A 72,089-nucleotide genomic window follows, 5' to 3' on the forward strand; every position below is an offset into this window, starting at 1 on the left:
ATAGCAGAGCGGGGGAATATGCTGGGCCATGAAGCTGCAGATTATGTTGGAAAATGATTCTGCTGCATATGGCCCTCAGTGCCATCAAGGATGCCCAGTCTTGAAACACTCTATCTTTTTCCCATTTAGCTCTGCGATAGTGCCATTCAACCCACTACAAGGTTTCTTTAATATGAAGGCAAGACTTTGTCTCCACAAGGACTGTCCAGTGGCGATGCTTACTGATACTGTCACGAGCAGATGCATCTGCAGCCAGCAGATTGGGAAGGATGACATCAAATATGTCTTCCACTTTTGTGGGTGCCCTCACCACATGCTGCAGACCCAGTCTAGCAGCAGTCTTTGTTAGGACTCAACCAGTTTGATCTGCAGTACTGCTGCCGAGAAACTTTTGGCGGTGGACATTTAAATCCAACCTCCTCACCCTGTGTACATTCTGCACCTTTGCCACCCTCAGTGCATCCTCCGAGCGCTGTTCAACGTGGAGGAGTACTAATTCATCAGCTAAGGGAGGACAGGACATAAATCAACAGGAGGTTTCCCTGCTCATATTTGATCTGATGCCCTGAGAATTCATGATGTCTAGAGTCGAAATTGATGACTTTTCAGAAGGAAAGGCCAGGATTTTAATGCAGTAACAGCAAGTTGTGTGGCATGAAGAAGGACATTTAGGTGGTGGTACTTTCATGCATCTTCTACGCTTGTCCTTTTAGCTGACAGAAGTCATGGGTTTTAAAGGTGCTGTTAAAGGAGTCTTGGTGCAAAACCAGTGCATTTTGTACATGGGACACACCGCTATCACTGTGTGTCATTGGTGACTGGAATGAATGCTGAAGATGATGGTTAAGCCATCAATCAAGCAGACTGCTTTATCCTGGATGGTGTCAAGATTTTTGAGTGTTGTTGGAGCTGCACTTTTTCTGGCAAGTGGAAAATTATCCATCACCTTCCTGACTGTGCCTTGCGGATGGCAGACAAGCAGTGGCTAGACAGGAGGCAAGTTCCTCATTGCAGAAATTCCTAGCCACTGACCTGCTTTCCTGGTTACAGCATTTATATGGCTGATCCTGTTCTACTTCTGATCAATGGTAACCGCAACCCACCCACCAACTCCACCCCCCCGCCCACCCCACCACCATCACCACTGCCACGATGTTGATCATGGGGGATTTCAATTATTGTGATGCCACTACGTGTCAAGGACCAATGGCTAGATTGTCAAATGTTGGAGATGGTCATTGCCAGGAACTTGAGTCAGACCAAGCTAAGGAGTTAGATATAACACTGATTTTGGGTCCACTTTTGGTGATAGAGACTCCGAGTTGGCCATGGCAAAATTTATATGAAAATAGGGGTTGCAAGCACATTGCCTTTTATCCTAGGTTTTCCTCCCAAGCCCATATATTGAGCAGTCTGCGTGTGCATGTATTCATGTATGTATGTGTGTGTGACCACCCCACCTCACTTGGAATCTCTCTCCCTCTCACACAACACAGGAAGCACCGAAGTTGTTAATGTGTAAGGTAATAGTTTTGAAAGGTTATACCATTCTATGTGATGATTCCAATAGGAATTGGGTGCGGAAAGGCAGAACATCCTAGAATATTGTAAAATAAAGTTTTGTACCTTCAGGTATTAGTAACAATGTCTAATTTACTGAAAGTAACTTGTACCTTATTGTTATCATCCAATAAACTACATCTTATTTGGAGTTCTGGAAGGACATCTGTTCTGACGATGCCACCTTCCACAGGGGAGCCTCAGAACATCCACCTATTTTCCTCAACCAAGGATTCCCTGCTACCGTGGTTAGCAGGGCTCTTAGTTGTCTTTGACCGATCTCCTGCACTTCTCCCCTCCCTTCCCTCCCGCAACAATGATAGGGTCCCTCTGATCCTCACTTACCACCTCACCTGCCTCCACGTTCAAAGGATTGTAAACTGCTATTTGTCACCTTCAATGGGATGTCACAACCAGGCACATATTTGCCTCCCTTGTCAGCATTTTGCAGGGATTGTTCCCTCCAGGACACTCTGATACAATCCTCTTCCATTCCTAACAGTTCCTCACACTCCCACAACACCACTCCATGCAATTGCAGAGGGTATAATACCTGCCTGTTTACTTTCTCCCTCCTCACCATCCAAGGCCCCAGACAAAACTTTCAAGTGAAGCAGCAATTTACCTGTACTTTATTCAATCTAATCTACTGTATATGCTGTTCACAATATCGTCTCCTCTACACTGGGGAGATGAAACGCAGGCTGTGTGACTGCAAACACCTGCGTTCTGTCCACAAAAATGACCTCAAGCATTCATCTGCCTGCCACTTCAACACGCCAACATGTTCCCATGTCAACATTTCTGGTGCATGTCTGCTGCAGTGTTCCAATGAGCCTCAGCACAATCTCAAAGAACTCATCTGATTTCCCATTTGGGGATTCTGCAGCTTCAATAACTTTAGAGCCTGAATCCACCTTTTCATGTTCTTTGTACCTACCCAAGCCACCCAGCCCTGTTATGATATGGGTTGCTTTTAGCACAGTCACTCATTCCTATGCTCTCATAGGCCTGTTATCACATTATATGGGCTGCGTTCAGCACAGCTTTCCCATTTTCCCACTGTTAGCTCTTCATTATCATTTATTCAGCTTTTCTTCTTTCCTGATCTGCTATCCGTAATCTCCTTGTTTACCCAATCCTTTCATATCTCTGTCTCTTTCTCTGGGATCTATTTCCAACACTCCACTCACCTCACTTCTCTGCTCCCCGCCAACTTTGCCTTCAGCATAGATACCACTTTTTCCTAGCTACTAAAAATTCTGATGAAGAGTTACCAGACTCGAAACGTTAACTCTGTTTTCTTCCCACAGATGCTGCCAGACCTGCTGAACTTCTCCAGCAATTTCTGTTTTTGAAACAGAAGAGTCAAGTTCTCCTAACTCTCCAAATTGACAGCCTTAAATTCCTTTGCATCACCTCCACCATTGACAGACAACAGCTGCCACCTGTGGGGAAATCCATCAGAGACACAGAACAGAGGAACAAAGAACAATACAGCACAGACCTGCAGCCTTCCAAGCCTGGGCTGCCACATTTTGCCCTTCCATACTAAAACTATCTTCACTTACATGAACAATGTCCCTCTATTCCCTTCCTATTCATATATTTGTCCAGGTGCTTCTTGAATGCTGCTATTATGTCTGCTTCCCACCACATCCTCTGGCAGCGCGCTCCAGGCAGTCACCACCCTTTGTGTGAAAAACGTGCCTCACACATCTGTTTTAAACTTACTCCCTCATACCTTGAACCTGTGTCCCCTAGTAATTGACCCCTCCACCCTGGGAAAAAGCCTCATATCTTCCACTCTATCCATGCTGTTCACAATCTTATAGACTTCTATTAGGTCGCCCCTCGATCTCCTGTGTTTCAGTAAAAATGAGCCCAGTCTATCCAATCTTTCTTCTTAGCTAAAATCCCCCATAGCAGGCAACATCCTGGAGACCCTTTTCTCTACCCTCTCCAAAGCATCCATATCCTTCTGGTAGTGTGGTGCCCAGAACTGTACCCAATATTCCAAGTGTGAGTCTAACTAAATTTCTATAAAGTTGCAGCATAACTTGTCTATTCTTATACTCAATGCCCCTTCCAATGAAGCTAAGCATGCCATAAGCCGTTTTTACTGCCTTATCTACCTGCGCTGCCATCTTCAGTGATCTGCGGACCTGCATATCCAGATCCTTCTGCATATCAATACTCCTTAGGGTTCTCCCATTCACTGTATAATTTCCACCTGTACTTGACCTTCCAAAATGCATCACCTCACATTTGTCTAGATTAAACTCCATCTGCCATTTTTCTGCCCATGCCTCCAACTGATCTATATCCTGCTGTATCCTCTGACAATCCTCCTCACTATCAGCAACTCTACCAATCTTTGTATTGTCCACAGACTTACTAATTAGACCAGCTACATTTTCTTCCAAATCATTTACCTAGACTGTGAACAGCAGAGGTCCCAGCACTGATCCCTGCGGAACACCGCTAGGCACAGCCCTCTATTCTGAGAAGCATCCTTTCACTGCTACCTTCTGTCTCCTATGACTAGGCCAGTTCTGTATCCATCTTGCCAGCTCACCTCTGATACCATGAGACTTCACCTTTTGTCCCAGTCTGCCATGAGGGACCTTGTCAAAGGCTTTACTGAAGTTCATGTAGACAACATCAACGGCTTTTCCCTCATCAGTCATCCTCATCATCTGTTCAGAAGTTATCTTTAAGTTATCTTCTCTCTTTAAGTTATTGTCTTTATTTTATTCAGTAAATGGCACTTGTGTACGATCAACGGTGCACAATTTTCACTACATTTTATTTTGAATATATGTGACAATAAAGGATATTCAATTCTTCAAAAAACTCGAACGAGTTAGAGGCATGAACATCCCTGCACAAAGCCATGCTGTCTATCACTAATAAGTCCATTTACTTCTAAACACATTTGGATCTTTTCCCTGAGAATCTTTTCCAATAATTTCCCTCCCACTGACTTGAGACTCGCAGATCTGTTACTTCCAGGATTATCTCTGCTACCCTTCTTACAACATTGGGTATTCTCCACCTGTGGCCAAAGAGGATACAAAGGTGTCTGTCAATGGCAGAGCTGGGAAAAGGCCAAGGTGAAAGCCAATAGAGTTTGAAATGGAGAGGCCGACCTCGAGCAGGGTCCCTGCCATCTGTCATGACTTCACGTGGAAAGTGGGGTGATGGAAACCTGCTCAGAAAGAACAATCACCAGCTGAGTCTGCAAGGCCTACAGCCAGGCCTGAAGAGAGAAATCCGTCCTGGTCAGCGTGGACGAGTTGGATCGAAGGGTCTGTTTCCATGCTCCATGGCAGCAGTCGGCAGCCAGAAGCCCACACTCCACAACAGAAGTGGGACTCAGCAATCAGGCACGCGGAGACTCCTCAGCCAATGACTGCCATTGTGCAGGGAGACACTGGTTATTGGGCGACCCAAGTGCCAATCTTCACGCACCAGATTGGCTTCTTTGGACAGTGCTCATACCGATTGGCAGGCTATTCACCAAATGATCCTGCGTAGCCTGGGGCACATGGTCACGCGACCTGAAGAAAAGGCGTGGCCATCTTGACCCCACCCCCCCACCCCCACATCCATGTGTAAGAGCCTATTCGTGACACAAAGGTGAGAAAAGAAGTGCGTGATTGACGTGTGCGGTAGTCATTTTATTTGGCGACATAATTTGATAAATGTGTTCTTTAAACTGAATTTGCCCTAGCTTCATGATGTTCTCTTCTTCTGCGGGCTGCTGTACAGGTAGCGGTAAAGACTGGCTCCTCGAGTTTGTGAAGTATGCAGCAGTCAATCAAAGGGAAGTACATTTTTTCTCCTTTTGGATCACTTTTTTTAACAGCTTCACAAGCTGACCTGATTGCTCCAAATCCAGCCTATCAACCAGGGGGTTGTGTGGTGCTTGGGTAGCTCTATTGGCTGGATGGTGGTTTTGAGAGGCACCGTGATGTAAATACTTTGAGGCTGAGATTACCATGAAGGTTCCTCTTTTTCAGCCTCGCTGTAGACGTGGTACCCAGTGTTGAAACCACCACCATTTGCCTCTTTCTAATGATAGCAGCCCTATGGTCTTCTGGGACTGTGGTGACTTGACCTTACTTTTATCTGAGATAATGTTTTTCTCAAGGAGCTCCCAACAGCACTTACTCAAACTTTTCATTGAACAATTAGTCTAAAAATAATCTATTCTTGTGGAGATATAATTGCATCAACTGTTTTAAAAATCAATAAAGCAGAGCCAGAAGGACCAAGAAACCTTGCATAGCCTAATGGGTATTATGTTGTACAGTCTAGACAAACAACAGCCTGTTATAGTTATACTTACAGAATCAAATCTTGCATACAATGTCCCAGACATCACTATCACCATCCCTGGATATGTCTTGTCCCTGTCCTCCCTAGGCAGATGAATCAACACATCTCCTTGTTGAACAACACTTAGAAGAAACCAGTTTTTAGCCAATTTGATTCACTTAACACGATATGAAGAAATGGTTGGAGGCACTGGATACTGCAAAGGCTATGGACCCTGACAACATTCTGGCAACAGTACTGAAGACTTGTGCTCCAGAACTCACCGCTCCCCTAGCCAAGCTGTTCCAGTACAACTACACCACTGGTACCTATCCCACAATGTGGAAAATTGCCCAGGTATGACCTTTACAAAAAAGCAGGACAAATCCACACCAGCTAATTAGCACCTCATCAGTGTATTTTCTATCACAGAGTAAACTCTAGTAAAGTGAACAAAGGTGTCGTCAACAGTGCTGTCAAGCAGCATCTACTTAGTAACAACCTGCACACTGATGCCCAATTTGCGTTCCGGCAGGGGCAGTCAGCTGCTGATCTCATTACAGCCTTGGTTCAAATATGGACAAAACAGCTGAATTGCAGAGGTGAGGTGAGAGTAACAGCTCGTGACATCAAGGCTGCATTTGACCAATTGTGTTATCAAGGAGTCCTAGCAAAATTGGAATCAATGGTTTTCCTCCAGGTGCTCCGATGTCCTCCAAAAAAATGTACATGTTAGGTGGATTGGCTAAGCTAAATTGCCCATAGTGTCCAGGGCTAAGTGGATTATCCATGGTAAATGAAGGGTTACTGGGATAGAGTAGGGAGTATGTCGGTGTGGACCCAATAGGCTGAATGGCCTGCTTCCACACTGTAGAGATTCTATGATTTCTATGAATAGAAACTGGGGCAAACTCTCCGCTGGTTGGAGTCATACCTGGCACATAGGAAGATAGGTGCAGTTTTTGGAGGTCAGTCATCTCAGCTGCAGGACATCTCTGCAGAAGTTCCTCAGGGTAGTGTGCTAAGTCCGAATTCCTACAGCTGCTTCATCAATGATATTGCCTCCATCATAAGGTCTGAAATGGATGTTTGCAAAAGATTGCAAAATGTTCAGCACTACTTGCAACTCCTGAAGCACTCCATTTTCAATTGCAACAATATCTGGACAATATCAAGGCTTGGGCTGACAAGTGGCAAGTAACATTCACATCACACAAATGCCAGGCAGTGACCATCTCCAACAAGAAACAAAAAAACCACAATCCCTTGACATTCAATGACATTACCATCTCTGAATCCCCAACTATCAACATCTTGGGGTTACCATTTTCCAGAAACTCACCTGGACTTGCCATATACAGTGGGTACAATAATTTATCAGAGGCTAGGAATACTGCAGCAAGTAACTCACCTCCTGACTCTCCAAAGCCTGTCCACCATCTAAAAGGCACAAGTTAGGAATATTTTGGAATATATCCACTTGCTTGGATGAATGCAGCTCCAACAATACTCAAGGAGCTTGATGCCATCCAGGACAAAGCAGTTTGCTTGATTGGAAACACATCCACAAGCACTCCCTATGCAATTGACACTCAATAGTAGCAGTGTGTACTAACTACAAGATACGGCAGAAATTGGCCAAAGGTCCTTAGACAGCATCGTCTAAACTCACAACCACTTCCATCTAAAAAGACAAGGGCAGCAAATGCATGGGAACATCACCAACTGCAAGTTGCCCTCGAAGCTACTCACCATCCTGATTTGGAAATATAATGCTGTTACTTCACTGTCATTAGGTCAAAAACCTAGAATTCCCTCCCTATTGGCATTGTAGATCTACCTACAGAACAAAAAACTACAGTGGGTCAAGTAGGCAGCCCACCACCACCTTTACAAGTGCATTTAGGGACGAGCAATAAATGCTGGCCAGCCAGTGACACCCATATTCCACAAGTGAAAGAAAAAAACCTAATGAAGTGAAACAAAAAAAACACAAATTGATGGATAAACTCAGCAGGCCTGGCAGCATCTGTGGAGTGAACGCAGAGTTAACATTTTGCCTTCAGTGACCAAAACATAACTTTGTTTTCACTGATGCTGCCACACCTGTCGAAATTCCCCAACAATTTCCATTTTCTTTGTTTCAGATCTCCACCATCTGCAGTTCTTTGTTTACATTAACTTGTTGAGGTAACTAGATTGGATTGCTCCACATGGTCAATGAGAAAGGGACAGGGTTTGTCCTATTCTTAAGAATTCTTGAAAAAAATAAAAGTCGGTTGAAATAAATTGGTTCAGGAAAAATGTACTTTAAGTTGTTCGTGCAGTTGAGTACTGTATACTACCTTAAGTTACCTGCGTTTAACATTTTTGCGTTTTCTTTTTATAGTCCACTGGCGCTTACTAAATGTTCAGATTTATATATTATATAGATTGTGCATTTAATAAAGCCTGACTCGATTTATAAATATTCATGAAATTCTTTTCGAGGCTCCAATTTATAATTATTATTGTGAAATTTTCAGTAATGTTCATTAAAGAAAAGTAATCCAAACATAAATTTTCAGTTTTAAATTCAACTTCAACACCAATTGTCAAAATGTATTTTTGAGAAAGTGGAGTGACAGTAAATTTATGTTTTTAAATTCATCATAGAATCATAATAGTTATAACATTCTATATAATTATGCACAACATATAATAACAATATATCATAGTACACAGTAGACAGCATGAAATATAAATCTAACTGGCCAATATTTGTGGTTAATGCTGCAATCTAGTTCATGAGCTGAGGGCAATCTTCACTGCATCAGTGTCCTTCATATTATGAGTTTCTGTTGAATATTGAACAATCTGTTGATAGTGTCTCTTTAAAGCACTTGTCTTCCACCTAAAGGAACAAACAAATATTTACTTTATACCAGTTTGAACCTCAATGTTCTTAGCATTCAGCATTAAGGGATCCCATTTTCTTTTCTCCCTTTCAATATTTGTTTTCTTCAATGCTAAGGATGTTGAAACTGAAAACTCTTGACCCAGCACAAGACTGAACATTAGCCTGGAGTCTAGAAATACATAGTCCTGACCTTGCATAAGGGTTTCTGCTCAGGTTAGTGAGGCACTGATGAGGCAAGTAGAGTACAAGCTGTGGAAAGTTGGGGGTGGGGGTGGGATGAGCAAGGGGAAGTAGACTTAATGATGGAAGTAGGTCCTCTTTGAGAAATACTGCCCAGGCTAGGACCCTGTCTTGACACTTGGAAGAACGGAAAATACCTTCTTTAATCAAATGCAGCCTCCTTACATAGCGTAGCAAATTTGATGGGATTAAGGAATCCATAATTTTTTTCTGGATTCTATAATTCTGTAGGTGAACAATGTTATACAATAGTTTGTGGCCACTTAAGTTGCTAGGTCTCCCTATCTACTGCGTACCTACCTACCAGTGGCAGACAGATCACAAGACATTGCCATCAGACCTCCTCAGTTTTGCTTGGATCTGTAGTGAAAGTCAAGGTTAGACCTGTTTCTTGGCACTTACACCGGGATACATTCAGTGCCCTAGCCCTAGCCACATACAAATTTGCAATCCAACGGATTTGCAGGATGCAGTTCCTCTGCCAGCTAACTTCCAATACTTCTCTACAGTTGTATTCTTCTCCTTGCAAGCTAGATAGAAGACTGGGGCCTACTCCAGGGCTGGGCCAAAGTATCCATTAATATGTCCAGGCAGCAGGCCACGGAAGGTATCATAGTACCTCACACAGTCTGCCTGTGTTCTGCACTTATGTCCACTCTCAGGTGTTCATTGAGTGGGAGCATGCAGTGTCCACTGGCATGATAGATGTCTTTACACCTACAATGTGCCACAAAAAGTAGGATAAGCAACTCAGTGGCAATCATTCAATGGATGCACAACAGTGATGTTCGTGGCATTGGCTTCCTGTTCTAATACAGTGACAAGGGATGCAGTGAGGTCTATATCAATGATGGGTCTTCAAAGTGATATCCGAAATTTTGAGATTTAGATAAGCCGGTCAGCAATTCTTGCCTAAATAGGTTTAAGTCCATAAGTGGAGTGCCATTTCAAATTTGAAATATAATTACCTTGGTTTTCTTTGTATAGTCTGAATTAAAGCTTAGTCATTAAGTAGCTATAGTGCACAATTATTTCCCAGTCACCCATTTCAGTTTCTTTATTTGCAATCTCACAGGATATCAAAGCAAGAAATTTGATTGTTCAAAGCCAGTTACAAACATGAACTTGGAAATATGACCCTTACTGGGTCATGGTGACTTTTCAAGTTTCTGAATGGCCTGTCCTTTGTTACTTGAATTTCAGGACAAGTTCAAAGTCAAAGCATTAAGATCATTTGCCAGAACTTTTCCAGAGAAATTGGTCTATTTCCATTTAATTATGAGCTGAATTAACCCGTCTTGACTGTTAAAATGATGAAGCATTCTCCACTTGGAAGCCTTGGTGCAGTTGTGAAAGCGCTCCAGAAGCTCAAGATCACCCAGGACAAAACAATTAAATTGATTGTAACCCCTTCCATTATTGTAACTTTCACACCGTCCACCATTTTTGTTGTGTCTCATAGCAGAAAGATTTACCATAACAAGATGTAATTCAACAACTAGGCAGATTGTCTTAAAAAGCATCTCTCAAATCGTTTCCTCCAGTAGGTCAAGGGCAAACAGTCTTATGAAAACAGCAGTGCTCAATAGACACTATTCTGAAATGGATACATTTTGACATTCCTTCATCTTTGCTGGATCATATCCAGGAATTGCCTACCTAAAAGTTGTTTAGAAGTAACTTAACTACGCAGACCGCGACAGTTCAAGAAGAAGGTTCACCACCAACTTCTCAGTCAGCTAGGGATAGACATCAAATACTAGTCATGATAGCAGCACCCATATTCTTCGAATGATTTTTTTTTAAGAATGAGAATAACAATGGGATCTTTAGGATTGCTTTCTTCATCTCTGGACTTCTGGTGAGAAACAATCTTGGAGAGCAACTATTATCCAGACACTGTGATTGTGGACAAAACTGGCATTAACTATGATTTGTACACCTACATTCAAATAGCTCAGAAACTGTCATTTTTAAATTTCACCAATGCAAAATGAGTTGTAGTATAAGGTCCTTGAGGGGCTACTTGCCTCTATAGATTATGTACCCCAGAACAGAAAGGTGGATGAGTTAAGGTGGATAAAATGGAGAACAAAAGCACACTGACAAACCAATTGAACAACCAATAAAAAATATAAACAGAAAGCATGTTAGCCCTGAATACTTTCAAACATTGGGCATTAAGTAAATAGTTGAAAAGCAACTTCGCCAGTGCTTTGAGTTATTGATGTAGATATTCCAAGTGTCTGAACCATATTGGAGCATGAGAATCATGAGCCCAATAATCTACGACCTTAGTCTCAAGTTTTAATATTCAAATCTGCTGACAAGAAAGGTGGTCCAACTGCAAGATCCTGTCCCAAGTCAACATGCCTGGCAAAGAGGTGCTAATCACTCAAAATCAGTTCTGCTGGCCAGTTGTTTGTATGCTTGACAGAAGACTCACAAGGCAGCTCTGACCTGTCAGGAAACTCCCAGGACTCAGGAAACTCCCAGGACAAAGGAAACAGTTTTGAAATATGTCAAAACATCCCTGAAGAGGTCAAAAACCCCACCAACTCATGGGAGTCCTTGGCTTGTGATTGCCATACTAGGGACGATTTATGAAGGCACAAACAAAAGAGACATTGTTGGGAACGGAGAGAGGGGAAGTTGAGGTATCGGACAGCACACAAACCTCCAAAAACCTCTTCCATCTGGTCCATTTAAAATGTGGTATAATGAGATGTTTTGGATGTATTCTGCCTATCCATTTCAATTGATTGGGGTACTCTGAAATCAAGAGTGGAGGCACCAGAAAACAAGCATGTGCAGGGGGACGTCTTAGATATTTCACTTGAGAATTGCATGTGGGAACTTACTATGTATTGGTGTGAATAAAAGAGTGTTAGAATAAATTGAATATGTTTACTTAGTGATAGGGAGCAAGCTGACTCAGGGACAATATATGTGCAGTGACCCATAGCCAAACAATTATCTCAATGTGTAGGAAGCAGTATTCACTTGAAATATAAGATAACTGCCCTGCAGGTGACAGGCTCAGCAAATTACTTAGCGGAAATCAGTCATTTCAAAACCCATGGAATCACAGTAGCAACATCTTTGATCCCAAGAGACTACCTAAGCAGAAGAGAACACCAGCTCAGGGAAAGTTCTGGAAGTATTCTGTCTATCTGTACTTCAACAGAAACTGCTAAAGAAGCATCTGTAATTAACAATTACCAGTACCCACAGAACTGATCATGGGCATTGGAATGACCCAGGGCTGAATATCACAATGTTCGCGCAAGTGTAATTTTACTTACCGTCTAATGTTCTCTGCATCCTCGATGGTATCTGGTAAAGGCACTCCCTTTGTTTCAGGTAAAAGTAACACTAGGACACCAGCAAACAAACCGGTCACCCCTGGGAATGAATTGACAGAGACTCAAAAGAGGAAAAATGTAAACAAAGTAACAGATATCAAACATAGAGTTTAAATAATGTAGAAAAAAATGGTTTAAATCAATTTTTCTTACAAAATATTCAGAAAAAGAGAAGCAGAGTTTTAGAGGAAGAGGTACAAATATATGAGTAATGATGGACCCTTTGATCCGTGCAGCCTATGCAATGTACCGACATAAATACAGAACTTTGTGCATTACAAGACAGACACTCCCCACCCCAAATGAAACATTAGCTCAGATCTTCCATGAACCTGTAATCATCGTTATATTACTGCTGGCCTCAAACTTTTCAATATCTCATTATGCTTTGCATTCTACCCCAGGTCTTCTGAGCCTGGCTTCTTTAGAAATACAGAGCGCAGCGTCCATAAAGAACTCCTTTGTGATGCCAGTACTTGACTGGAAACGCCCTCTTTTTACAACACTATCTGCCACACGGTAAGTTCAAGTGTCCTGTGTGAATGTTAGTGAATGGATAGGTGGGTGAGATGATATCTGGGTAGGGTGGTGTGGGTAAATGGACTGCAGGTGTTTGGGTGAAGGGGGGATTCTCAGGGTGGATAGTCCAGGGTTGTGCAGGCTTTGTCATGTAATTGTTGATGGTATAGTGTTGGGGGGAGTAGGGTTGGTGGGGAAGCTGGGAGTTCAGGGGTTATCTGGTTTGGGTCAGATTTCAAAATCATCTGAAAGGGGTCAGTGTGAGTGGTAGCCTGGGTGGGTGGAAAGTCAGCTGGTTAGTAACTTAGAAGTTTGACTAGGCTTTATTGTCCCTAACACTTCCTGGTAACTATCCAGATAAGAACTGTCCGAAGTCTCCAAATTTAATTTAGAAATTTTTGTAGAGGGGACTGGGGATTGGGTGAATTACCCATTGGAAGTTCAAACATCCTGGTAATTCCCAAGGATGTCAGTGCATTGCCATCCCAACACACAGCTTGAATTTTACATCCAGTCTTGGACTGTGGCAGACATGTGGACAGCCTAAGAATCAAAACAACCCTGTTTGTGTTTGGTTCACTAGATGAGAAAAATAGAGGCGAAGAAAAGAAGCATTGAGGAAACCACTAAAAAGAATTAATTTGGGATTTGTCACATGTCTAAGGGTACACCTTTCACATAATGGAATGATTGCCTGTGACAAAGGCTTAAACTAAGCTCAATATACTCACCAAAAACTACAAGAGGCATTTCAATCCAGATAGCAGCCAACCTATACACGATGAAAGGGGAAACAACTCCTCCGATGTCACATAGCACTCCACACGCAGAAACAGCAAAGTTCCTGATAGAGAATATAATGGTTTATATCCTCAACCTTATGAGGCTTGCATGTTCACATTTCCAAAATCATGACACAAATGTAATTTGCTTTGTTACCTGATTATCTGTGTGAATTTTGGACCTACTTTGCTGTAACCATGACACGACTCTATACTGAGAGGAGCCAATTAAAACAATCGCAAATGTTGAAAATCTGAATCAAACAAAAACAGAAAATGCTCGAGAGACTCAGCAATTTCCAGTTTTGTTTATACTAGGAAGTTTCCTTTCCCAAATATTTCTTGATCTTGTGGGATTAAATCTACTTTCCTGCTCCAGCAATAATCTAGGAAGCTGATTGGAAATTCATTAAACTCTGTTTAAATGACAGGAGGCTCCCAGGAAATTGAGACAGGGGTTCTAGCAATTGAACAAATACCTAAGAGAGTGATGCTGTGAGACTCTTCACAAAGCACATTATTAGGCTTCTGCATGTTCAAAGCTGAGGGAGGAGTCTATTTGTTAAATCTCTTCAGCTGGCAAAATGATAACTCTAAATAAAACATTGACTCAGATGACAGACTGAGCAATAATTCAGACCCCAGGTTGAGCATCAACACAGACCCCAGAGTGAGCATTGATTCTGACCACAGATCAAGCATTGACTTGGCTCCCAGATCATTGATTCAGATTCTGGACTGACGTTGACCCGAGACTGACATCGACATGGACCCTAGACTGACACCGACTCAAACCCCAGATTGATCATCAGCCTGGACTCTGGACTGTCATGAGTTTGGACCCTAGGCCTGAGGTAAAAATATTAATTTGAGTACTCAGACACAGAAATTTTGAGTTATTCTGAAATTGAATTCTAACTATCACATCAGAAATGTTACTTTTGACAAGAAAATTTGAAGACAGTTTATGTCTGACTGAACAAATAATGATGGGAACACTTCCAAATCATAGAATCATTGGCCCCAATGTTTATGAGGAAGCAGTGGGATAGCAGGATTCAGGGTTAGTAGTAGATGGGATGCCTAAAAATATGGGGAAAGTAAAAGTGTAAGTATTTGTAGCAGTCAAAAGAAGATTCATTTCACTGGTAGTTAGGATGTGGTTGGGGAAGTTGTCTGAGGAAAGCTTGGGCTTTGTAGTTTACAAGAATGAGACATGATTTTATTGAGGCTTACAAGTCCTTGAAGTTACTTAGCAGAGTGGATGCCAAAAAAAGTTTCCCTTTGTAATAGCACCTAACAGATGGAATTTTACATGAATCTGATCAACATGAGTTATGGCGAGATAGAGTCATTAGAGGCACACAAAATGGAGACAGGCCCTTTGGACCAACTTGTCCATGCTGACCAAGTTTCCTAAACTAAACTAGTCCCATTTGCCTACATTTGGCCCATATCCCTCTAAACATTTCCTTTCCATGTACCTGTCTGCATGGTTTTTTAAATGCTGTAACTGTACCTACATCTGACACTTCATCTGGCAATTCATTCCATATAAACACCGCCCTCTGTGTGAAAAGTTGTCCCTCAAGTCCTTCCCCTCTCAACTTAAAAATATGTCCTCTCGTTTTGAACTCCCTACCCTAGGGAAAAGACCTTGGCTATTCACTTTATCTACACCCCTCATAATTTTATAAACCATTATGAGATCACCCCTCAACATCTTACGCTCCAGGGAAAAAACGTCCCAGCATATCCAGCCTCTCCTCAAAACTCAAACACTTCAGTCCCGGTAACATCCTGCTAATTCTGGCCTCTACAGCATTCCTGATTTTAATTGCTCCACATCTGGTGGTCATGCCTTCAACTGCCTAGTCCATAAGCTCTATTCCCTCTCTTCAACTTTCTGCCTCTCTACCCTGATTTTCCCTTTTAAGATACTCCTTAAAACCTATCTATGTGGCTTAGGGTGTTATATTTTGTTTCCTCATACCTCTATGAAGTGATTTGAGGTGTTTCATTATGGTAAAGGGGTCAAATAAATATAAATTGAAACACAGAAAACAGGGAATGTTAGAAATCTGAAATGGAAACAGAAAATGTTGGTTGCTCAGGTCTGCTAACATCCATGGGAAGAGAAAAGAATTAGATTTGTGGTAGAATCAGATAAGAAGTCCAATGACACTCATCTCAATGTCAAGATCATCTCACTCCATCTTTTATACTTTGCACAGGTAGTATGGCAAGGTTTTTGCTAGGTAGCTATGAGAAGTCAATTGATAGGGATCACCACATGTTATATGACTTTTTAAGGTCACAGCTTGCCTCATTAATACTGAGCCTTGCACCTTATCAAAATTGCCGAACAAGCTAGATGTCGGGCAAACATGAAAAGGAAGCCAAAATGGATTCAGCTCACCATTTGCTCTGAATGACCATGTTGCTTGCAACTAAACCAGACCCTAGGGCACATTTAACTGGCACAAAATGCATTCAACCCCACTCCATGGACATTGGAATCTGGCATCTGCCAACTCATTACAGCCAGTTCTCCCATTCTTTTTTCTTCCCCTGCGCAGATCTTCAACATCCATGCATGGCAGCATCTTCTGAAACCAGAAGTCCATGCTGCAAGCAGCGATGGCATGCCAATCAATATGTGCAAATCCTTGGAGAGCGAAAATTGATTGTAACCATCCTGGCACTTCTACTTTGCACTGGCAGTGCATTGCAGGGTGCACTAGAAACTAACATTGAAAGGCTGCAGCTGAGGCACTTTGTGCGCAGGGGCAACTTGCAGACTGAATTAGGCCGCATTTTGGAATGCTTGCTTTTTTTTAAGCACCTAGTTGCTTAGCGACTTCCTGCATGCTGACAGCATCCGTGCCTTGCCGTGCTTGTTGTACTAATTAGCTCAATCACAAAACAAACAGCTTGCCTTGCTGCTGAGCATCCTCAGTCTGGGTGGGGTTGGGGGGAGGGCATACACACCTTGCTGAATGGCAGTGTGTTACATCAATCTCACACCTGCACCAGCAGCCTACATACCAACTGCACATGCAGCAAGCAAGCAACCATGTCTATAAGTCTTAGGGGTGTAGTCCTCACTGAAGTCCATGGAGGCACGTGTCAGTCAGGGGTTCTGGCACAGTAAGTATGGGGTAGCCTTCCGTACCAATCTCCCAAACCATTCAATGGAATTGTCACAGTCAAGCATCCGGTTGGGGTGTTCCAGGTCAGAGATCCGACGTGCGCAATGGTGAAGAAAATGGCTGAAAGAACACTCTTAAGTGGGCAGAGTAAGTGAATTAAACTGTATTGGAGGGGACTGCAGCAAAAACTGATCATAAGGCTTTTAAAGAGGAAGAACATTGATCACAAACCAGTGTAATGTACGCACATGGACTGCCTATGCCCTGGCCATCCTACATATTCTCTGTATCTTACACTTTTATTGCACTGCACTGCTGGACAATTCTTTGACAGCTACATCTTTGTGGAGTGAGAAAACCAAAAATTAATAATGTTGAATGAGGAGGGACAAAGTGTAACTGTGAACTAGTGCTATGGGTATGCTTTGCTCCTCCTGTTTCCAGATGATGCGGTAGGGTCTCAGGATAGACCTCCATTCCTGGACTTTCTCTGTGGCTATGTGGTGCTGCTGGATGGTGTGAAAATGCTCTTGGTTCTTAGAAACATTTATGCAGGAACTGAGTGTGACAGGCCTTTATCACTTGTGCCACCAAAGTGCCCTCAACATGTTTTGTTCTTTCACTCCCACAATGCTTTAGTGTATTGCCTGGTTCTGGTTCAGCAGCTGGGATGGAGGGAACAACTACTCAGTTGCTCAGCACATTGACCCTAGAGGTTTGGTGGGGCCAGCCCAGTGACAGTTGTGTTTATCAGGGCAGACATGCGAGCGTCTTCTTGCCAAAGGCATGAAGACTGTACTTTGTGTCAATGTCCAGAGGTTGGAGGAGGACAGACAGGGTGGAGATAGAGGACATGCACACCCAAGTGACGTGCAGAGGAGTCTGTGTGTGGTTCCACCTCTGGCTGAGTGCTTCCTGGCTGCTCTTTGTCACGTGCCCCCAGTGCCGGGGACCAATGGGTGGTAATGAAGTGCAAGTGTGCATTTTACAGCAGCCAGTGAAGGTGCTGGGCCTGGATCTTCATGACAGCCACCAATCTGTCCATGGATGCGCTGTACAGTAAAAGACAGGACTACAAGGAGCATTGATATCCAGAAAAATCTTGGGGTGTAAGTCCATAGCTCACTGAAAGTGGCAGCACAATTGGATAAGATGGTAAAGAAGGCATATGGTATGTTTGCCTTCATTGGTCAGGGCATGTAGTATAAAAATTGGCAAGGCATGTTGCTGTACAAAACTTTAGTTAGGCCACATTTGGAGTGTTACATGTAATTCTGGTCGCCACACTATAGGAAGGAGGTGGACGCATCAGAGAGGGAACAAAAGAGGTTGATCAGGTTGTTGCCTGGATTGGAGTGTACTAACTATAAGTAGACGTTGGACAAATTTGGATTGTTTTTGCCATGTGTCAGAGGCTAATGAGATGAAGAATGGGTATAGAAGTATATAAAATTATCAGAGGCATGGACAGCATGTACAGTCTGAGTTTTTTCCCAGGGTGCAAATGTCAAATACTAGGATGCATAGATTTAAAATGAGAGGGGTAAAGTTTAAAGGAGATGTGCGAGGCAAGTTTTTTATGCAAAGGGTGGTAGGTGCCTGGAATGCGCTGCCAGGGAAGGTGGTAGAAGCAAGTATGGAAGTAATATTTAAAAGGTGTTTAGATAGTCACATGAACAGACAGGGAATAGAAGGATATAGACCATTTGCAGAAAGATGGGATTAGTTTAGAATGGCAGTATTGTCTTTACAGACATGGTGGGTTGAAAGGTCTGTTCCTGTGCTGTACTTTTCTATGTTCTATATTAAGTAAAATACCTGGATTGTGATGTTACTACCTTCATATTAAATCTTCACAAAGGGATGCATAATTAATCAATTCTAAAACAGTATTTTCCACATTTGAACGCTTGCAAGTTTGCTTTGATATTTGCAGTACTTGTCAATAAATCTAACTGTTAAAATTGAATTTAATTCCTGGCAAAATGATTTGACTCATGCTGGATATAAAGGCTACTGGTTTTCCTTTAAATTATTTTGTACTTACCGTAAAAATGTAGGATATAGCTCCGTGTTTACAAAACAGACCATCTCGAAAACTACAGTTATCCCCAGTCTGCCCAAGCACGCAACTGCTGTTTTCAGCCAAGTTAAATCTGAATTGAAAAATAAATTTACAATTTGCAAAACATAATTCTGAGAAAACCATCCAAATATTTCACTAGTTTGCTATTTATTTTGCCAAGTTAAACAAAATCACTCAGTTCCAAGGAGGTCAGTTAATTAAACTTAAGTTTGTGAGAAGCAAGTTGTGTCTAATAAATTTGAAGAAGTATCAGTACATTGATAAAGGAAAATATGTAGATATTGTGTATCTGTGAATAATCCACAAATAAGTGGGTTTTCAACTGGTGTAAGCTGCCACATTGGGGATTAATAAGATTAAGACACACAGCATTGAAAGTAATGTGACAGCTCAGATAGAAAATTAAAGGAATAAAAATAATGCAGTTATTAATTAGTGTTCTTGAAATAGGAGGATATGGACATTGGTCCTTTCCTCTAATAAATGTTGGGACCTTTTTTTTCCAAAGTATCATAATCGGGATTGTAGTAGTTAAAGAAAAACTTAAGGTTTTAAAATAGGGAGCATGGTTAACTGATACATGACTTCAAGGAGATATAGAGAAGTTAATAAATTGGGTATTTAGATGGCAGATGAAAATTAATTTGGAGAAATGGGAGATGATGCCTTCCAGGAGAAAGCCACAGTGAATATTTACATTAAACAGTAAAACTTCAAGAGAAGAAAATCAGAAACACATGGGATTTTAGAGAGCAGAATTTAGAAAACTGTAGAGGACAAACTAAATTAACGCCATAAAATTGTTGGTTCAAACTCATTCCAATGAAGTGTATCAGTGAGGAATAAAATTTAGGGTGGGATGTAGAATGCTTATCATATAGACTGCTTTTTCCTCGATATTATCAAGCTTCATGAATGTTGTTGGAGCTATACTCATCCAGGAAAGTGGAGAGTATTCCATTGCACTCCTGGTTTATGCCTTGTATGGTTTATGCCATTTCTTAGTTGATTGAGTTAAGTTTCTGGTCCTTGATGACTTCTCCACAGGATGTTGATGGTGGGGACGGTGAGATGTTGACAGATGGTGAAGGTATTTAAGCATGTTGATTACGTAAGATGCAACTTTCAAATAGGACTTGGTTGGTGATTTTAAGCATTCTTAAAGTATTTTCAATATGTTGGACGTACAATCAGTTATGAAGCTCATTTATTTCAGTGCCATTCCATTCACTACATTATCCTTAATCACACAATTACCCCCCATAATGTAAGAGAGACATTATTGATTCTGACTGAAGATATTCTTACCAATATTGTTATGGTGCAGAAGAAGGCCATTCAGCCCATTGTGCCTGCATCAGTCTATAACCTTGTGCCAATCTCCTATTATTTCCCCATATGTCTGCTCACCATTTCTATCCAGATAATTATCCTCTGCCCTCTCAAATACTTCAATGGAACCTGCCTCCACCACGTTTCCAGGTAGTGCATTCCATACTCTAACATCATCCTTGATTCTTTGAATATCACTTTAAGTTCTATGCAATTCTGTTCTCTTCTTTTATGAGAACAAATTGCTTCTCCCTATCCAGTCTATTGAGCCTACTCATGACTTTGAAAATCTCTATCAAATCTCCTTTTAGCCTTCTTCACTTCAAGAACAGTCCCAACTTCCTCAGAACTGAAGTTTCTCATTCCGGGAACCATTCTTGTAAATTGCTTCTGTAATCTCTCCAGTGCATTCACATCTTTCGTATAATGTGGGCCCATAACTGTACACAGTGCACCAGCAGAGGTCTGACAAGTGTCTTGTGCAAGTTCAACATCATCTCCCTGCTCTTGTACTCCATGCTCCTACTAATAAAGCCAAGAAAACCATATGCTTTATTAACTGCACTTTTCACCTGTCCTGCCACCTTCAATGATCTGTGCATGTGCACAGCAAGGTCCATCCACTCCTGCAGAATTGTACCTCCTATTTTATATTGTCTTTCAATGTTCTTCTGACCAATATGCATCACCTCACACTTCTTTGCTTTGAACCTCATCTGCCACCAGTCTGCCCACTCCATCAACTTGTCTGTGTCCTTTTGGATTACACACTGTCCTCCTCTCAATTTACGGTTCTTCAAGTTTAGCGTCATCTGCAAACTTTGAAATTGTCTCCTGCATACCAAGGTCCAGATCATGAACCTACATATGGAAAAGCAAGAGTCCCATTAATGAACACTGGGGAACTGCACTACAAACCTTTCTCCAGCCTGAAAAATATCCGTTGACAATTACTTTCTGTTTCTTATCATGCAGCCAATATTGTAACTATGTTTCTACTGTCCCTTTTCTACCGTGACCTATAAATTTCATAATTTTCATAATTTCAATCTGTTAATCTTCATAATTTCAAATCAGCATGAACTAGTACACTGAACTTGTATAGATTAACATTAACCTGTACCCTAAATTCTATAGATCAGTGTTAATCTGAAGCCTCAATTTTACAAACAGTATTAACTGACATCCTGAGCTTCTACAGACTAGTGTGAATCTGTGTGCTCACAAATGCAAACAATAATTATTCTGAGTCCTCAACACTTTAGACCCTATGCTAACCGATACCTGAGCTTGAGCAAATCAGATTGAATCTGTATCATCACTGTTACAGATTAATGTTGTGCTACCTTCAATTAGTTATGCATGTATACACCCAGGACTCTTGTTCCTATACAATTTAGAAATGTACCATTTTACAGTCTCTCTACAGTTCTTCCTACTAAAATGAATCAGTTCACACCTCTGCATTAAATTTCATCTGCCATTTGTCTTCCCATTCCATTAACCTGTCTGTGTCCTTTGAATTCTGTTCTATCCTCACATTTCATAATGCTGTCCAGTTTCATATCATCCACAAATTTTAAAATTGTGCCCTGTACACCAATGTCTAGATCACTAACAAATTTCAGGAAGAATAAGTGTCCTAACTCCACTATAAACCTTATTCCTGTCCTAATAAACATTAATTAACCATTACTTTCTGTTTCCTGTCACACAACTAATTTTATATCCATGTCTGTCCCTTTTATTCCATGAGTTATATTACTCTTTCGAGAAGATTCCCCGTTCCTGAGGTTAAATTAACTGACCTGTAGTTGCTAAACTTATCTCTAGATCCTTTACGGACATGGATGTTATATTTGCAATTACCCAGTTCTTTGGCACCACCTTTGAGTTTAACGAAGAGAGGAAAATTATAGCCAGTGCTTCCACAATTTCAACTTTCATTTCCCCCAGTATTCTTGGATATATGTCTTTCACCTTATCAACTTTTAAATACTGACAGCCTATCTAATTCCTCTACCTTCCCAGATTTTTAATTCTTCCCAGATTTTCAACCCTTCAAGTGTCTGAATTACTTCCATTTTCAGTATGACCTAAACAGCATCTTCTTCCATGTAAAGTTAAATGCCAAGCATTCACTTAATACCTCAACCACGTCCCTATGCGTAAGTCTCACTTTTGGTCCCCAATCATCCACTCACTCACATACCAATCTATTACAATTTATATAACTATGAAAGACTTTTGGCCTCCCTTTTATGTTAGCTGCCACTCTCTTTTCACACTCTCTCTTTGCTTTGCTTATTTTCTGTTCACTTCCCTCTGAACCTCCTATTTTCAGCCTGGTTTTCTGTTGTTTCAAGCATCTGATGTATGTCATTAGCACGTTGTTTCTACTTCATATTTATCTCTTTTGTCACCCGGGAAGCTCTGAATTTGTTTGGCCTACTTTTCCCCTTTGTGGAAATACACCTTGACTGTGCCCAAACTAGTTGCTGATTAAAGGCCACCCATTTTCAGTTACCGTTTTGCCTGCCAGCCTCTTATTCCAATTTATCTGGCCCTGATCCATTCTTACCCCACTGAACTTTGCTTTTATCCCATTTACGTATTCTTACTGTGGATTGTCCCTGTCCTTTTCCATAGTCAATCTAAACCTTGTGGTACAATGATCACTGTTACCTAAATATTCCCAACTGTCACTTAGCTCACCTCAGACCCAAGATCCAGACCTAGCAGTCCCATCTTTTTGTTGGATTGGTAACATACTGCTGTAGAAAATGTATCTGCACAATCTCTAGGAATTCTTATATCCTGAGCTTGAATAAGTCGAGAGTTTGCCTGTATCATGAGCTTGCACAGGTCAGAGTGAATCTGTAAATTCATCACCACAAATCATGTGACCCTGTACCAAGAGCTTGTATCAATGATTGCTAACCTGTATCATGAACTTGCGCAGACAAGCATTGATCCCTATCCTCAATTCCATAGACCAGTGTTAACTTGTATCCTCACCATTACAAACCAGTGTTAACCTGTACCCTGAGCTTGCACAACCCAGTGTTAACCTGTATTCTGAGCTTGCACAACCCAGTGTGAACCTGTATTCTCACCAATGCAGATCAGCTTAACCTTTTTTCTTAGGTTGTATATATTAGATTGAACCTGTATCCTCATTTCCACAAACCAATATGAATTTATATCCACAACTGCAGATTGGTGCAAACCTGTATTCTTATCACTTAGACCAGTGTGAACATGCATCCTCATCTCAAGAGACCAGTTTGAACCTTCCTAATTCCTCAATGCTACTGACCAGTATGAACTGGAATCCCCATCACTATAAACCAGTTTTAATGTATATTTCTCACCAATACAGTTCAGTGTTAATTTGCATCCCATTTTATTATACACCAGTGTGAATCTATATCCTGAGCTCCTGAGATATGAAGTGGTACAGAACAAATATGTTCATGATAGTTAGTGAATTACATTTATGACAGATTAACATTATAATATAATTAGTCTGATGTTTCTACTGTTACATTACAAGCTCAGATCAACATTACAGTGCAACTGGATAAGAATCCCCAGGGCATCATACTTACTTTCAGGTATGAACACCACTAGTAAACAGGAGCCCCCTGACACCAGACCGCCTGCTGCAAAGGGAAGGCGTCGTCCAATCCGTTCAATCACTAAAATGATAATGACTGATGCTGGGATTTCCACAGCTCCTGAGATAAAGAAATCAAGGTAGATGTTTCCTCCCAGAGTTCCCAAACGCATGACAAGTCCTTGATACACCAAGGCACTTGTAAACCTGAAACAAAGACACTAAGTTTAGTCAACAAATCTCATACCTTTGCACTGATTGATACGCCAATGTTCTTACAGTTTAAACCAACTTGTATGTTGTTAAATTCATCTTAACTTCCTGCCTGAAGGTAAATCCTTGGTGAATATTCACAAACCACAGTTACATTCCTTTTTTTTGCTATAGGTAGGGTGAGGAGGCAGGGCCTAACATTACATTACCTAAAACCGGGAATTAAACCACGTGAGGATGACATTAATTTGATCCACACTGAGCTCATTGGCTGGTTTGCTAACAAATTCTGCAACTTTATTCCTGTCTTCATATGAATTGATATTAATCAATCTCAATGGAAAATATTTCTTCCTATCAGCTCTATTCAAACAGTTTATAAGTTTGAAAAGCTTTCAAATCTCTCGTTAACCTCCTCTGCTCTAAGAAAGAGAATCCCAGCTTCCTTTGTCTCTTCACTAAATTGAAGTACATGATGCATTTATAGCCAGTAATATTCCTTGAATTGCAGGTGCAAATTGCCATGTGGAATTATGAGGATGCAATTGATCATATTTCCAAGTTACTTAAGGATATATTGAACTTTTAAGTACAACATGTACCTTTTTTAAAGAAATACATAAAGTCAAATGATAATGTAAATTATAAAAGATAATATAATATAAAGATATAAATTTGGTGGCTGAGTAGATTGTAGTGAGCCCTTTGGGGTGGAATGGTGTATTTGAAGAATGCTGAGGGGCATTCAGAGAGAATACTTCAAAAGGAGAGATGCCAATCAAAAAAACTGTGGCTACAGAGACGATGAGGGGCTGATCATCCATTCTCAGTAGAAAACAATCTCCTGTAGGTTGTGTCGCAGACCATAGACATAATATGAGTTGAAAGAAAGGATGAAAGACATATTCAGAGATAGTGGGAACTGCCGATGCTGGAGAATCTGAGGTAACAATGTCTAGAGCTGGATGAACACAGCAGGCCAAGCAGCATCACAGGAGCAGGAAAGCTGACGTTTGAGGTCTAGACTCTTCTTCAGAAATCATAATCATGAAAGACATATTTGTGTTTTACCCTTCCATAAATACACAAGAAAGGGAGTTTTTTTTAAAAGATTCATTCCCCTAGTCTCTGTGTGCTAGAATGCTGGCATACTTATGTACTATCTTAGGGTGCAATTTCCATTGTACTAAAGTTGCTGAAGACACACCCTTGTTTCTGTGGGTAAAAAGAAATAAAACAAAAACAAAAATTGCTGGAAAAGTTCAGCAGGTCTGGCAGCATCTCTGGGGAGAAATCAGAGTTAACGTTTCAGGTTCAGTACCCTCACAACTGAGGAAGGGTTCTGAAGAAGGGGCAATGGACCCAAAATATTAACTCTGATTTCTCTCCACACATGCTGCAAGACGTGTTGAGCTTTTCTAGAAAATTCTGTTTGCATTTCTAATTGCCAGCATCCACAGTTATTTTGGTTTCTTGTAGAGTTCTATGACTTCAGGGCATGATGTCTATCCTCTATTTTAGTTACAGCCGCCCCCACCAAAGTGTACCTTGTTGGGTTTACTGTGGTCCAGGATCCATGTCTTCACAGCCTTAGGGCTAAAGGGATCAAATAATATGGGAAAAAGTGTGGACATGGTATGGAGCAGGTTTGAGGGGCCAAATGACCTGTTCCTGCTGCAATTTTCTATGTCTCTATGGATTGATCTACAGTCAATCTTACAGGTCAAGTGCAACAATCCAGGGTTTACAGTGGATCAGTTTAGGTTCTGTGGAGACATTAATTTGGGGGTCGGGTTGTGCTCATTTGGAGCCGTCTTGCTTAGACAGTTTGAGGGGTGGGTCATGGTCAGTTGTCGGGGTTTGGGCATTTATGATCAGACACATGTCAGTGAAGTCTTTGGGAAAAGGGAAATCTCAGCACTGGGAATGGGGTTCATTGGAGCAGGTCACTGAGGGAATGCTTACAGTAAAAGGGGACAGTTCAAATTAGAAGAGTGTGATCTCATACAGCACAGGAGAGAATAGGGAGCATGGGAAGGTGGTTTCCAGAAGTCACAAATCACTCTGGTCTCTGCATGAAATTTTTTGGCCTCCAAGCTCATGACAATTAATCAATTATACGCTCAGAAGGTAAATTGGAGATTTTAACAGTTATATAGAGGGCTGAATAGAAACGGGGCTGGGGATGCTGAATGGTCAAGTGGGACATAGGGATAGAAACACAAAGGAAACATGAAAGGTGTGGGGGATCATCTTCTATCTCAGGTGGAGCCTGCAAATCACTCAAAAGGATACAGGGTTGAAACCTTGCCAAATTCAATCCAAAATCAAATGCCAAATAATAAGACAAATTGGCTACTACGGTACACAGAACGGCCATAGTAAGTCATTGTTGGAATGTAATTCCATGAATCTGAGACCCTGCTAGGGATGATTGCACTAATCATTTATCCACTGAATCATTAAATCACTAATAAGAATAATCTGACATCCAATTACAATTCTGAAGGAATTATAACCAGGTGGATCTTATTGACCATAAGCTGCTTGATTGGGTTGTTCACCTGGGTCAGTCAGGGAGCCCTGCCTGACAGATATAAACAGGGGATTTGGAACATCTCCTCAGTCTAGGGACTGGCTTTGAGCTGACTGTTCAGATCCATAGAGCATGGAAATAGACCTTTCGGTCCAACCAGTCCATGCCAAACATTATCCCAAACTAAACCAGTCCCACCTGACTGCTCCTGGCTTGTATTCCTCCAAACCCTTCCTATTCATATATCCATCCAAATGTCTTTTAAACGTTGTAATTATACCCACATCCATCACTTCATGAGGAAGTTCATTCCATGCTCAAACTACCCTCTGGGTAAAAGATTTGCATCTCATGTCTTTTAAAAATCTGTCTTCTCTCACCTTAAAAATGTGCCCCCTAGTCTTGAAATTCCAATATTAGGGAAAAAACAACTGCCATCAACTCTATCTATACCTCTTATCATTTTATACACTTCTTTCAGGTCACCTCTCAACCTCCTACGCTCGATGAGAAAAAAGTCCCAGCCTATCCAGTCTTTCCTTATAACTCAAACCTTCCTAACCCTAACCTTATCACAACATCCTGGTAAATGTACTGTGCACATGTAAATAAAAGATGACTTGGCGACAGGATACCGGCCTCTGTTAAGTTATTTCAGTGGTGATAACAGAAACAGTACGCGCCTGAAGAAATGTTTAAAAAATAAAAAAGGGGATTCAGAATCTCCTCACTTGAGAGACTGTCTCTGAACTGGCTGTTGTGTACATGTAAATAAAGGGTGACTTGGTGACGGGATACTGGTTTTTGTGCAGTTATTTCAGTGGCGATGGGAGGAAACAGTACATTCCTGAGGAACATTTGCTCGCAACAGTCATCTTTGAGTTGGCATAAGTATTTCTGACATCATGCCTTCATTTTGGAAGCTTGATTCATTCAATTCTGCCGTTGAAGACTGGGTCCAGTATGTGGAAAGAATGCAATTTTTTTTCCAGGCAAATGACATTAGGGCAGATGTAAAACAGTGAGTAATCCTCCTGACCGCTTGCGAACCTGCAGCATTTTCGGTTATTAGTGGCTTCACTTTCCCAGAGGCACCAGACTCTAAAACCTTCCAAGAGTTGACAAATTTGGTTAAGGAATATTACAACCCCAAACCTGCTCTAATTCTGAGATGCTATCAGTTTCATTTGGCTGTTCGAGAACCGGGGAATATGTATCGGGATTTTTGACAAAGTTAAGGCGACTGGCAGAGGCATGTGATTTTGGGTTAACACTGAATGAGATGCTGAGAGATGTTTTGGTATGTGGGATTAATGATATAACCATACAAAAGCACATACTAGCCAAAGCCCAACTGGATTTCAAACAGGCACTACAACTGGCTTTGTCATTACAAAATGCAGCAAGTGGAGCATGGGAACTACAGGGCATTCCTCACCTGTCCAACTGTACTTGGGGAACACTACTTGAGTGTAGGCAATTGCAGAGCCTCATGCAGGGCATATCCTGAGCAGAGGGACTCTAGGCCAGCCCACAGCAAAACTCCGCAATAAAGCCGAGCCTCAGCCAAATGGCTAAAAGTTTCTTCAGGATCTGGGCCAGCAAGCCATTGTAGTTGCTGCCATTATGCAGAGTGGAGACAGCAAAGGAGTCCTACAAGGCCTGACGTGAGTAAGACAACTGGTAGGCTGGTATCCGGAGAGTGCCCACCCTGGAAAGTTCCCCTACATGTGGGTTGGAACAGTTAAATTGCTTAACAACATCCAAATCAGCACCAAACAAAATTAATGTTTGGTTAATTGGTCACCCGGTTCTCATGGAGGTCAATACAGCTGTATCTGCGGTTGCAGAGCCTGTCTTTAATAAGATTCGCTCAGGACTTCAACCCTCAGGTTTGTGCAAGACCTCAGCCAGACTGAGAACGTATGCTGGGGAACCGTTACAGATTAACAGTATGACTTCTGTTCTGGTCTCCTACAAGAGGCAGCAGGTGCAGCTCCCGCTGATGGTAGTAAGAGGCTCGGGCCCAAGTCCATTGGGGTGGAATTGGTTGAGAAAGGTTCACCTTGATTGGCTCAAAATTTTTCAATTAGAAAATAGCTGCCTTAGTGAAATCCTAATGAAATTTCAATGATACCTGTTTACTACTGTTTCCTGATGATTTCCAGTTTAGAATTTTAGAATGAAATTAGACTTGACCCTATATTAGGATCTTTGGTTCATGTGTGAACTGAAAATTAATTTGTCAACTTGTTAAAATCTATTAATGGATGAATTGTGGTTGAAGAGACTGCTGATTTAACAAAAAGGAATGCTATCTGATGAGCCATTGCAATAACAGCAGGGGAGTGAAAACATTATTTTTAGCAAATTAACAAAATTGTGCATTCACTTATTGAAGCAGGTCATTTTTGAATAGGATTTGGTAAGAAACCAACTCTCAAGTCATGCAAGATAACAAGGTGTAGAGCCCGAAACATCAGCCTTCCTGCTTCTCAGATGCTGCTTGGCCTGCTGTGTTCATCCAGCTCTACACCTTGTTATCTCCGATTCTCCAGCATCTGCAGTTCCTTCTATCTCTGGCTAATGTGGATGCCTTGAGCCGCCCCCCTCTGGCAGATACCCATCCGGTTGTGTCTCCCCTGGAACAGTCTGTTTTGGTTTTAGACTTTCTGAACACTCTTTCAGTCACCGCGGACAATATCCAAATGTGGACACAAAAAGATCCTGCCCTGGCAAAACTAAAACAGCTGGTGATGATGGGGCAAGCAGAAGGGCCAAAGCCTTTCTGGACATGGTGAGAACAAAGGATTGTAGAGGACGGCATATAAATACATGGAGTAAGAGTGATTGTCCAGAGTAAAGGTTGTCACCAGATACTGGCTGAGCTACACCTGAGTCATCCAGGGGTTTCCAAAATGAAGAAGTTGGTGAGAAGTTATGTCTGATAACCAGGATTGGATGCCAACATAGCTGTATTGGTCGGGCAGTGCCCAGACTGCCAACAAGGACAAAAATTGCTGCTGATGCTGCCGGCCCCGTTCATGGGAATGGCCGGGTAAACCCTGGACTTGGTTACATATTGACTGTGCCAGTCCTTTCATGGACTCAATGTTCCTAGGCATTGTGGAAGCCCATTCAAAGTAGTTGGACATGTATAGAGTTCATTCTGCAAACTCAGGCATGAGGATTGAAAAGCTGTGAGCATCGTTTATGATACACGGACTCCTGGAAGTATTAGTCATGGATAATAGGATGTCATTTACCAGCAGGGAGTTTGAATATTTCCTAAAGTCGAATGGCATTTGGCATGTTCAGACAGCTCCATACCATCCATCGTCCAATGGTCTGGTGGAAAGAGCAGTCCAAACGTTGAAGGTAGGCTTAAAGAAACAGCTTACAGCTTCACTCGACACCAAACTGTCCCAGTTCTTGTTCGATTATAGGACCACCCCTCAGGCAAACACATGGATAGCAACCAGCAGAGTTACTGATGGGGAGAAGACTCTGCACCAGGTTAAACATGATGCTCCTGGACCTGTGGGAGAGGTTGAAATGGAAGCAGGAACACCAATGCCGCCACATGCTTCCTCTAAGCGAGAGAGACAGTTCACTTCAGGGGGTGAAGTTTGGTGTCAGAATCATGGAAATGGCCCTGCACGGGTATGAGGCAAGGTCAGCGCGAAGTCGGGTCCCATGACATTCAAAGTTTGGGTGGCTGAGGCAGTCCAGATCAAACATGTGGATGACCTGAAAGCTGCTACCTCTCAAACGGGGCAGGAACAATACATATCAGGCCCCTCAGAACAAGAAGGCCTGTCAGAAACCATGGGCTGTCCCTCTTCGTCTAGTATCAAGTAAAGCTCAGAGTACGAGATGGATGCAGCCTCGATACTGTTACCACCAGAAAAAGAGGAGGAAACTCTCCTGCAATGGTCCGGACGCGAGAGATGGGCTACAGTCTGATACACACCGCCTGTATCCAAGTCAGAGGAATTGAACCTGGGGCAAAAACGTTGCATTAGAAACTATCTGAGAAAGACGAGGCCTACATCCCCAGACTTAGTGAGAGAGAGAAATGTAGTGATTGGAACCAAGTGGACCTTATTGACAATGAGATCTTGGTTGGGTTGTTAACCTGGGCCAATCAGGGAGCCTTGACTGGCAGATATGAACAGAGGACTCAGAGTCTTCTCACCTGACTTCAAGCTGGCTGGTTACAGCGAGAGTACTGTGGCCAGGTAAATAAAGGGTGAGTTGGTGACGAGATACTAGCCTCTGTGCAGTTATTTCAAGATCATTGATAGGTCATTCTTTTTGCAAGAATGAATATTAAAAATAATGGCCTCAAGCAGTCATGAACATGACTTGTTTACAGTAATTGCCTCCTTATCATGTCAGATAATAATATAATCAGACACTAATTTATAAGTCTGATCGGCATTTGCCATTACTGAATCACATTTCACACCTGACACTGGAAGACAACATTTTGGGCCAGTTACATTCTCACACTGAACTCTAAGCTTCTAAGGGCATGATCTGTGACAATCAAGAGTGGCTTTATTTGGGAAGTGGGTATCACGGTGGCAGAACCCCAGAGTAGTTGATGAGAACCTAATTAAAACCTGCTTCCAGAGTGAATGAACTGTGTTTGTATTTCATTTCAATGTGTAACTTTCAATTGATTCTGCGGTCTTGTCAGTCCAAAGCAAAATGGGCTTGAGTATTTTAGCAGTACATGAATTTATAGATACTTCTAATCAACCTATTCAGATATGTTATCCTACTCACAGTTGGGGAGAAAACAGCAGTTGGTGAAACGGGACAGTTACCTCTCTTGGCGCTAAGGTTAGGCAGCTTTTAAAGCTTCAGTCAGCATATGATATCCAAGGGTTGTGCAGTGATATCTCTCATGATAAGCATCAGGTTGAGAGAAACTCTGAGGTAACTCATCATCACCCTTCGATCATCAATTAACCTTAATTTTTTCATAATTTGCGTAGACGGCTAAATTGCCCTGAAATGCTCGAGATCCTTTAGGACCGTGTTTAACTGGGGAGATGCCGTGCTTTAGGAATAGGAGTAGGCCATTTGGCCTCTCGAGTCTATTCCATCATTCAGTAGGATCATGGCCGATCTGACATGCCTCACACCAACTTTCTTGCCCTTTCCCCAGAACCTTTGATTCCCCTGTCTACCCAAGAGGAAGTGTCTCCAGAGGACAGGGTTCCTTGTTCCCCTCTTGCCTTGCCATTGATGCTGAGCACCCGTAGCTACAGTAATGGAGTGCATTGCCTTGTTATAGGACGGATATTATCAAGCTGGAGAGGTTTCAGAAAAGATTCAGTAGCATGTTGCCCCCCCCCCCCGCCCTCCCTGGGAATGGAAGATTCAAGTTATAGGGAGAGGCTGGATAGGCTGGGATTTTTTTCACTGGAGCATTGGAGGTTGTGCAGTGACCTTACAGAGATTTTTAAAATTGTGAAGGGTAAAGACAAAGTGAATGGCAGGTGTCTTTTCCCTGTAGTGAGGAATTTCAAAACTCGGGGGCATATTTTTAAGGTGAGAGGAGGAAGATTTAAAAAGGACATGAGGTCTAACTTTTTTACACAGAGAGTGGTTCATGAGTGGAATGAGATTCTAGAGGAAGTGATGTTTGTGAATACAGTTACAATGTTTAAAAGATATTTGGATAAGATAATGAATAAGAAATGTTTGGACTAATTTAGTTTGGAATTATCATCAACATGGACTGATTGGACCGAAGGGTCTGTTTCTGTGCTGTATGACTTTATGACTCTATAGCTATTCTAATCCTATTTTCTAGCATTTGACATATAGCCTTGTACGCGTTGACATCATAAGTGCACATTTAAATACTTCTTAAATGTTATGAGGTTTTCTGCCATTACCATCAATATAGGCAATGAATTGCAGATACCCACCAGCCTCTGGGTGAAACAGTTTTTCACTCAAATCCACTCTAAACCTTATGCTCCTTCCATAAATCTATGTCCCTGCTCATTGATCTCTCCATCAAGGGGAAGAGTTTCTTCCTGTCTATCCTTTTTATGCCCCTCGTTATTTTATACATCTCAGTCATGCCCCCTCTTAATCTTTTCTGCCGAAAGGATAACAACCCCAGTCTATCCAATCTCTCTTCATTACTGAAGCTCTTATCAGTCTTGGTGAGAGGCTTGTGAAGTGGCAGAGTTAAATGAGTGATGAGTGTAAGATTGTAGAAAGAAGATGGTGGCACTTACCCTTGCAAAGCACAGAAGATCACAAACTGCATTGTTGTGTGTAGTGTTTCACTAGGGACACTTACACTGACCCAGGCCACTATCTTGGTCAGGCTGGCTAGGTCTGTGGCATGGCTAAAGCTCTGCCCCTACTTTCCTTCACCCCATCCACTGACACCTTCAGGTCCCTGTAACTGAACCAAGGAGCTAACAATCCTTTCTAGGACATTTTCTTTGGGATAACAGTGACGGGGAGTTAAAAACCAAAAGAACTGCGGATGCTGTAAATCAGGAACAAAAACAGAAGTTGCTGGAAATGCTCAGCAGGTCTGGCAGCATCTGTGAAGAAAAGACCAGAGTTAACGTTCGGGTCCGGTGACCCTTCCTCAGAACTGATGGTGGCTGGGAAAACACCAGTTTATTTGCAGAAAATAATGAGGGGTTGAGGTAGGGAGTAAACGATAGGAAAGAGCCCAAAGAGAGAGAAGAGCAGTTGGATAGACAAAGGAAGTGATAACGATCTGGCTAGGAGGGTGAACACAGATTAATGGGGACCATTAGTGACTAACAATAGGTAGTGTGTAATGGCAGGCTATGTGATAACATGGCCTGGTGTGTGGGGTAGGGAGCTAGGACATGGGAGAGTTTAAGCCCTAAAATTATTGAACTCGATATTGAGTCCGGATGGCTGCAGGGTCCCCAAGTGGAAAATGAGGTGTTGTTCTTCCAGCTTGCATTGAGCTCTGCTGGAACACTGCAGCAAGCCAGAGACAGAGGTGTTATCCGGGGAACAGGGTGGTGTGTTGAAGTGACAGGCAACAAGTAGCTCAGGGTCTTTTTTGCGAGCAGAACGTAGATGTTCTGCGAAGCAGTCACCCAGTCTACACTTCGTTTCCCCAATGTAGAGGAGACCACATTGTGAGCAGCGAATGCAGTCGACTAGATTCTGGGAAGTGCAGGTGAAGTGTTGCTTCACCTGGAAGGTATGTTTGGGCCCTTAGTTAGTGGGGAGGGAGGAGGTAAATGGGCAGGTGTAACACTTCCACCAGTTGCAGGGGAAGGTGCTGAGAGGCTGTAGGGAGGGGGAGGTGTTGGGGGTGAAGTAAGAGTGGACTAGGGTGTCCCAGAGGGAACGGTCCCTGCGGAAGGTGGATAAGGGAGGGAAGGGGAATATGTGTCTGGTGGTGGCATCTCGCTGGAAGTGGCGGAAATGACGTCTGATGATCTTCTAGATGTGGATGCTGATGGGATGGTAGGTAAGGACAAGGGGAACCCTTTTGTTGTTGCGGGAGGGAAGAGAAGGAGTTAGGGCGGAAGTGCAGGAGATATGTCAGACCCAGTTGAGGGGAGTTCCTGGCCTGAAACTGGTTTGCAGCTGAGGTTTAAATATGGCATCCTCGGCGTAAACAGTGCAAAATCCCAGCAACCGCAAATGAACACTTTTACTCTCCCATGGTATTATTCTATAAAATGAGTGCCGAAGCCTAATTTATGAAATGAAGAGCAGAAGATTGCATGATGAAAGTAAACATTGGCCATGGCAGACCACCTGCCATGAATGCCCTTTAGACACTTTGCCAAATAAATGGAAAACTCAGCAAAGATTTTACACGTATAACTGCCTGAATACCTTTTCTGGGATACAGTTCCAAACAAAATTATTGCCTTTAGCGTTCCATTTGCCGATTGTGGAAATTCACTGAACGCCTGAACCCCAACTACTCTGTCTACCATCACAACTATCAACTGCATCACCCCAAACACCAAATGTACCACCAAACTAATATCTGTAATACCCAACAACTAAACCACTTCAGTTACCAGTTAAATTACCACCTTCAGCACAACTAACATTATGCCCCAGCTACCATTTGCCAAACAGTATCTATATTCTTTACTCTTGTAGTTTGTAATTATAGATTTGCAGATGGTAGTTGGGTGTTACAGATGGGAGTTTGAATGATTCAGAGGGTGGTCATGGTACTGCAAACTGTAGTTAGTGAGTGACAGATGGTAGTTTGGGTGATAGATCTTTAAAGAATAAGTATTAAGTCAATATAAATCACAAAATGAACAAGACTCACCAGTTCACCATCAAAATGAGAGTATGTTTTCTCATCTGAGGTGTCCTGACCAGTTGAACTATGGAAGGACGGTTCACCTTTTCATCATTCTTCTCCATGGTAGTTGCCTGGAAAAAGAAAAGAGACTAAAAATATTGTAGGTAGCAAATTGTAGTAAACATGAATCATTTCAGAGTTGATTCTAGTAAATAAATTGATGACTGCAATCTGTAAACTATGATCTACTCTCCAAAGGGATTGAAAAAGACTGTTGTAAAATTTGGTGTTATATAAAAAAAAGTTTCAGTTCAGAATTAAGTGACTGTGTTCCAGTATATCTGACAAATGACCCCATTATGTCAAAACCATACCCTTGACGAAAGCACAATTGAACTACATCCTTAAAGTAAGTTGCCAATTTTGAGTTTGAATGTCAGAAGAACCTGTCACTACATTGTTTTGCTTTTTAAATCCATTTCTTATGGCAGTCATGTTTTTATTGTAAGCTAACACATTTTGAGCTATTTCAGCCATGAACCTATCCTTGCATGGTGCTAGATTGAAATTTTGCTGGAACGTTTTTGAACTTTTGACATCCTTTAGCTGGGGTGTTAAAGATGTAAGTTGTGCTAAAAATGGCAGGTGGTGTGATAGTGGATCAGGAGCCTTGAGATCATGAGTTCAAATCCTACTGTAAACTTGTGAATTATAACAAATCTGGTTAATGTAAAAAAAATCCATGAAATCTAGGTTTAGAAGAATGAGAGATGATGGAATTGAAACATATAAACTTCTTAAGGGGCTTAGCTGAGAAGATGACTCCCTGGATTGGGGAAACCTAGAAAACATGGCTTCAGAATATGGATTCAGCCATTTAGGACTGACATGGATAAGCTTCCCTCCTCCTGTAGGGGCCTCCTGGCGTGGCATGTTGGAGTATGGAACCAGGGGCCGGTGCTGACTGGAAGCTAAGTGCCAGCATGATCTGCTGCACTGAACTCTTTTCTGTAATGCTGGACATTTTATTTCTTTATTGTCTAAAATCTTGGAACAACAGAAGCTGTGCCTAGATAGCTTTATATGTAAGTTGGCGCTGTAATTGTCGACATAGAAACATTTCACTATACTCATTGAGTACATGTGACAATAAAGGCTATTCTATTTTCTTTGGAACAGAGGAGGTTGAGGGTGTACTTGATAGAGATATACAAGATTGTGAGGGGCATGGACATGGTGGATAGAAAGCAGCAGTTCTTCTTAGCTGAAGAGTCTAATAACAAGAGGGGATACTTTTAAGGTGAAAGGCAGGAGGCTTAGAGGGAAGTTGAGGAAAGGCTTTTTCACCAAGAACTACCTCCAATGAAATAATACGTTTTCTTGAATAAAGGGACCAAAACTGGTCACAATACTCCAGATGTCCTCTCACCTACTTTTGCAATAAGATTTCCTTACTTTTATACCTCAACTGCTTTGAAATAAGGGCCAACATTCCATTAACCTTCCTGATTACTTGCTGCACCTGTGTTCTAGCTTTCTGTGTTTCATGCACGTGTACCCCTAAGTCACTTTGCATAACAGCTTTCTGCAGTTCATCTGCATCTCAATAATATTCTGTTCTTTTGTTCTTCTTTCTAAAATGAACAACTTCACATTTTCCCACACTATATTCCATTTGCCAACTTTTTTTTGCCCACTTACTTAACCTAACTATCTTTCTGTAAACTGTATCTCTCTTCAACCTATTTTTGTGTTGTCTGCAAAGTTGGCTACAGTTCATTTGCTTCCTTCCTTCAAGTCATTAATATGAATTGTAAACAGTTGTGTTTCCAGCACTGAATCCTATGGAATCCCACTGGTCACAGGTTGCCAACCTGAAAAAGAACACCATATCCCCAGTTGCTGTTTCCTGCCCATTATCCAAATCTCTATCCATGTCAATATATTACCTTCAACACTGTAATCTTTTATCTTATGACTTACCACCTTTTGTGAGATACCTTGTCAAATGCTTTCTGAAAGTCCAAATACAACATATCTACTGGTTTCCCTCTATCCACACTGGCTGCGACTACCTTGAAAAACTCAAATAAATAGTCACATACAATTTGCCTTTCATGAAACAATGCTGACTCTGCTTGATTTTATTATGATTTTCCAAATGTTCTGCTCTTACTTTGTTAATAATTGATTCCAATACTTTTCCAACAATTGATGTTAGGCTAATTGGCCTATAGTTACACATTTTTTGCCTCCCTCCCTCCCAGTGTATGAGTTTTCACTTACTTCCACTGTAAGACTTTTTGCTGTTGTAAAGTATTAGAAATGCTGGCTGCTTGTTAGGAAAAATAATAAAACTTTCATTTGCCATAGGCATGAACTACGCCTGACCATTCATACAGTTTTGAGCCCATATCTATAAAAGGATGTACTGGCCTTGGAGCGGTCCAGAGGACGTTTACAAGAGTGAACCCAGGGATAAAATGCTTGTCACAAAAGGAACGGTTGAGGACTCTGGGTCCGTACTCGATAGAGTTTAGAAAGATGAGGGGGTATCTCACTGAAACTAACAGAATATTGAGAAACCTGGATAGAGTGGATGTGGAGAAGATGTTTTCACTAGTAGGAGGGATTAGGACCCGATGGCACAACCTCAGAGTGAAGGGATGCCCGTTTAGAACTGGGATGAGGAGGAATTTCTTCAGCCAGTGGATGGTAAATCTGTGGAGACCAAGTCATTAAGTACATTTAAGACAGAGCTAGATAAGTTCTTGTATAGGAAAGGGAGCAAGGGTTATGGGCAGAAGGCAGGAGAATGGGCTTGAGAAACATACCAGACGTGATTGAATGGTGGGCAGACTTGATGAACCGAATGGCCTAATTCTGCTCCTGTATTTTACAGCCTTATGGACAGGAATGCCCGGAATTATCTCTGCATTGCATTAGGCTCATCTAAGTTGATGGCAACTTTAGTTTGCAGGCTGAACATGTATGTAGAATCACAGTCTCAATTTCATTCCCATATATCCTAGTCACCTCGGCTTTCATTGAAAGTGTGTGGCCATTCCTTTTTGCCACCTGCTGCAGAATTTTCATGGCTTCTTCATCTTTCTTCTGAGACAACATCCACCTGGGAGACTCTGGAACCAACCTGCAAATTGAACATAACTGGGGTTATCTCTAGCCGATACCACTTAGTGCACTAAGTAGCTAGTGTACATCAGTAACTACTGATGCTAATCAGACATTACCAGTAATAGGTCAAGAAGAGGAAGTTTGGAATGGTTATCGCCAGTTGCAAGTTTCTCCAGGCTGGTACAAAATAGGCAATAGCAGGAAGAAGCATGATCCCAAAACTAAATGACACTTGGTGTAAAATTCCTGCTGTTCTTCTGTAACCTGACACAACAAGTTCAGTTACTGGAACAAAATAAACACATTTCAGTGAAGGAATGGGAATACCAAGAGTTGACACTAAAAACCAATACGTGATAATTGAACTATTTCTAACAAGTAATCAACTAATACATGTGAATAAACGCTAACAGGCAGGAAAAGACAAGCAAGTTGGCTCCAATTAGCTGATTGGAACATCATAACAAGATAGAACCCAGTTTGAAATTTGTTGTGACCCCTCGGTGGGGGTGAGGAGAGGAGAAGACCTATAAGAGCAGACGTCAGAGGGGTCAGTCATTGTTGTCTCCTAGTTCACAACCCCAAAGTCTCAGCTGCCATACATATTTGGTGTCCCAGCCTCCAGTTTGAGAAATCCTGGCATAATCATATGCTAGTTTTAACAAGCGTCATTGTTTGGATTATTTATTGAACATAAGGTCTATTTACCAGTGACAGTCTATTCAAATATAAGTAAAAGAAAGATCTTACTTAAGACGTAGCTGCACAGCCAACCTCCCCTGCTGAATAGGCCTTGAAGAGTACGGAAGATCACAAACCAGGTGTAGTTTGGGGAAAAAGCCAGTAGAAGACCTGACACTGTGGTCACAAAAGTTGCAAATAAGAAGCAAAGCTTCCTGCCAAATCTGCAACAAAATGAATTTAACCGAGAAATAAAAAGAAAATTACATTAGTATCCAGATTTTTTAATCAGAATTAAAGTGAGGGTGATACATACGTGTCTGCTGCATAGCCCATGATTATTGTTCCAAACATAAAACCCACGTTTAGACAAGCTTGAGTCAGGTCCACTTTCCAAGCATCAGCACACACCAGTTCAAACTGTACAAATTGTGGAATCAGACAAATTAAATTATAGAAAACACACATATATTTTACTGCATCATTTGAATTTAATTTCTACATTATGCACAGTACCGTGCATATAAGAAGTTAATAGAGATATTATAATATTGGAAAGAAGAAACAGTTAGAGTCATTCAGTCCACCACATAAAAATACAAAAACGATGGGATTCATGAAAAAAATGGAAAATGCTGGATACTCAGGTCAGTCAGGAGCTGTAAGGAGAGAATGGAAATAGAACTTCAGGCTGATAGTTTGATTTTCTAGTGAATGGTCATTAGCCTGAATAGCTACTTCTTTTCTCTTCCCAGATGTTGGCAGCCCTCAGCATCCAACATTTTCTGTTGCCATTTCAGATTTGAAGCATTCCCTGTTTTCTGTGTTTCAATTTGTATTTATTTGGCCCCTTTACCATAATAAAACACCTCAAGTCAATTCATAGAGGTGTGAGGAAACAAAATATAACACCTTAAGCCACATTGATAGGTTTTAAGGAGTATCTTAAAAGGGAAAATCAAGGTAGGGAGGCAAAGAGTTGAAGAGAGGGAATAGAGCTCATGGCCTAGGCAGTTGAAGGCATGACCACCAGATGTGGATCATTTAAAATCAGGAATGCTGTAGAGGCCAGAATTAGCAGGATGTTACCGGGACTGGAGTGTTTGAGTTATGAGGAGAGGCTGGATAGGCTGGGACCTTTTTTCCCTGGAGCGTGAGAGGTTGAGTGGTGACCTTATAGAGGTATATAAAATCATGAGGGGCCTAGATAGGGTGAATAGACAAGATATTTTCCCTAGAATAGGAAGTTCAAAACAAGAAGGCATAGGTTTGAGGTGAGAGGGGAAAGATGAAAAAGGGACCTGAAGGGCAAATTTTTCATGCAGAGAGTGGTGTATGTATGGAATAAACTGCCAGAGAAAGAGTTAGATGCAGGTACAGTTACAACATTTAAAAGACATTTGGACAGGTACATGGATAGGAAAGGTTTAGAGGGATATGGGCCAAACGTAGGCAAATAGGACTAGTTTAGTTTGGGAAACCTGGTTGTGTGGATGGATTGGACCAAAGGGTCTGTTTCCATGCTGTATGATTCTGACTCTAGAGGAATGGAATATAATAGAATAGAAAAACATTGTCACCTGTACTTTTATACAAAAAAATACAGAGGAAAGTTTTATAAGTCGCCCCATCACAGCTCCTACATCACTGATAGAAGTCATACATAATAATAAAAAAAAATAGTTAAGACAAAGATCATCATAGTTCAGTTAACGGCAACTGGGCTCGTGGAAAGCCAATTAAGGAAAGATGGAATACACTGAAGATGCAGCCAGGACAAGACTGCCATCTGGGATGAGACTATGATTCTACGATGGGAGTGCCTGCTGTGCCACTAGAATGCTGGGCCACTAGAATACGGAGCCGGAAGTGTCCGCCAAAAAAGACAGCCTGCTGGGCCAAGGCTGCCACTCCTGGACAAGACCACGTGCCAGACCACTGGAATACCTTGACGCCGAAGATGAAGAAGACCTGCATATGGGGACAAGACCTACATGCCGGTACAAGACAACCATGCCAGGCTGAGACTGCTTTTCTCCTCCTTCAGGCACCCAGCCTTAGCTGTGGGCCTGGAGCCTCAGCCTAGCCTGCGAGTCCAGGCCGGGGAAGTCAGCCTGGGACCTGTTCCTTGCTCACTGGGAGACCCTGGGCTGGGGTGGAGCATGGCCGGCTTGTCCTGGGATTGCTGCCACTGCTACCCAGAGGCCTCCTCCTTCACCCGCCGGTCTCCAGGCTTAAAACAAAAGGAAACGAAGAAGAAAACAAGAAAAGACAAAGAGATAAAGTAAAAAGAAGAAAAAGAAAAGGAGTTCATGTATCTCAGAGCACAGAAGGGCTGGAGGAGATCAGAGATAAAAAGGTGATGTTAAAGAGGCAAAACAAGGATGAGAATTTTAAAACAGGTGTTAACTAATTGGGAGCAAGTGTAAACAGAATTGATGAGTGAATGTCATTTGATGCAAGTTAGAACATGAGCATCAGAGTTTTAAAAGACCTCAGTTTTGCCAATGATAGAAAGTATGAGATCGGCCAAGATTTCATGAACTAGCCAAGTCTAGAGATAACATAAGCATGGACGAGAGCTTCAGCAGTAGAAAAGATGGCAGAGATTAGCAATTCTTCAGAATTAGAAATGGTGATGATGAGGACATGTGATCAAAAGACTATCTTGGGGCTAAATATGACACTGAAGTCACAAAACAATCGAGGTCAGCATTAATAGTTATCGGAGGAGGTATGGCATCAGTGACATGGGCATGGAGTTTTTGGTTTCAGTCTCCCCAGTAATTATTTGGATCATTTCTGCTCATCCAGTACTTGATGTCAGACAAGTGATCTGACAGCTTACTGACTGTGGAGGGTTTAAGTGACATGGTGGTGAGGTAGAGCTGGGTGATGTGTGTGCACATATGGAAATTGATGTTGATACTCTTAAATAACCTCTCTGAGGGCTAGTTTGTAAATGAAAATGGGAGGGGGCCAAAGATAGATCCTAGGGAGATATTAAAGATAGCGGGAATGGAAATGTAGGATTGGAGGGGAGATCAGGAGCAGAAAGGCCATGGAAGAATTTGAAAACAAGGTTGATAATTTTAAAATTCCTGGACCAGGAAAAATGTAGATCACCAAATGGAAAAATAAGGGAATCTTGGAACAAGTTATGATACAGGCAGCAGAGTTTTCAATAAGCTTATGTTTGCAAATATTGTTTTCCACAATCAACAATACTGTACAATGGTGCAAATTATACACCTTTTTAATAATATTACAAAAACTCTCATGTCTCATCAATATATCAATACAGGTCAGTTTTAATTGCTAAATATTCAACAACCCAAAGACAACACCTAGTTCCAAGTATGATCTTTCTGTCCCAATAACTTGAGATGCTTAAGGTGCCAACACTTGACAGAGAGCTGAGAAAGCATAAAATAAGAAAAGGCCATTGAACCTTTACATTTACAGCTCATGCATAATCTATCCAATTGTGTGTTCTATGTGACCTGTCTATTTAACTTTCTATGCAAAAGTATCTGCCCATCACCAAAACCAATTTATCAAAATTCAATTGATCCCTATTGACTCCATGGAAAGCACTGATGGTTTCATAAAGGAATTAGCACTTTGTGCATTGAAATCATATATCAGAGATGAACATGCAATCCGTGCTGATGCACCCAGTGAAGTACTGAGAGTGAACTGTAACATTGGAAATCTGCCTTCTCAGATGGATGTAAAAAGAGCCTATTACAGTATTTCAAAGAACACCAGGGCATTTTCCTAATGTTCTGACCAATATTTTTCCTTTAATTGATGAAACTAACAGAAGCAGATTTTCTGCTCATTATCAACTACTGTTTTATGTTGATCAATGTAGGCATAGATTGGCTTCAGTGTTTCCTAGATTACAAGTGATTACACTTTAAAATATCCTCAACTACCTGCAAAGCATTTCGCGTTTGTGAAGTGTTTTACAACTATGGGTCTTTATTTCACTGTAATGCTTTGGAATTCTGCTCTAAGACAAGTTTGATAACTGACCAAAATTTAAACATACCTCAGTCACAATACTGGGGAATGTGCCATTTTCAAAAACCCACCCATCTTGGCATGTTGTAAGTGGTAGATCTTGGGATCCATTCCGAATAAACAGCAGTGGATTTTCACAGCTGCCTGAAGAGGAATTCCAGTCAATATCGTATTTCTCGCACTGACTATATGAGGAGCTGCCAGATTGCCCCACAGGTAACGTATAATTCTTCTCCTGTTCCAGAGACCAGTTGCATTTATCTCTCAGCTCAGTCACCCCAGGACTCCTGCACCAATGGTCAGGAGTAACTGCTAAAAAAACAAATCCAAAGTACAAATGGGAGAACATCATCGATGACAGATATATCAGAAAGAAAACCACCTTTTGATATTGTCCAAAACCCCCTATTTGCACTAAAACATCATCAAAAGTCGCCATTGCAAAGGAGAATTTCCAGCCAGAACTCAATAGAAGAAGCTTCTGATGGGGTGAATGTATCCACAGATCTGTTTATCTGCAGACTATCAGCAGCTTTGTATTCTAGCAAATGCCTGGAGAGCAAAGGTCTACAAATTAACAGCATAGATCAATGGTTTATTCTGTTAATAAGTGAATAGAGAAGCTACTTGTCACATTTAGGATGGAGATAATTTACTTCAAACCTGAAGTAAACAAACAAATATCAGTGATTCCAATATTGTAAAAGTGAAAAATAAATCAATTTGGTTTGGTATATGAATTACTTGATTTTAGCTCTCGTGTCCTAATTTCTCAGTGGCTACTGCAGTCCTTAGTGAATCCTGCACCGTTCGAACTGTCATCTTTCCAATTACACATTCATCCAAAACTCCACTTGACCTGTTAAGTGAATGTGAAAAATTCTGCAGCCCCATTTAAAGAATTGCAGATATGACCTCCCCAGTGTCCTGGATTTTATTAATTCTTCAATCGCACTTAAAACAAAGTTTTTAAATATTCTCTTTGCTGTTTGTGGGACCTTGTTGTTCATAAATTGGCTGTCACTTCTTCCCATATTGTAACACTTATATGGTTCCTAATCATGAAAGATGTTGTGTAAATGTAAGCCTTCCTTTATTAAATGAATTACTTAATCAATAATAAAGCCTTAGAATTGATGCCCCAACTTAGAGCATCAACTCCGTCCACTCATCATATCCCATTCAAAATTTGACAGAAGGCAACAACTCTGTGTGATGGAACAAAAACAGAAGTTGCTGGAAATGCTCAGCAGGTCAGGCAGCATCTGTGAATATAAAATCAGGGTTAACATTTCAGGCCTAGTGACACTTCCTCAGAACTCAGTTTTGAGGAAGGATCACCGGACCCGAAAAGTTAACTGATATTTTCTTTACAGATGCTGCCAGATCTGCTGAGCATTTCCAGCAACTTCTGTTTTTGTTCCTGATTTACAGCATCTGCAGTTCTTTTGGTTTTTAACTCTGTGCGATGATTTGACATGGCACCGTCAGTATATCTGAGCTCAGCATCATGATAACAAATAAAAAGGTAAGCTGAAACCATCCCGAAAATAATGTTAGAAATTAAAACCTGTTGCATAAATAGATTGGTGACTGTAGAAGAGTGAGATAAGGGAACTAATCCAGTTACATTGTGGTCAGATTGTTATGCCATGTCTCTTGGTTTATCTTAAATACGTCTCTGATTGCCAATGTGCACTTTTAAACAAAGACTATGGAGACAGTAGGATTCAGTTCACTGGACAGGTATATTGCAACACTGAGATTAGATGGATGATTAAATGATAAAATCAAAGGTCAATTTTCTAGCTGAACTTTGGTTCAGAATCTCCTTATAAGGGGTCTAACTTGCAAAGCATTTACACTGAAGTCACAGTCCTTTGTGGTACTTATTTTAACATCAATGAATGAGTTTCAAACAAAAGCAAAATAACTGCAGAGACTGGTAGTTAAAACAGAAAAAGCTAGAAATATACAGGAGGTCTGACAGCATTTTGGAGGGATATTAAGATATGAACAACTTTTAAGCAGATACAGGGAAAATGAGTAGTGGGTGACAATGGAAGTGAAATCTCATAAGGGAAAAGTCTGTGGTGCTAGAGGGCAAGATGTTAAGATGACAGAAGTGCTGATGCAAAGCAATATTAGGTGTTGGTGTGATAATAAAAGATAGCTGCAGATGAGGTATGGATGGTAACAGAACAGCATGAAGGAAGGAAGCATGTGAAACTTGGTGATAGAAGATTTCCATGTTCCGGAATATGGTAGGTAGACCCCATGATTGTGGCAACTAGAAATGCAAATATTTTTAAAAAGCACCCATTTAAACAGTTACAATTATATCAGTTAATTATTTAAACATTAACAGGTGTATTTACTAAAAGTAAAATACTGATGCATTTAGTTCACTCTGAAGTTTAAATTATACAGTCATTCCTTCATGTCCGTGAGGGTTCCATTCCTGAGAACCTCTGCGAATGATGAAATTTGCAGGTGCAGACCTTATTTAAAAGTAGGTTAAAAATAGTTTCAAAATTGTGGCTATGTGTTTTTCCCCCAGGATGCTGAATTTTGTTGTCACGTATTTCTTGATGCGACAGGTCAATTTGCGAATCCTGATTTCATTGATACAGAGGATTTACTGTACTTATCAAAGATGAAAAGGAATAAAAGATAAATCTACAGGAACAACTGTAGAAAAATCTTAGATAATATCCTCAACAATTATTAATGCCTTCCAAATAAAAGGTCACTTTTCAAACCAGTTTTAAACGTTAACTGCAATATATTAATGGCAAGACCAACATTCATCGATTAACTGTTTAACCATTTACTAATTTAGATCCCCAGTGGCAACCAGCAGGCTGTGTACCAATAGAGGAACCCCAACCAAGCACCAGCCTGTACCTCCTCCACTCTACAAGTTTCAAATGATCCTTTGCAATTACTTATGAATTGTGATAAAACTTAAGCCACAAAGCAGGAGGAAGGCAGTATAAAGTCTTGTGACTGACCCCATCCTCCTTCATTTGATGTAATCATGCCACAGAAGAAAGAAAATCAAAACTAAACAGTGGAATGAATTCAATGGCCAAAGCTCTCAAAGGCTTCAGACGACAGCATAACATTCCTTAACACAGTGGAGAAAGATTTAGAAATCATAATTCAGTATTACGCAGAAAGTTTGGAAAAAGTTCTGTGTAGACTGACAAGAGATTCCATTTATTGCTATTTATTGTGGCAACACATCATCACACTATAATCATGTAGGACATTGGAAAAGAATTAGGCTATTCAGCTTCTCAAGCTTGTTCTGCCACTTAGTCTCCTCATGGTTTATCTATTTATTGATTCTATTTTCGTACCTTACATTCTAATTTTTAAACCCTTTTCAAACAAAATTCTATCCATCTAAGTTTTGAAATTTCCAATTAAGCCAGCATCAAAGGTTTTTGGGGGGGACAAAAGATTGAGATTTTCGCTGCCGTAACATAAACCCAGTTTTCAACATTTGGAAATTAAACATTACATGGTCAAATGTTTTGGCTCATGGGTCACAAGGCATTTGGATAGATGTCAAAGTTAATAATTTTAACTCAGTGACCTGTTAAAATTACTTTTCTCAAACTCAGAATGACATCCTTTAGGAAAGCAGGTGAAATCCAATTTGTTGATAGCTGTTTGCTCAGCCTTAAGACCATAAGAAATAATAACGGAAATAAGCCTTTTGGCCCCTCAAGCCTGCTCCACCATTCAGTAGGATCATGGCTGATTCGATATTCCACACATCCCCTTTCCTGCCCTTTCCTTTGTTTTTATCCACAGGAACTGGATGGCAAAGCCAGCATTTATTGCCCCACTTCTAATTGCTCATGAAAAGCTATTGGTGATCTGCCTTCTTGAACCACTGACATCTGAATGGATGAAGGAACTTCCATGGTACTGTTAGAGTGGGTGTTTCACCATTTTTGCTCAGTGACTGTGAAGAACAATGAGAATAATTCTAAGTTAGGATGGCATGTGATTTGTACAGGAACTTGTATGTTGTGATGTTCCCATGCACTTGCTGGTTTTGTTCTTCTAGCAGACATTGACTTTGATGTAGTCTTGCTGATTTGATGCAGTTTTTCCTGTAGATTGTGCACAATGCTGCTACTGTGAATTCGTGATGAAGGGAGTGGATGTTGAAGGTAGTGTATTGGATGCCAATATGTGGGCTGTTTTGTCCTGGATAGTGTCATACTCCTTAAATGATGTTAGAGTCCTGTTCATTCAGGCAAGTGGAGCCTGTTCCATCACACTTCTGATTTGTACTTCTTTAGATGGTGGACTGCATTACCACCACAAAATCGCAACCCTCTGACCTGTGTTTATGTCTATGGTATTTATATGGTTAATCCAGTTAAATCTCTGATCAATGATAACTCACAGGGTGTTGATGTATAACAAAATACCACTTGGATTTACGTAGCACCTGATTGTAAATGTGAAGCAAGGACATTGGACTCAGTGTTGCTGCTCCAAAACAGCAAATAATCTGGAGATTTGCAGAAATCCTACAAACCCATCCTCCACACCTCCACACCCCAACTCCTAACTTCTGAATTCTCCTGGGACAATGTCAGCAATTTTAACATTAAAAAAAGTTCTAAGGTACTTTACAACTCAGATGTGCCAGCGCAGTAGCAGTCACTTTTATTATTGCTGTAGCAACGTAGGAAATTTGGCTAGCAAAATTGCGGATAGCAAAGTACACACACAACGTTGTAATAATGGCTAGATCATGTGCTTCAAGTATTGGCTGAAGAGCAAGCACTGGCTAGGACACTTTGAAATGTGATTTGAATTCTTTTACACCCTCAGTTTAGCATTTCATCCAAAAGATCATGTCTCCAACTGTGACAACTGTGTAATTCTAATCTTATTTAAAAAGAAGCCTAATCTGACCTTTTAAAATGGACACAGCAACTTACAAGATGGCTCCCAAGAGTCACTTAACTATATATTGCAGATTAATTTCAGCCAGAAAGATATGCAGATTGATATGTTATCTCAACATTAACCACAAAGAGAGACACTTAGAATTTGTTTAACCATTGGTCAACACAATGGATTCTTCAAAAGGCATGAAAATTCAAAGTTTCGGAGGAAAACTAAAAACACACCACAGTGGTACTTTATTACTTTGTGCAACAATTTTTCAACAAAAGTTAACATAGCAGCCATATTGGTCTATATAAAACTGGCTGAGGCATAATTTTGAATCGGACTCTCCAGTAAAGGCTCTAAAAAAAGCATTCTGAGAGACAGGGTTCTCAACCAAAGCAGGCTTACAAAAAGGGTGTTCAGAAATCAACTGTGGTTCTGCCAAGAGTTTAGCCAATCTCCCAGTCTTGGAGTTACAGTGGGATTTGTAACTGCAGAACTAGTGAAGAACAAGGAATCTTCTCTCTGTCTCAAAGCTTGATCTACCAACTGAATCCACCTGGACAAGTAACCTCCAACCATTTGACTACGGAAGCCATCACAGTTGGTGAATCTGACTTCATGCTTTCAACCCCTCGCTCGGAAAGAGAAATCATCAAGCAACAAATAGGTGTACAACAATAACAGACTGATCGTATACTCATCTTTATATTTTATTAGTAGTAGGAGCAAAGTACTGCAGATGCTGAAATTTGTACTGAAAACAAAAATGCTGGAAATCACAGTGGGTCAGGCAGCATCTGTGGAGAGAGCAAGCTAACGTTTCGAGTCTAGAGGACTCTTCGTCAGCCCTGACGTGAAGTGTGGAGGGGGCAACATTTATGCAATAGTCGGGGGTGAGGTTGAGTGCTGGGGGAGAAAGGATTTTGATGGTTCAGATCAAGTGATCAGAATGTGAGAATGGCAGAACAATGGTGTATCTAACTGCCAGACTTGAAAGAACAGACAGTCCCACTGGAGTGGAGGGAGGGGACAGAGGATGTGCTGACTGAGAATACAAGAAGAAAAACTAAAAGAAAGGGAAGAATGTTATTAGTAGCTCCTTTTAATCCCTGTGTCTGCATTTTTGTGAATAACAATTAGCAATAATAATATCGCATTTTTACCTGGTAAATTTTAGCAATATTTGTGTAATAAACAAACATTTGACCTTATTTACACTAAAGTTTAGCTGCTGTTTTTTATTCAAATTGGACGTCAAAAACTAAAAGGAGGCTGAATGAACTATACAAATGTGCAATTTGCAGACCACTTTGTGGATACAACTGACCTGGTCATGACACCAATCATTCAGCACTTCCTTTTACTGCACTGGAGAGTCAGCCAAAATTTCTGTGCTCAAGTCTTGGAGTTACGATGGGATTTGCTACAATGTCACAAAGAACAAAGAACGGTACAGCACAGGAACAGGCCCTTTGGCCCACCGGCCCACCAAGCCTGTGGCAACACATGATGCTTTTTTAGACTAAAAACCTTTTGCCTCCACATGGTCTGCATCCCTCTATTCCCAGTCTATTCAAGGAGCTGTCAAGATGTTTCTTAAACATTGTTATTGCATCTGCTTCTATCGCCTCATCTGGAGCTTGAGGAACATCTCCATCCCAGGCTCGGAGAGGCAGCATCAGAAGAGCAGGAAAGTTGACGTTTCGGGTCGGGACCCTTCTTCAGAAATGGGGGAGGGGAAGGGGAAGGGGGCTTTGAAATAAATAGAGATGGGGGGGCAGATATAGCAGGTAGGTAGTGATCGGGATTGATCAGTGAGGTGGGAGGAGCGGATAGATGGGAGAGAAGACGGACAGGTCAATGAGGCAGGGATGACAATGGGGGGCTGGTCTTGGGATGAGGTTGGGGGTGGGGAGATTTTGAAGCTAGTAAAGTCCACATTGAGACCATTGGGTTGTAGGCTTCCAAGACAGAATATGAGGTGCTGTTCCTCCAGCCTTCGGGTGGCATCATTGTGACACTGGAGGAAGCCCAGGATGGACATGTCGTCCAGGGAGTGGGAGGGGAAGTTGAAGTGGTTCGCGACTGGGAGGTGTTGTCGTTTGTCACGAACAGAGCATAGGTGCTCTACAAAGCGGTCTCCGAGCCTCTGCTTGGTCTCACTGATGTAGAGAAGGCCACATTGGGAACAGCAGATACTACAGACCACATTAGCGGATGTACAGTCAACATCTGTTTAATGTGGAAGGTTTTTTGGGGCCTGGAGGTGAGGGGGGAGGTGTAGGGGCAGGTTTAGCACCTCCTGTGGTTGCAGGGAATGGTGCCAGGGGTGGTGGGGTTAGTGGGGTGTGTGGAGCAGACGAGGGAGTCGTGAAGAGAGCGGTCCCTCCAGAACGTAGATAAGGGTGGGGAGGGAAATATATCCTTCGTAGTGGGGTCAGATTGCAGGTCATGGCCACCACCTTAGTCTGTAAGACTAAGCTACCTCCCACAGCTACCTAGACTACACCTCCTCTCACCCACCTTCCTACAGACTAAGGGGGGGGCCATGGGTACCCGCATACACTGGCTTTATCCCCCGTCTCTTCCTCCGCTACATCGATAACTGTATCGGTGCTGCCTCGTGCTCCCATAAGGAGCTTGAACAGTTCATCAATTTTACTAACATCTTCCACCCCAACCTCAAGTTCACCTGCACCATCTCTAATACCTCTCTCTCCTTCCAGGACCGTTCTGTCTCCATCTCTGGTGACCACCTCGAAACTGATATCTATTTCAAGCCCACCGACTCCCACAGCTACCTAGAATACACCTCCTCTCACCCACCTTCCTGCAAGAATATGATCAACTATTCCCAATTCCTCCGCCTCCGCATCTGGTCCCAAGATGAGGTGTTCCCACTCCCAAACATCCCAGATGTCCTCATATTTCAAAGACTGCAACATCCCCCACCTCATTGGTCGAAAACGCCCACACGTTTCCCGCACCTCAGCCCTCACACCCGCTCCCTGCAATAAAAACAAAGACAGAATTCCCCTTGTCCTCACGTATCACCCCATTAACATCTGGATTCAAAGCATCATTCTCCGCCACTTCCGCCACCTGCAGTCTGACCCCACTACAAAGGATATATTTCCCTCACCACCCTTATCTGCCTTTTGGAGGGACAGCTCTCTCCATGACTCCCCCATCCGCTCCACACTCCCCACTAGCCCCACCACCCCCAGCACCTTTCCCTGCAACCACAGGAGGTGCTACACCTGCCCCTACACCTCCACCCTCACCTCCATCCCAGGCCCCAAAAAAACCTTCCACATCAAACAGATGTTCACCTGCACATCCGCTAATGTGGTCTATGGTATCTGCTGTTCCCGATGTGGTCTTCACTACATCGGTGAGACCAAGCGGAGGCGCGGAGACCGCTTTGTAGAGCACCTACGCTTGGCTCGCGACAAACGACAACACCTCCCAGTCGCGAACCACTTCAACTTCCCCTCCCACTCCCTGGACGACATGTCCATCCTGGGCCTCCTCCAGTGTTCACAATGATGCCACCTGGAAACTGGAGGAACAGCACTTCATATTCCGCCTTGGAAGCCTACAACCCAATGGTCTCAATGTGGACTTTACTAGCTTCAAAATCTCCCCACCACCGACATCATCCCAAGACTAGCGTCCCCCATCCTCGCCTCATTGACCTGTCCGTCTTCTCTCCCACCTATCCGCTCCTCCCACGTCACTGACAAATCCCCACCACTACCTACCTACACTCATCTTTACTAGCTTCATCCCTGCCTCCTTGACCTGTCAGTCTTCTCTCCCACCTATCTGCTCCTCCCACCTCACTGATCAATCCCGATCACTACCTACCTGCTATAACCACCCCCTGTCTCTATTTATTTCACAGCCCCCTTCCCCTCCCCCATTTCTGAAGAAGGGTCCCGACCTGAAACGTCAGCTTTCCTCCTCCTCTGCTATGTTCCTCCAGCTCCACACTGTGTTATCTCAGACTCCAGCATTGGCAGTTCTTACTATCTCTGAGTGAGTTATCACCTCATCTGGTTGCACATTCCAGGCATTTAGCACCATTTGTGTAAAAAAAGCCTCCCATCTCTGCTCAACCTACCCTTTTTTAACTTAAGCCTATGTCTCGTAGTAATTGACATTTCCACCCTAGGAAAAAGACTTCAACTGTCCATGCCTCTCAAAATTTTGTAAACTTCTATCAGTTCACCTCTCAGACTCCAACATTTAAGTGAAAATAAGTCCAATCTCTCCTCCTACTAATACCATCCAAACCAGGCAACATCCTGGTAAACCTTTTCTGTACCTTCTCCAAAGCTTCCACACTCTTCTGGCAGTGTGGCAACCAGAACTGTACACAGTTTTCCAAATGTAGCCTCATTAAAACTCTATACAGCTGCAACATAACTTGCCAAGTTTTATACTCTATGCCCTGACCAGTGAAGCCATATGCTTTCTTAAATAGCTTATCTGCTTATGTTGCCACTTTCAGGAAACTGTGGACTTGTATGCCCAAGTCCCTCTGCATATTAATGCTTCTAAGGGTTCTGCCATTTGCTGTATTGAAATAACTCCATGAAGGCTGGTATCCCGTCACTAAACCAAGTTACCTTTATTTACATGTGCATAGTACATGACCCTGACCCAGCTAATTCAGAGTTGGCTTGTGGAGCGAACAGAACCACTGACATTTTTGTTTATGTCTGTCAGTCAGGACTCCCTGATTGGACCAGGTTAACAGTCCATGAGATCCACCTGACCTCATTCCAGTCACTGCATGTCTCCTTCTCTCCTGTGTTAGACCTTCCAAAATGCATCACCTTGTATTTGTCCAGATTAAATTCCTTCTGCTATTCTCTACCCATGTCTCCAGCATTCCATATCTGCTGTATCTTCTGGCAATCATGCTTACTATCTGAAGGTCCCTAACCTTTGTGTGATCTGCAAACTTACTAATCAGACCACCTGCGTTCTCCTCCAACCATTGACAAATATTACAAACATCAGGGATCCCAGCCCTGATTACTACAGACCACCACTGATCACAGATCTCCAATCAATAACATCCTTCCATAGCTACTCTCTGTCTCTATGACCAAGTCAGTTCTGTATCCATCTTAGCAGCTGACTGTGGATCTCATGTGACTTTAGCTTCTATACCATCCTGCCATGAGGGACGTTGGCAAAGGTATGGTTAAAGTCCATGTAGACAGCATTTACTGCACTGTCCTCATCAATCATCTTTGTCACTTCCTCAAAAAACTCAATCAAGTTTGTGAGACACAACCTCCCCCACACAAAGCCATGCTGTCTGTCACTAATAAGTCTATACTTTACCAAATGTGAATAAATCCTGTCTCTAAGAATCTTATCCAATAATTTCCCTACCACTGATGTAAGGCTTACCAGCCTCCAATTTCCTAGATTATCCCTGTTGCCTTTCTTAAAGAAAGGAAAATAATTGGTAATTCTCCGTTCCTCTGGACCTTCGCCTATTACTAAGAATACAAAGATCATACGAGGCACCAGCAACTTACTCCCTTGGTATTCTGGGATAGATCTCTTCACATCTATACTGATTGTAATGAGGCCCACCAGGTGAACTTCATAGAATATGAGTTCCCTGATTGGACCAGGTTAACAGCCCTAATTAGGGAGCCCTGACTGACAGATATAAACAGGAGTGTCAGACGTTCTATTCGCTCTGAGAGCTGGCTCTGAGGAAGCCAGACAAATGTCAAGTACTATGCATGTGTAAATAAAGAGTGACTTGGTGACAGGATACCAGCTTCTGTGGAATTATTTTAAGGTCTGAGGACTTATCTACCTCAATGTTTTTCGAAACCACCTTTTTTGTATTGATATGCTCTAGAATATGAACGTAACCCTCTCTAGACCACCTCCACCATGTCCTTCTCCTTTGTGAATACTGATGCAAAGTATTGTTAAGTCCCTCACCCACATCCTCTGGCTCCACACATAAATTTCCTTCTTTGCCCTTAAGTGGACCTACTCTTTCCCAAGCTAGCCTCTTACTCTTTATATACAGATAAAAAAGCCTTGGGATTTTTCTTAATCAGGTTTGCCAAGATCATTTCATGGTCCCTTTTAGCCCTCCTAACTCCTTGTTTAAGTTCTTCCTCCTTTCTTTATATTCCTACAGGGCTCTGTCTGTCTTCAGTTTCCTAAACCTTCCATTTGCATCCTTTCTCTTTCTGACTAGGCTCACAATTTTTGTTGTCATCCAAAATTCCTGCATCTTGCCTTCCTTATCCTTCAATTTCACAGGAAAATGCTGGTCCTGAACTCCAATTCATTGGCCTTTAAAAATTCCCACATGACAGGTATGGATTTATCCTAAAACAGTTGCCCCCAATCTACATTCCCCAGTTCCTGACTAATATTGTCAGAGTTAACTTTCCCCCAGTTCAGTACTTTCACTCAAGGCCTACTCATTCTTATCCATAAGTAACATAAAACTTACAGAATTATGATCGCTGTTCCTGAAATGCACCCCTACAGAAACTTTGATCACCTGGCCAGACTTATTCCTCATACCACGTCTAGTATGGCCCCTTCCCTAGTTGGACTATTACATATTGCTTCAAGAAACCCTCTTGGATGTACCTAGCAAATTCTCTCCCACTCAAGCCCTGGTGCTAAGGGAATTCTCAGTAAATAATTTGTACATACTAGTTATAATTTATACATAAAATAAAAGCAAGGGGATAACTAGGGAGAGGGTAGGACCACTCAAGGATAAAGGAGGAACTTGTGCTTGGAGGCAGAGGATATAGGCAAAATCCTAAATGAGTTCTTTGCATTAGTATTCACCAAGGAGAATGACATGGAGGATCACAAGATTATTGTGGGGCATGCTAATATGCTAGGGCATTTTGAGGTCAAGAAAGAAGTGATGTTAGGTCGCTTGAAGAGCATTAAGGTGGATAAGTCCCCAAGTCCTGGTGGGATCTACCACAGTTTTTTGAGAAAGGCAAGAGAAGAGATTGCTGGGGCCTTGACCAAGATCGTTGTATCCTCTCTAGCCATTGGAGAGGTCCCTGAGGACTGGCGAGTAGCTAATGCTGTTCCACTGTTGAAGAAGGGAAATAGGGATAATCCAGAAAATTATAGAATAGTGAGTTTCACATCAGTGGTTGGGAAGCTATTGGAAAGGATTTTTAGGGATAGGATTTATGCACATTTGGAAAAGCATGGTCTAATTAGGGATAGTCAGCATGGCTTTGTGCAGGGCAAGTCATATCTTGCTAACTTGATTGATTTTTTTGAGGAAGTGACAAGGGTGATCGATGAGGATAGAGCAGTGGATGTTGTTTACATGGATTTAGGTAAGGCTTGCGACAAGATCCCTCATGGTTGGCTCATCAAGAAGATTACGATACATGGGATCCACCGTGGCTTGGCCATTCAGATTCAGGATTGGCTTGTCCATAGAAGATGGTGGTGGAAGGGTGTATTTTCTGGCTGTAGGTCTGCGACATGTGGTGTTCCGCAGGAATCTATACTGGGATCTCTGCTGTTTGTGATTTCTATAAAAGACTTGAATGAAAACATAGATAGGTGGATTAGTAAATTTGCAGATGATACAAAGATCAGGGGAGTTGTGAATAGTACAGAAGTTTGTCAAAGGATACAGCAAGATATAGATCAGCTACAGATATGGGTGGAGAAATGGCAGATGGAGTTTAATCCACGAAAGTCTGAGGTGTTACACTTTGGGAGATCAAATGTTAAGGGAAAGTATACAGTTAATAATAGCAGGACCCTTAACAGCGTAATGTACAGAGGGATCTTGGGGTCCTAGTCCATAGCTACCTGAAAGTAGCCACACAGGTAGATAGGGTGGTAAAGAAAGTGTATGGCATGCTTACTTTTAGTGTTTGGGGCATTGAGTACAACAGTCAGGAAGTAATGTTACAGCTTTATAAAAGTTTGGTTAGGCCACACTCAGATTATTGTGTTCAATTCTGGTCGCCACATTGCAGAAAGAATATGGAGTCTTTGGAGAGAGGGTCGAAGAGGTTTGCCAGGATGCTGCCTGGATTAGACAGTATAAGGTATAAGGAGAGGCTGGACAGACCAGGGTTGTTTTCTCTGGAGTGGCGGATGCTGCGGGGAGACCTGAAGTTTATAAAATTCTGAGAGGCAAAGATAGAGTTGACACTCAGAATCTTTTTCCCAGAGTTGAAATGTCTAATATCAGAGGGCATGCATTTAAAGCAAGAGGGGGAAAGTTCAAAGGAGATGTGAGGTGCAGGTTTTTTACACAGGGAGCGGGAGGTGACTGGAGCGTGTTGCCAGGGGTATTGGTGGAAGCAGATATGATAGGGGTATTTAAGGGGCTTTTAGATAAGCCCATGAATAAGCAAGGAATGGAGGGATATGGACCATGGGCAGGCAGAAAGGATTAGTTTATCTTGGTAACACAGTGTGGAGCTGGAGGAACACAGCAGGCCAGGCAGTATCAGAGGACCGGAGGGAGGAGGGTAACTTCTTCAAGGTAGGTATCCCTCAAAGAGGCTTCACTATGGGCCTGCTGTGTTCCTCCAGCTCCACACTGTGATATCTCAGACTCCAGCATCGGCAGTTCCCACTTTCTCTGAATTTATCTTGGTGTCATGTTCGACACAACGTCATGGGCCAAAGGACCTGTTTCTGTGCTGTACTGTTCTATATGTTCTATAGTATATGGGAAGTTAAAAGCACCTATCACAACAACCCTATTGTTTTCACATTTTTCCATAATCCGTCCACTTTTTTTCATTCATTTGTAGGATGTGGGCATCAATGGCTGGCCAACACTTTTTGCCTGCCCCTAGCTGCCCTTGGAAAAATTGTGGTGAGCTGCCTGCTTGAATCATTGCAGTCCACCTGCTGTGTGTTGACCCACAATACCATTAGGGAAGGAATTCCAGGATTTTGACCCAGTGACAGTGAAGGACTGGGAATATATTTCCAAGTCAGGATGGTAAGTGGCTTGGAGGGGAACTTTCAGGTGGGGGTGCTCCCATGTATTTGCTGTCCATGTCCTTCTGGATGGAAGTGGTTGTGGGTTTGGAAGGCACTGTCTAAGGATTTTTGGTGAATTTCTGCAGTGCATCTTATAAACAGTGCACACTGCTACTACTGGATGTCAGTGGTGGAGGGAGTGGACGTCGTACCAATCAAGCGGGCTGCTTTGTCCTGGATGGTGTCAAGCTTCTTGAGTGTTGTTGGAGCTGCCCCCATCCAGGCAAGTGGGGAGTATCCTATCACACTTCTGACTTGTCCCTTTTAGATGGTGAACAGGCTTTGGAGAGTTAGGAGGTGAGTTACTCGCTGCAATATTCCCAGCTTTTGACCTGTTCTTGTAGTCACTTTTGTTCATGTGATAAGTCCAGTTGAGTTTCTGGTCAATGGTAACCCCACGGATGTTGATATTGGGGGATTCAGACAGACTAGTGCACTGTGACCTCTGGCTGCTTGCCCTCTCTGATGAGAAAGTCCTGTGCCTACTCAGAGACATCCTTGACCCTCACACCAGCAAGGCATCACATCACCCTGGACTCCCTTTTGTGGCAAGAACTCATTCCATTTTCTAAATGATAAGGTAGTTTGTCCTATTTAGTGGGAGGAATTTATGGTGCTCCGATAAACCAACCACCAGAATTGGAATATAGGTCTCCACCAACTGCAGATGCCTGGAATAGAAGTCAGACCATATAACTCCAGTCAAAGGACCATTCCCTTTAATCATTCATCTGTATTCGAGTTCAACTACATTTTAGAAGGTTGAAACTTACACAGACTACAATACTATTTTGGAGGGGTTTGCCACCTTCAAACAATGTATTTAAATGGAAATGTCTCTGTGGTTTTTGCCCTTTACAAAGCTGATGATGATGTGTCAGCTTGACTCAGCAATGGTCACATTTTTGCCTGAATCTATTGTGATTCAAGCTTTAGTTCAGTGACTGCACCATATCAAACATGCAGACACCTCAGTGCAGTAATGAGGGAGTATTGCCTTGCTTGTGATCAAAATCCTGACATGATTGAACTCAAATCCTGAACTGACTGTTCAATTGCATGAAATAGCACCTTTTTTTTAAGAAGGCGAGGTATTCTCCTAATTTCCTGGTCATCAGCCAGTGTCACCAAGACATGTTTGAGTTGATTTGGTTTATTATTGTCATGTAGAGTCATACAGCATGGAAGCCAACCCTTCGGTCCAACTAGTCCATGCTGACAATATTCCCAGACCAAACTAGTCCCACGTGCCTGTGTTTGGCCCAAATCCCTGGAAACATTTCCAATTCATATACTTATCTAAATGTCTTTTAAACGTTGTAACTGTACTTGGCAGTTCATTCCACACAAGAACCACTCTCTGTGTAAAAAGGTTGCCTCTCATGTACCTAGGTAGAGTGAAAAGTTTTTGTTTCGCGTGCAGTACAAGCAGATCATACCAAATGAAGTGTATTGGGGTAATAGAATGGAGTAAAGAATACAAAATTACAGCTGTAGAGAAGGTACATAAAGAGCAAGATCAGTGTTAAATTTAAAAATCAAGATGTCCATTCAGAAGTCTAATAACAGCGGGGTAGAAGCTGTTCATGAATCTGTTGATACAAATGTTTAAGCTTTTGTATCTTCTGTCTTACAGAAGAGGTTAGAAGGGACAATAACGGAGGTGGGAGAAGTTCTTTGATTATGTTGGCTGCCTTCCCAAGGCAGTGAGAAGTATAGTTGGAATCAATGGATGAAAGGTTGGCTTGTGTGATGGACTGGGCTGTGTTCACAACTTTCTTTAGTTTCTTATGGTCCTGGGCAAAGCAGTTGTCATGCCAGGCTGTGATGCAACCAGATAGAGTGCTTTCTGTGGTGTATCTCTAAAAATTGTTAAGAGTCTTTACGGACATGTTTGCTTCAAATATTAACAGAAATACAAGTCAAAAGTAATCACTGGAAATGACGTTTGTCAGGATATCCTGACACAGATCTAAGGGGAAGGGCTTCAGAAGTGTCTAGTTTGAAAGTTCCAGCCATTATGATTATGGGCGAGGCTTAGGCCAGCTGGTCTTTTCCTGCACCTTATTTGTACATTTCAAATGAAAGGTGAGAAATAAATGGAAGGTTGTATTCATTCTCACTGCTTTGAGCAGATTTCAAATTCATGGCTATGTGGTCTCAGTGGCACTACCTAAGAATACACTTCATCAAGGGAGCAGCTAACTCACATGCAAGTAGTTGGGAGTTTCCCCAGTGCAACTGCATGGACTCGTGAGAAAGTTTCTAATTGTAGGAAACATTACTTCTGTAGCAAAGGTGCAAGTGCTAAAAATAATTTAACAATGTACATCAATACTTAAACGGAGAGTAACACCATTCAATTCTTCTCTTCTCATAGATTCTTGCATAATGACATTAGGACTCAAAGTAGAATATTAGACAGTTTTTTGTATCTGACTGATATTGACAAAGGAGCTGTGCTTCAGATACAAGTCTTCAGAATCATCAGCACTTTGTATTTGGTGCCTTATTTACCAATATCATTGGAGATGTAATCCAGAATTACGGATTAAATTAATTTTTTACCCACAATATGACCAGAAAGGGGAAATTGCCTCCTTCTGCTGCAATCAACCTTGGTTTTATAATTGAAACAACTGACCAGTGGACAGGCACTAAAGAGCCAAGGCCACAAATAATGCAAAACTTAGCCACCGAAAATGGCCAGAATTTTGCAATGCGGTATTAGAGTAGGCCAACAGCTGAAAGAGATCTCAATTGACCATCTGGGTGAAATCCAACTTTGAGAGGCCTCAGGAAAGAAAGATTCCCTTTCGTCTGGGAGACAAAGTAATTGATGTTGCATGATCAAAGGAAGTTAGGTATTGGAGCTCCTCCAACTGAACTTGATAATCACTAGTTAAGTTCCACAACAATATCCTTACAGATTTGGAACATCAGGGAATGTGCTACGTAAACAGTTCATTCCTCTAAAGTTGCACTTTGCCATTAATAACAATAAAGATTCATTGCTAATGGAATATAAAAGATCTCTCTTTTATAATCTCAGTGCAGACTGTATGTTTAAATCATCATGTTATTCCCTGGATGAACATTATTGAAACGGTCCCTTGGGTACGGAGGCCTGTGAAAGATTACGTCAGTCACTCCAGTCCCAATAATAAAAAAAACCATGGTGGCTTTTGAAGGCCATCTCAGTAACAAAATGATAACTCAACCTAAATATAGAAGCAACAATCAAAAGGACTGCTGTCAGTAGTCTGGCACCTGGCACAAGATTGTTGTAACAAAGCTTCAACAACCATGATTGGTGTCAGAAAAATAGGCCTAATGTAGCAGAATCATCACCAGCCCTTTAGAGCAATAACTGTGACAGCTAATTCATCTCATGATAGCACAAAAGATGAATACTAATGATCAGTTCCTCCCAATGGAATGATGAGTGATGAACCCATGGCGTGAGGGGCCAGAATAGGAGATAGTTTCTGATGTGATCATTGTAACCGTCCCATCATCTTTGTCCTTATAAATGAAGGCCAAATGCAGAATATGTAGGATTCTGGGTAACCCAAGATGGACAATGGGAAAAAGTTGTGGCTGTAAGAGCTGTTGAGATTGGTTGGCTTGCTGAGCTGGTTTGTTGTTCTGCAGATGTTTTGTTACCATGCTGGGTAACAACATCAGTGCAGCCTCCGATGAAGCGTCAGTGTTTTCCCGCCTGGTTTTTAAACTCTGGAGTCCATTGAGCTGGATTGCCTCACTGCCGGTTTTCCTTCGTAGTGGAGTGTATATGGGGTCGAGTTCTATGTATTTATTAATGGCTTTCTTCGTGGAGTGCCAGGCTTCTAGGAATTCCTGTGCCTGTCTCTGCTTAGCTTGTCCCAGGATTTTGGTGTTGAACCAGTCCTGGGACAAATCCTGCTGCTGCATTGCTTTGGAACTTTAGAAAGAAAGAGATCAAAATAACAGCTCTTTAAAAGAAAGGGAGGAAGACGGAGCAAGCAGGTACCACGTGGGAGGTGAAAAACGAGCAGTGAATCTGCACAGCTGACTGCCTCTGCTGTTTAGTTTCAAGTATCTATGGATATCGGTGTTCATTCTAATAACAATAAACAAACAGCCGACCCTGGTGAAACCTGTGTGAGGGAGCTCACAGCAAGGGAGCAGCTAAGTTGCTTTTTAAAAGTGTAACCTTACTAATTTTTGTGTATCTACAATAGTGAGTAGAGTCAGGTTTTTTTTTACTGTATGTTTTATTGAGATCTGTCTCGATTAAACTTTAAAAATATAAAACATAGGTACTAAGTTATCCTATAGCAGTGCTTCAAGAGCAGTACAAGTGCTATTTTCTGGGTCTGTAAGTTGTTAAGGTGCAACAATGGCCTTTAATAGAGCGATATGCTCTTCCTGTTGGATGTGGGAGATTAGGGAGCGTTTCCATGTTACTGATGATTATAAAAACCGAAAGAACTGTGTGGATGTTGTAAATCAGAAACAAAAACAGAAGGTTCTGGAAAAGCTCAGCAGGTCTGGCAGCATTTGTGAAGAAAAATCAGAGTTAACATTTCAGGTCCGGTGACCCTTTCTCGGAACCAGTCCTGAGGAAGGGTCACCAGACCCAAAACGTAAACTCTGATTTCTTTTTATATAGATGCTGCCAGACCTGCTGAGCTTTTCTAGCAACTTCTGTTTTTTTTAACTGATGATTTTGTCTGCAGGAAGTGTGTTTGGTTGCGAATCCTATCAGATCACATGAATCAGTTGGATTGGCAGTTACAGGCAATGAGGAATTTACAAGAGCAAGGGGGTGTGATAGATGGCAGTTTCAGGAAGGGAAAATAACTACAGATACAATCAGGTAGATGGGTTACCTCCAGGAAAGGTAGGAGAGGCAGGCAGGTAGTGCAGATGTCTCCTGTGGCTATCCCCATCTCAAACAAATAAGCAGTTTTAGAAAATGTAGAGGGTGATGGACTCTCAGGGCCATGTAGCACTGACAGCCAGGTTTCTGGTACTGAGACTGGCTCAAATGTAATGAGGGGTACGTCAGATTCCAAGCAATCAATTGTGAAAAAGGGACTCTCTAGTCAAAGGCACAGACAGACGTTTCTGTGGCTGACAACAAGATATCAGAACTGTGTGTTGCTTCCCTGGTGCCAAGATCAAGGATATCTTGGAGACGGTGCAGAATATTCTCAAAGGGGAGAGGGAATAGCAGGAGGTCATTGTACACATTGGAACTAATGACATGGGAAGAGAAAAGGATGAGGTTCCGAGGAGACAATATAGGAAATTAGGCAGGAATTTACAAAAGTAGGTCCTCTAGGGTAGTAACACCCGGATTACTCCTGGTGTCACGAGCTAGTGAGAGGAGGAATAGGAGGGTAGAGCAGATGAATGTGTGGCTGAGGAGCTGGTCCCGGGAAGAAGGATTCACACTTATGGATGATTGGAATCCCTTCTGGGGTAGAAGTGACCTGTACAAGTTGGATGGTTGCACCTGAATTGGAAGGGGACTAATATGCTGGTGGGGAGATTTGCTAGAGCTGCATGAGAGAATTTAAATTAGTAAGGGGTGGGGGATAGTGAGGAAAGAGATCAGTCTGCGAGTGGCACAGTTGGGAAAAGGAGCAAGTCAAACAATCAAAGCAGGCCAGAACAAATTAAAGAATCAGGTAGGACTGATAAATTAAACTGAATTTATTTCAATGCAAGAGACCTAACAAGTAAAGCAGATGAACTCAGGGCATGGTTGGGAACATGGAACTGAGATATCATAGTGATTACAGAGAGGTGGCTCAGGGATGGACAGGACTGGCAGCTTAATGTTCCAGGGTATTGATGCTATATGATGGATAGAAACAGGGTGGGGGCAAGAGATAAGGTGTAGGGTTCTGGTTTGCACTCAGTAATTTGCTGATTTAAGGTGGCTCGAATCACCCCCAGATCCCTGGTTCTGACACTGTGAAATGATGAAGGTAAGAGACAGGTGTTTTAGGGCAAAAGAATCTCTGCATTTATTTAAATACAAAAGGCAAGTGAAACACGAGAAATACAGGTGAAAGCACTGAAACTATGAAACTATCATTTCTGAAGAAGGGTCTAGGCCCGAAACGTCAGCCTTCCTGCTCCCCTGATGCTGCTTGGCCTGCTGTGTTCATCCAGCTCTGTACCTTGTTATCTCTTGGTTTTAAAGTGCGCCCGGTTGCTAAGGTTCTTGCCATTGATTCTCTTGGTTCGGAACAGGCCCATGTCTGGAAGCTTTTGTTTGGATAGTACTTGGTTAGCCTCCCCCGTCTCAGATATTCTTTGTTGTGATGATGCCCTTGGTTTAGCTTCCCGATTTAGCTTCTCTGTTTGGCCTCTATGATTCTTGGTTCGGAAGCTGCTTGTGGGGCTGGAAGCCTGTGGGAAAGCTGTTTCTGCAGAAGATTGCTGTTGAAAAAAGCACCTCCCCCAGGTAAAATCAGGGATGGGGTCGAGGCAGGGATGTGTCCGACTAGTGACCCCGGGCGACCCTCTGGACTCAACGTGGGGGAAAGGTCAGGAGTTGAAGGCAACGACCTGGAAGAGGACTGGACATCGGTCGTGAGCACCGCTGAGTTAGATTTGGCAGAGAGATACATGGTGCTCACAGACGAAGTTCCCCTCATCCCCATTGGGGAACTCCACGACATTTTGCAAGCTGTGCTTGATTGCCAAAACAGAGTCCAGTTGGCTATGGACTGGTGGAATTCTCTACCACTTCTCGTCAAGTCTGGCTGGCAGCTTTTGGTGGTCCCGGGAGTGGACAAGAAAGCAAAGTGGTGGTGCCAGGGATTCCTTTGCAGCGTCCTCGGGGAGTGGAAGGGAGAAAGAGTCCCCGCACCTGCTCAGTAAACTGGGTTTAATGTTTTAACTGGTAGTGGCAGCACGTACTGCAGCCATGAAGACATCTGTAGATAGCCTCAATGTCAACAGCAGTGGGAAGACCCAGTGCAGATTTCGTATCTTCTCACTCCTCAGGGAGTGAAAGTACATGGTGAGCATCCTGGAAGAAACCGGTAGTGTTTCAGGAGACAAAGCTATGTGGCACCTAGCGTGGCGGGGAAAGGTCTTCATGAGAGAACTGGCCTCTGATTCTGGCAGTGTGGCTATCTTGTTGGCCCCTTTATTTCAGCTGGAGATCTTAAGGGTCAAGGGTCATATGCCAGGCCATCTGCTCCAACTCACGGTTCATTTCGGAGGCACGGTACTTCACTTCATGAACGTATACGTGCCTTGGATGGCACCTGAACAGACGTGACTCTTCAAGGAAGTGTACTCACTTCTTAGCTCCATTGGGGAGGGTGAACTCATCCTTCTCGGGGGAGATTTCAATTGTACCCTCAAAAGGTGAGACCATGGCAGTACTCAGAAGAGCTCAGCGTCAGTGAGGAAGTTGAGGAACTTGCTTAAGACCTTTGACTTGATAGACCTCTGGCGAAATCTCATCCTGATTCCATTGCCTTCACTTTTGTGAGGCCTGGGGTCAGAGTGTCCAGAATTGACTGCCTCTCCGTTTCCAGGGCGTACACCTCCGGTGTTCCAAAGGCCTCCATGTAGTAGGTGCTGTTTTCTGAACACAGCCTGGTCTGGGCAGACCTCATTCCGTTCAGCACCAGGGCGAGGTCAGTGTATTGGCACTTTACCAAGCTACTGCTGAAGGACGAATGGTTCTGGGACTTGTTTCTTCACTTCTGGACCGGCTGGAGAAGGAAGGAGGAGGGCTTCAACCTCCTTCAGACTGTGTTGGGATGTGGGCAAGACTCACGCCTGTGTCTTCTGTAGCAGTACACGCGAGGTTACATGCGAGGGTTAATGTTGAGGCAGAAATCAAGAATCGAGGGGGTTTGAGAAGGATGTGCTTGACCTGGAGTCATGTCTAGGTCAGCCCAATGTGGAGCCAGCCCTGTGGGAGCTGTACGAAGGGAAGAAGGCTGCGCTCTGGGGTCTGTATCTCATTGGCTCCCGGGGTATGTACATAAGATCACAGGTCCAGCTCTTTCAGGATCTTAACTGTGGCTCCCCTTTTTCTACTCACTGGTAAAAAGGCACAAGGTCCGCCAGCAGCTTCTTGTGTTGCTAGCTGATGACGGATCCCTCATCTCGGATTTAGGTGGCTTCGGGGTCCAAGTGTGGGACTATCATATGGCTCTCTTCTCTCTGGATCCTTCCAGTGAGGAAGCTCACCCTGTTCTGTGGGAGGACCTGCCACAGGTCAGCCCCGAGAGTGCTGAGAGATTTGATGGCCCTGAGGTTGGAGGAGCTGACCGCAGCCCTCAATTGTCTTTCCAGGGGCAAGTCCCTGGGGCTGGACAAGCTAACCACGGAGTTGTTCAGGATGTTCTGGGATGTCCTGGGGGACGACTAAGTGCAGGTCCTGGAGGAATGTATCGCGACCGGAGAGATACCCCTTTCTTGGCACAGGGCTGTCATCACTCTGTTGCCTAAGAATAGGGATCACCATTTGTTAAAGAATTGGCGTCTGGCACTGGGCCACACAATCCACCCCAGACCAGTCCTACAGCATCCTGAGTCGGAGCATCCACAACAACATCCACCTGGTCCGGGACATGATCCGTCATTCCCAGAGGCTGGCTGGTCGAGTGCCTTTCTCTCCCCTTGATCAGGAAAAGGCATTTGACAAGAGTGGATCACAAGTATCTGCTCAGGACTCTGCGAGCATTTGGGTTCAGGACGCACTTTGTTGCCCGGATCTGACTTCTGTACGTCGGTGAGGAGCGCTGAGAGAAGGTTAACCAGTCTCTGGCGGTGCCCCTGTGCTTTGGGAGAGGAGTACGTCAAGGCTGCCCCATCCAGCTTCATCCTCTCTGTGTGGAGCCATTCCTGCGCCTCTTGTGTAAGTGGCATTCCGGTTTGGCTCTACGCGGGCCAGGGCTGGAGGTAGTTCTTTTGGCATATGCCGACAATGTGCTCCTCATGTTCACAGACCCAGCTGACCTGCAGGGGATGTGCGAGTGCCTGGAGATCTACTCTGCGGCATCCTCCGCAAGGATCAACTGGAGCAAGTGTTTGGGACTTCTGGTCGGTCAGCGGAAGATGGATCTCTGCCAGAAGATCTCCGGTGGTTCATTTTAAATACCACTCACCTTCCCTACCTGGGAGTCCATCTTTGCCCTGCAGAGGAATCCTGGACAGCGAATTGACACAAGTTGGAGACCAAGGTGACCACTCACCTTCGCACACTGGACAGGACTGCTCAGAGTGTTGTGCAGGTATTGCTCATAAATCTGGAGGAGACGGTGTTTCACATTTATGTCGAGTGCGTTCGTCTGCAGCCCCTTTTTAGTTTTTTGAAGGGGCTGCTGTTAAAACTTTGGTTGCAGTTCAGCCCCACACTGCTGATCTACAGGCACTTGGTGTGGGGAGGGGCAGACAAGTCTACGAGCCTTCTCGTGGCTTTGCTCCCGGGCCTGGCCAAGATGACCATCAACAGGCCCAGGCAGCGGACCGAAGAGGGGTTCATTACTCCTGACCCTCCTTCACAGTTACATACATGCTCAGGTGTCCCTGGAGAGGGAGTACATGGTGTTCACCCACACGTTCCAGGCCTTTTGGCCGCTGGGTTCTGCAGGGGCTGGAGTGTATTATCAGCTTGGAAAATGATATTCTGATTTAGTTAATTGTCTCTGTAATCTAGGTTTCCATTTTGCCTTTTGAGTTTGTGTTTATTTTTGCTTTGGTGCCCCGGGAAGAGGTCTGCCTTATTTTCCCTTTGTTCCAATTTTGGACCCAAGAGCCAAGGGGGCTTCTGTTTTAGCTCCGTACTGTCCATGTCTCAGATCTGCTTGATGGGAATCAGTGTGAGTGGAATTTTATCTTTAGTTGAAATGAGCAGGGGAATTTCCTCTGGATTTTAAACCATTGTTGCCCCTGTCCCAGGAGTATTCGATAGAGATGGAGCAGAGGGAATTTATTTATTTCATTGGTTGTTTGTTTAATTATTTGTTTACTTTGATTTTGCTTGAGTTTATTTTTATTCTGGCCCTCTGTGGTCCCTGCCCAAGAGAGGTTAGTGGGGACAGAGTCAAGGTAGAGACATTTTTTTGCTCATCTATTTGTTTTTGTTTTCTCCCCCAGAGCAATAGTGTCTTTATTGTTGTTTAACAAAGTGAAGGTGGCTTTATTTTCTGCTTCAGAAGAGCAGAATGTGGCTTTGCTCTGTGCTTTACCTGGTTCTGTCCCTGTCCCAGGAGTGTCTGATGGGCTCACTGTTGGGTGGTCTTGGTTTTTTCCTGTTTACACCTTTCATTTAAAAGAGTGGAGGGTTGCTTTTCAGACTGAAGGTTGTTACCAGCAGTGTACCACAAGGATCAGTGCTGAGTCCGCTGCTTTTTATCATTTACAGATGATTTTGCAGATGACACCAAAATTGGTGGTGTAGTGGACTGCAAAGGAGGTTACCTCAGATGGGTCAAGGAATGACGGATGGAGTTTAATCCAGATGAATGCGAGGTGCTGTATTTTGAAAAGGCAAATCAGGGCAGGACTTATACACTTAATGATAAGGATCTGGGGAGTGTTGCTGAATAAAGAGACCCTGGGGTGCAGATTCACAGTTCCTTGAAAGTAGAGTCGCAGGTAGGCAGGATAGTGAAGGTGGCATTTGGTACGCTTGCCTTTATTGGTCAGTGCATTGATTATAGGACTTAGGAGGTCATGTTGAGGTGTACAGGACATTGGTTAGGCCACTTTTGGAATAGTGATCAATTATGGTCCCATGCTATAGGAAGGATGTTGTGAAACTTGAAAGGGTTCAGTAAAGATTTACAAGGATGTTGCCAGGGTTGGAGGGTTTGCGCTATAGGGAGAGGCTGAATAGGTTGGGGCTATTTTCCCTGGAGCGTCAGAGCTGAGCGGTGACCCTATAGAGGTTTATAAAATCATGAGAGGTGTGGATAGGCTGAATAGTCAAGGTCTTTTACTCAACATAGTGGAGTCCAAAACAAGAGGGCATAGGTTAAGTTGAAAGGGGAAAGATTTAAAAGGGACCTAAAGAGCAACTTTTCATGCAGAGAGTGGTGCATGTATGGAATGAGCTGCCAGAGGAAGTGGTGGAGGCTGGTACAATTACAACATTTAAAAGGCATATAGATGGGTACATGAATAGAAAGGGTTTACGGGGATGTGGGCCAAATACTGGCAAATGGGACCAGATTAATTTAGGGTATCTGGTCAACATGGACAAGTTGGACCAAAGGGTCTGTTTCCATGCTGTACAGCTCTATGACTCTATGACAAGGCTGTGTTCTCTGCAAATGCACCGAATCTGTTTCAATACACCAAAATAGGTGATAGCCATTTTCTGAATTATTTCTCAGTGCATTGCCCTGACCAGTCATAGTCAACCTGTCTGAGTTAAAATTTAAACGAAACCTGGCCACCTAAACATAAGTTAGCACCTTATTGCTGAGTAGGTGATGTTTTACAGCACTGACAATGACAATTTTAATCACTTTGCTAATTATTAAGAGTAGACTGATGGGAGATGATAATTGACCAGAACAGATTTGGTATTCTTGTAGACAGAATGTATCCATATTTTCCATTTATTAGGGTAGTGTCACAGCTGTACTGGCACAGCTTGGCTAGAGGTACAGCTAGTTGTGGAGCACAAATCTTCAGTACCATAGCCAAGATAGATATTGTCAGAACTCATACCTTTTGTAGTATCTAGAGCCTTCAGGTGTTTCTTGATATCATGTAAAATGAATTGAAGTGGCTAAAGACTGGTATTTTTGATGCTGGGAATCCTAAGAGGTAGCCGAAATGGATCATTTGCTAGATGTGGTGGGACTGCAGAGCTTAGATCAGATCTAAATTGTTTGGGGGCATTGGATGTTGCATCAGCTGTTTGACATGCAAGTCATGCCGTGTTGTAGGTTCACTAGGTAAACACCTCATTTTTAGCTATTTCTGGTGCTCCTCCTGACATGCCCTCCTGCACTCCTTATTTAACCAGGGCTGATTCCCCTTGCTTGATGGTAACGGATACCCCATTCTGAGTTTCTAGATTTGATCTGAAGCAATCCCATTTAGAACCATAATATGCCACATGATATGAGTGAATCCTCATTGTGAGAACTGAACTTTGTCTCTGCAGGGACTGTGCAGTGATCACTCCTGTCACTATTTCTGTACATAAGCGTATCTGTGACAAGTAGATTGGTGTAGTTAAGTAGGTTTTTCCCTCTTGTTGCTTCCCTCATCACCTGCCTCAGGCCCAGATATATTCTTCAGGTCTCAGCCATCTCAGTCCATAGTTGTGCTATCAAGCCACTCTTGGTGATAGACATGGAGTACATTTATTAGCATTCTAATAAATCTCTCTGCAAAATGCTGTAAAGCCTTGATATTCTTCTGAAGGTTTGGAGCATAACATTCTGCAGCTTGTGTCTAACCACTGTGTTTAATATAATTTCTTTGCTTTTGTCTTCTGTGCCTCTTTTAATAAAGCTAAAGATACTGGATATTTGTGTTTTAATGGCCTTCCTTATTTGTCCTGCTGTCTTCAAGCATTTCTGTATAGTGTAGATAAGAAACCGACTGAAATGTGGAAACAAAGGATGAGATCTGACACTAGGGATATTGTGCTTTTTTTTTATACACCTCTTAGTTTAGGAGAGTCCAGCCTCAAGCTGTATATGCAAAAGTGAGGTTTTCATTCTATAACAACAAACCTTGCAAATAGATTCTAACGTAATTGAATGAAGCAGGATTTGAGGGGCGCAGTGATTATTGATGTCACTTAAATCAGTATTCCTCTGTACAATTGTCTTCAGTCGGCTTCATTTTTGTGTGTACTGAAGCTCAAGTTTACAACACCCAGTTCTTTCAGTCGTACCACTGGGGTCAAGACTACCCAATCTCAAGTTTAAAATACAAGAATTTATTTTCTCACATGGTTTTCTTTTATCATTAAGCACTGTTTGAGGACAGATTAAATATTTCATATTTAACATTAAAGGTGCATTTTTGAGTCTGTAATTTTTAAGTGATTTATAGCCTCTGATTTGTTACTTGAAAGCTGTACCACATATTAAAGAAAACAAACACTAATCCTAATCACAGATGTTAGTGAATCACCAGAAAAAAATGGATACTATTGGATTGTGAAGTAAAAGGCTAAATAGCTGCAGCTAACTGTTTGTGTCAAACACGAAGCTAATACATTAGGGCTGTTGTGGCATAGTGGAAGAGTCCGTACCTCTGAGCAAGGAGCTGTGGGGGTTTATCTGTTGCAGAGGTGTGTCATAACATCTCTGAACAGGTTGATTAGAAAATATCTAGAAGCTAATTCATTGGAGCACTCTTGTGGTACAGTGGTACTGTCCCTACCTCTGAGCCAGAAGGCCTGGGTTCAAGTCCCACATGCTGCTCAGGTATGTCATAGTACCTTTATGGTTGAGTGGAAAATATCTAAAGCTAATTCATCCTTCAACAACCATCTTCACTGAAGCTGGATCCTTGACATCTGTTGAATACAGAACAGATTGCTGGTGGTGTCTCTTCAGAATCTTTTTCTTTGGTCTAGAGAAAGAATGTACTAATGATACAGTAATCTGCAACACATTCCCAATGCAGGATACACAAAAACATTAAGTCCAATAAAACCATTCAGCCCTTTGGGCTTGGTCTACTATTCAATAGCCATTTTCTCACCATTACTCCATATTCCTTAATACTTTACCTAAGATAAAGCAATCTCTCTCTGTCTAAAAGCTCCAGTTGTCCTAGCACTTTAGACTCATCGTTTCTACGATGTTATTAACAAAAATATGAAATTGTACAGTATAAAAAGTCCATTTGCTTCCATGTAACGATGGTGCATACTTACTAACTCAATCCCGATCATGTTACCTTCCAAACGCTGGTATATCTTTTACAGGAACGGGGCATATGATTTTATAATGTAGAATGGGGGAATATATTGACATTGAAAGGGTATTTAACATATAGTTATGTACAGGACCCAGATGCCCAGCAATATAAAGAACAGGGCTTTGTGGGAGGTGTGCCGGTATTGAGCACACTTCAAGCTGTGCATTGCTGCTTTATGTATAACCATAGCACTGTCTAAACACAATACTGCGCTGGCTGTCAGAGGGCAAAAATAAGCAGTCAAAACTGTGTCTCTTTCTTTGGTGGGGGAATTGAGGAGCAGAGTATGGTTATATAATTGTTCTATCACTGGATTCACAATTCAGAGTCCTGGACTAATAACGCTGAGATTTTACGTTCCCATCTGGCATTTGAAAAGGTGACTACAAAAACCCAAATTAGTTCTCTAACACCATTCTTGCTCTGTCTGTGATTACACCCTGAGGCTGTGTAGCACTTAGGGACAAAAATATAACTGGAAGAAGAAATGAACACAATCAGTACAAAGCTCATGATAGAAGTATTATATCTGATATAGTTAGTGTCAGCTTTAACGTAGATTAAATCTTCATTTCTTCTATAGTTATGATGCGTTATACATTCAATTCTGGTTGTGGGTGAGGTAAACAAATTTAGACATGGGCTTAGCAACACTCCTTATATCTCAGCCTTTCATGGCCTTGGATTACTCAAAGCACTTCACAATAATTATCTACCTTTGAAGTGTAGTCACTATTAGAATCTTGAAATGTGGCAGCCATTTGCACACAGCAATCAACAAGATAATCACCAAATCATCTGCGTTTTGTTGTGATGTCAGTTACCATCCGCCCAAGTAACATACCAAGTTTGTTGCTAAGAAAGGTTGACTATTTTTCTCCTTAACCTGTCCACTGAGCAATTTCTCATCGTCAATGATTTCAACTTCCGAGTTCATTGTCATCCTGTCCTTTAATCTCTACCTCCATATGAAGTTACCTATGCACGTTCATAGCCAATGTCCCGATCTTGGATTCTCACATCACCTCTCCATTAACATAGGATCAATCACAGATAAGGCCATCTTTGATCACATTTCTGAATTGCTTTCCACTCATCACATCATCTCCTTCTCACTTCTTCCTGTTTTTGCCATGGAAAAACTCTTCTCCAAGTACTGTTGATTATCGACTTCCCTTTCTGAATTCCTTGTTAGCCTGTACTTCCCCATGTTCTGACTCTTCACCTATAATTTGGCTGCCATCATTCCAATCCTCCAAAAACATGCTTTTCTGGCCCATCTTTCATTTTGTACTCTTCTTAAACTTCAGCTCATCCTAAATTTGTGCAACTTCCACAATCACTCACCACGTCTCAGGCCTATATTGTTCTCCAATACATACATTTATCAATTTGAACACTTCC

General features: G+C 42.3%; 2 protein-coding genes across 3 annotated transcripts in view; both read right to left on the reverse strand.

Annotated features, from left to right (window-relative positions):
* Positions 1 to 8,509: 8,509 nt before the first annotated feature.
* Positions 8,510 to 43,215, reverse strand: LOC109917127 (solute carrier family 22 member 2-like). Its single transcript, XM_048601071.1, has 11 exons — positions 42,805 to 43,215; positions 39,064 to 39,167; positions 38,817 to 38,971; positions 38,183 to 38,351; positions 37,968 to 38,082; positions 34,956 to 35,062; positions 23,870 to 24,084; positions 18,888 to 18,996; positions 13,638 to 13,750; positions 12,328 to 12,427; positions 8,510 to 8,776 (listed from the first exon to the last, which is right to left on the reverse strand). The coding sequence occupies exons 1-11, from the start codon at positions 43,213 to 43,215 to the stop codon at positions 8,668 to 8,670; spliced, it is 1,707 nt and encodes a 568-aa protein (XP_048457028.1). The 3' UTR covers positions 8,510 to 8,667.
* Positions 43,216 to 68,365: 25,150 nt separating this feature from the next.
* The window catches only part of LOC109915060 (solute carrier family 22 member 2-like), a 50,137-nt gene continuing 46,413 nt past the window's right edge, over positions 68,366 to 72,089 (reverse strand). For both annotated transcript variants that reach the window (XM_048601048.1, XM_020514670.2), the window contains one exon: positions 68,366 to 70,334. In XM_048601048.1, the coding sequence (XP_048457005.1) occupies positions 70,315 to 70,334 (20 nt within the window). In that variant the 3' untranslated portion in view covers positions 68,366 to 70,314. The remainder of the gene's footprint in view (positions 70,335 to 72,089) is intronic.

The sequence above is a fragment of the Rhincodon typus genome, chromosome 9 (genome assembly GCF_021869965.1).
Source record: "Rhincodon typus isolate 14 chromosome 9, sRhiTyp1.1, whole genome shotgun sequence".
Lineage (NCBI taxonomy): Eukaryota > Metazoa > Chordata > Chondrichthyes > Orectolobiformes > Rhincodontidae > Rhincodon > Rhincodon typus.

What these genes read in the sequence shown, in the direction of transcription:
- LOC109917127 (XM_048601071.1), bottom strand. Translation starts at nt 43,215, where the DNA reads ATGGCGACTTTTGATGATGTTTTAGTGCAAATAGGGGGTTTTGGACAA. An exon ending in CTCTTCTTGACCTATTACTG is followed by an intron (nt 38,083 to 38,182) that starts GTAATGTCTGAT and finishes TTCAATTTGCAG; the next exon opens with GTTGGTTCCAGAGTCTCCCA. An exon ending in CACTTTCAATGAAAGCCGAG is followed by an intron (nt 35,063 to 37,967) that starts GTGACTAGGATA and finishes TTCTTTTTCCAG; the next exon opens with GCAACTACCATGGAGAAGAA.